General features: G+C 44.8%; 2 protein-coding genes and 1 long non-coding RNA gene across 3 annotated transcripts; 2 read left to right on the top strand and 1 right to left on the bottom strand.

The window, feature by feature from the left end:
• Positions 1-1,268: 1,268 nt before the first annotated feature.
• On the bottom strand, positions 1,269-1,568 carry LOC27208279. The gene has a single exon (XM_016183868.2). It carries the CDS (start codon positions 1,566-1,568, stop codon positions 1,389-1,391), a length of 180 nt encoding a protein of 59 aa, XP_016023018.1. The 3' UTR covers positions 1,269-1,388.
• An 8,219-nt stretch (positions 1,569-9,787) lies between these two features.
• Positions 9,788-49,580, top strand: LOC6730574 (protein sax-3). Its single transcript, XM_002077717.4, has 14 exons — positions 9,788-10,433; positions 32,843-33,033; positions 34,075-34,177; positions 35,298-35,582; positions 35,728-35,868; positions 37,228-37,359; positions 37,525-38,462; positions 38,541-38,660; positions 38,751-39,150; positions 42,515-42,610; positions 42,688-42,934; positions 43,030-43,193; positions 44,834-45,119; positions 47,396-49,580. The coding sequence occupies exons 1-14, from the start codon at positions 10,172-10,174 to the stop codon at positions 48,417-48,419; spliced, it is 4,389 nt and encodes a 1,462-aa protein (XP_002077753.3). The 5' UTR covers positions 9,788-10,171; the 3' UTR covers positions 48,420-49,580.
• On the top strand, positions 24,921-25,532 carry LOC120284951. Its single transcript, XR_005544177.2, has 2 exons — positions 24,921-25,054; positions 25,338-25,532. It is a non-coding gene; the product is annotated as an uncharacterized LOC120284951 (long non-coding RNA).
• Positions 49,581-58,501: the final 8,921 nt, after the last annotated feature.

Raw genomic sequence — 58,501 nt, 5'->3', positions numbered from 1 at the left:
AAACTCCATATAAACCTGAGTCTTCATTTGAGGTGAATATATCGCCCAATAAAACATGGATTTATTTTCGTTCCCTATTTGGCTGCCACAACAAATGGGAGTTCTTAGTCATCGGAAAACACAATGGATTAAGCATAGAGAGGAAGTAATGAGGGAAATTTATCAGTTGGCCCCTAAGCTTTGTGCTTTGTGCATTTATAGTTGGCCATTAAAGGATTACAAACGCTGAGCGCTTTTCTGGCCAAAGTTCTTCAATCTCCTCGTTTACCATATAGCCCAAGTTTATCCGGGGGATTATTGTGCGCTGGGATGGGAGATGGAGAGTGGGAAAGATCGGAATCGTTTGCTTGAATGATCACCGAGTCGGGCGAAACCACAAAATCGGAAAAAGATTTCACAGAGCCATAAATTTGCCCTTTGCATACGCAATCCAGGTAGGGAGACCATTAAATTTGTAGCACAATTGTGGCAAAAATGTCTGTAATTACGGCAATGGCCATGGAAACTGCGACAGAGGGTTGCACTCGCATTCTCGACTGCATTTCCGATTGTCCAGGATGTTCGAGGACACGAGAGTGTTGGTAAATAATTGGTTATGGCTCTCCGGACGGCAGACAATATGCAGGCCATGCCGGAAAAATCCGAAAACAAATGAAATGAAATACTCCATCGGTGGAGGGGGATTTTCGGGAGTGGTTCGCTTTGATTCCTCAGTAGTTATCTACGCATTTCTCCATTCTGACGTCTGTCAGCCGCATTTTATATGGCCCGATGCGTGTGCGTGAGAGTTTTGTTCAATTAATGCTTGTAAATTTGCCTAGAAATCACATAAATCCTGCTGGTGAAATGGAAACTCGCCTGAGTTATGAATTCAATAAATAATAAATGAAAATATTCCAGGGAGCCTCGTTTGCCCAGAATAAATTTGTTGAAAAATAAGGTGCAATAAATAATTATAACAAATTTTTGGGCTTTGAATAGTTTAATTGTTAAGAACTGTAGGAAACCTATGGTGCTGAATAACAATTTTGTTATGGCTCTATTACAGAAAAGTTTATTGATTGGGCAGTTGTCATTTACAATGATTCTGATGTGGAAGTGCACTTGTTAAGTTATTGTTTATATACTTACAAGTTTTCTTAAGAAACAATACATTTCATGGAATTTGCCTGCTTCCCTTTAATCGTCTCCACACTTCCTTCTTGTCAATTTCCCCCAATTGACGGCCATGCACTTCCTTATGCAAATGATTTTCATCGGAGATCATTAATTTCAATTCCGAATATGCCACACAAAATCTTTGTAAGTATAATTAACCGCCGATGCACTCGGAGCCAAGCCAATCCCAGAAAGCCATCAGCACACCAGTTTCCAGTGACATCCATGAGCTACTTACTCGGGTGAGTTCTACTTAAGCCTGTTTGCGCAACATCCACTATATGTTCTGAAGACATTTTTGGCTGCGAAGGAATGTTAATGCTACGAATACAGCAAAACATATTCCGAGTCATTAGGAGGAGTCCCCCGACTTCCAAGGAGGGTTGGCAAACATGGCAGAAGGTGAACATCAATTTTGAAACATTTTCCCCAGCGCACGAAACAGTCCAAATCGATGTCGATGGGCACGCCCCACAGGGGATATCACTCCAAGAAATATTTTTATATTCAAGATATTATCTTGTAAAACGGATTTATAGAGTAATTGTACATTTCATATTTTATTGGATTAAAAAGGTAGCTATTGCCTTTATAAAAGGTCCAAGAAACATAGCTCAATATTTTCATAAAATTTCATTTACACTTTTTTCAGTGTATTGTGCCGTATCTGAGGCCTTGCTGATTTGTAGGTGTTGTCGTCTTCATCTCGCCAGTTTAGCTGGCCTTTCCGATTTACACTGTGGCCACACAATTATGCTCATCAACATCCGTCAGTTTCTTCGGCGGTGGAAAAGTGTTAAGTAATGAGTTAATCTGCAACAAGACTCGCATGATTAAGTGCTCTGGGCCTGTTCGCACTCGGGAGGAGGTGGAGACTTCGGTTGGGGTTGGTGTTGGGGTCGAGGTGGAAGTGGATGGGAATTCCGAATCGGAATGGAGGTGGGCGAGTTAAACGGGAGGTGGTTGCCGCTCAGAGTGGGTCTTTAAATAGATTCGTTCTGACCAGGCTTTGAGTTCACTGTGGTATGTCCTCTAATTCCACTAAAATCCCATGTGGAAATGGAAATCGACAAAGATTTTAAATGCATCATCTAAATAAAGCCAGTAATCTTAACATATAAAAAAGACGAACCATTGTCTTACATATTATCCATTGTCTTATACACATTACCCAATTATAGATATTGTTTGCCACTTTCGTCCCACTGTGCGATGGGCCACTGATAAATTATGATTGTGGCTGAGCAGAGTGAGCAGACGATTTGCTCGAATGCTGAGCCGCGCTTATTATTTATCACGCAAATTGAGTTAATGCGGCCGAGATTAAGGACTAGCTGCGATCACAGGGCACCATTGATCATTCCACCTCCAGACATCGCCTCCCGGCCTTATCAATTTGATAAATTACGATATAGATACAATGGAGCTGCGGTATCTATGTAGGTGAGTGTGGGGGGAGGTGTCCCGGCCACGAGTGAAATGTGGTCAACGGAAAAGTGTAGTAGCCCCTAACTGTGATTGACATAATTGGGCGCGCCATAAACGCAGCAGTACAGTGGGGCCCATGGTTTATGATCGCCACAGACAATGATCAATTACAATGAGCAATCTGAATCATAAATATTGTCAGTTTGACGGCAGCGAAAAGTAAAAATAAGGAAAACAACTCGATGCGTTGATTTTCCTTTATGCCGAAACTCCAATTAAAATTGAGATTATGATGGAGCACTGTAGCCCCAAAGAGAGGCAACAAAACAAACTTAAATAAATAAAAGAAATAACTGAAAAAGTGAACTGCATCCACGCCAAGTTGCAGTATTTTTGAAGAAGGTGAACCCACAGCGAGCCATAAATTATAATTATCGACGAGATTAACTCTTTGCCGCGCCACTTAACTGCGATGACACACGCTCCCCAGACGTCGTCCAAGTGCGACAGAGGGGGCTAATCGGAGAACGAGACGGGGATACCGGAGAGGTGGATCGCTGCGAAGACGCGTCTTCTGCTGACTGAAAGAAAGCAGCCGCAGATAAGCAACAAAGACGACACTAAATCGTGTGCGATAGCAGCGAGAAGATGCGTATTTCGATAAAGGGTAGACGCACACATTACCTGTAACTAAATACGTATATTAAATATTTTTTATGAATTGAAGGGGCTGTGAAGGTTCAGAAAGCCACTAGTTTGGTTAAGTAAACACATATATATAAGACATAAAAATAATTTATTATGGAGGTATGACATACACCTGTGACTGTGATTCCAGGGCTCCTCTCTTATTTAACGTCATTCTTCTTCAGTTGAAGTTGCCATGTCATTACCCCTTCGAAAATACCCATTGACGATAATTCCTATCTTACATGACACATTCCCAGTATGAAAAAACAACGAGACGAGAGAAAAGCGTTGCAGTGACTAAAAACAAAAATAAAAGTTATATTGCAGGAAGAAACAGAACATTCTTTATTTTTTGGCGATAACTTTGGCCGGACTGCCGGCGGCTACTTCAATTGATATTTCCAGGCAAACAAAACGCAAGAAGCTCGAAAAATTTATGACCCCCTGCGGTTTTATCGACGCCTCTGCGACAGCAGAACCCTGATTCGGATTCGGATTCGGATCGGTGCTGCGTTCATCCGACGATTGAAATGCGAGCGAAAGACACGGGAATCGAATCCGACATTGTCACACAGCCGAACAAAAACTATAATAATCATAATGGGGGAAGAAGAACATTGTTTTTTGTGTCTTTTAGCTCGAATTTGCCATGGCGAGGAGACGAGTTCGAGATCTGGATTTGGCTCTGGGGAGTCTGTTTCCCAGACCAGACCCATTTCATTCAGTACGCATTTCATTCATGGCTGCGATTCGGGATGCCCTCAACCCTGTAACAGAATGTGTATCTGTATCTGCATCTGTATCTGTAGCTGTAGCTGTGACTCTATCTCGTTGCGTTGGTAATTTTCAATTTTTATAGGCATCTTGGGTCGCCGACGCTCTTGACCTGCAGATAAGATTCGTTCTATCCCTGCAACGCCTCACTTTACTCTTCCGTCCCCGATTTATGACACACCACAATGGCTAATGCTTAATTATGGCAAATTGCAAATCGAGGCCGTAAAAAAATTAACACGAATTTCATTTGTGTGTGCAGCCCGCCCAGTTCCGCTGCACCGTCCCCAGCTAAATATTTTAATTAGCTCCGACGATCATTAAACTCGGGCGGGGAGAACTGAGCGTTTTACGATCCGCCAGAAGCAACAGCCCGGCACTCAGTGAGCTGAGTTCTCGTGTCGAAAGAGTTGGCACAATGGATCGCCTCGAAACGAAAACGCACTAAAACTTAATCATGAAACCCACTCGGCTAACTGGAACATAAACAGGGATCACGGATCAAGCCTGGCAATGAAATTCGAAACACATTCTTTGGGCCACAAGGGGATTAGTCAACAAACTTTGGCAGTTTACAGCTTTCTGTAAGGTATTCTCGCCTCACGAGGACTTTCGTCCGTCGTAAAAGTCAGATGTTTTCTAGGGGGTCTTAACTTATTCCAGCACTAAGATAGAAGTACATTATTATTTATTTGAGTTTAGCCTACTTAATTGATTGAGATAGCCAATTATTTTCTATATAGTGGGTGTCTTAGATGAGGGGCTATGAGCAATCCTTCCAAGAAAACATAGGGATCACCATCATTATCATCATCACCATCATCGTTATCGTCAATATCATCAAAATCAATGATGGTCGGTGCTTCCTGTCTGTGTTTGGGCTACTCAAGTCGATCAATCGCCCGAAACCCATAAGACCCCGATGTCTGCATCTCCGCTTTTTTATAAATTCTCAAATTATCAGTTTATGGCTGCTTTTAGTTTTATGAACCGATCACGTACTAACCATTCAGACGCGATCATTTCGCCAGCGCCTTTGCCATTGCCAACGGCACTGCTAAAATCTGTCCCTTTTTCCCGGATGGGTACAGTGGTTGATGGCTACAACGAATCTGGTTCTTATGGAGTTTCTCAAACACGAAATATAAGCCATACGGACAAATATAAAACAGGCTTTGTGATTCAAGACCATCAAATTATGGCCAAATCTTTACAAATTACTTTGTTAGAGTGATCACTGTAATTCTATTTTCGCTCCTCTTCAAGCCTCTCAACGACCCTCTTCTCACAGAAGCCTGCGTGCGAATCTTCAGCCGACTGGCCGATGGGATCCCGCTTCCCATATCTATATCTGAATCCCCTTCGCCGTCCCGGAGCGGATGCCTTTGGATTTGTTGTTGGCGGAGCCGATCCGCTTCATTTTCAGCGCATTTTTATCGGCTGCACAGCTAATTAAAAGTGAAAAAGAACGAAGAAGGGGCCAAACTGCGGTTCCCGAGGGTCTTCGTGGCGCTGTTAGTTTGGCAGAAATTTAACAAATTATTTAATGATAGATGGTTCTTAAATTGACTGGCCGTCTGGATGGCTAACAATGGGTTGTTGGCGGTATTAAGTGATTAGATGAGGGGAGCGGGGATCCGGGGCTTGTTTTGGGATTAGCCACGGCTAAAGCCCGATGAACTTTCAATCGCAATTCAATGGTACTCGAAAAAATCGAAATGAAAGGCTACTCATACTCATATGAAAAGGGCAAGCATTAAACAAATGACAATTTGAACATTTCGTAATCCCCCAGTGTCGCACAATTGAAATATGTAATTAATTATGCCCATAGGCGGTGGTCGCCTGCTGTTTATTTTCTGCTACCAGAAAACAACTAAAATGGAAACCGAAAAACAACAAACATTTTTTTCGATAGAAATCTACAAAACTATTTGCCACACATTGAAAAACGTCGGGGGTTTGGGACTTTTGGATTGTTAGATTGTTGGATTGCTGGATTGCTGAATTGTTGGGTTTTCGGAGGGACCGCCAGCAGCTTCAAAAGCGTCGCTGGCTTTTTGTTTTTGTTGCTGCTCATATTTCGATTTTAATGAATCCACTCTATGATTATCTTGATTACGAAACTGTTCCCCAAACCGAAAAAGCGCCACACAAATAAACCATTCAAATGAAATACTCCCGCCCACTCAAACAAAAAGCTGAATGCACGACTGAATGCATGAAGAGTTATCGCCATCGCCGTCTCTTTCTCCGCTATTGCCGTCTCGCCTGGTGGTCTTTTCGGCGGCGAACTACTGAAAATATTAATTAAAAGCCATAAAAGCAACAAATGTTAATAAGCAGCTATCACCGCCTGCACATCGAAATCCAAATTCATTTCAAACGAAAATTAAAGCGAATGCAAATTCAACAAAAAGCATTTGCAAATAAATGTGCTCTAATTACGAATAATATAGGGTAGTAGGGGTCGTTTATTTGGAAGTTTGTTGGTTTAATGAATTTCAAAGTAAAAAATAATGACGTATGCATTACACTTCTAGCTTAATGAAAGCAAGTCGATATGGGGCTATACTAAATACAGCCCTTTAAAATTATTTATTTTTAATTACTACCCATTGGTATTAGAAACTGCCTAAATGCGATTTATTCCTCATTACAATACGCCTATTTTACTTGTTTAATTTGGTAATTAAATATAAAAACAATCATTTAGTTGCATTATGCTCGCCATATCCCTATAATTTACTCAAAAGTTATTATTTTGCAAACATTTTTGTTTTTTGTCATTTGATTTATTTCACAGCCAACAGAATACAGTCGCTGATTTTTATTGTTCGAGCTAGTTAAACTTTTATTGACTTTTAATTTCATTTGTTGCATTTAGTTTATGCTAATGGGATTACCATTTTATGTGCAAGCTGCTGCATTTTCACGAATATTTTTGGGACCAGCGGGATTAGCATGGACTTACCCTGCCAACAAGCCACCTCTAAAAGGCGTAATATTTTATTGACACTCTCGGGAAACTTTTTAATTACGATCATAAGTCATTGTGGAAATCATAGAACAGCACTCCTGCCCATAAATTTCACACTCAACTCATTTCCTGCTCATTATCATATATCCAGCAATTGTACAAACCTCAGACGCAATCTCAATGCGTTCTGGGTTGGGCTTTCAGTTTTCTGTTTTCGTATTGGTACACTGAGCAAAACAAGATAACGATCACGATACTTTTACAGCATTGTCATAAAAAGAAATGATAACCAATTGGGAATTAAATATTCTATAGTTCTGTGATTCTTATTGTGTAAATGATTGGACATTTCTGTCCGACGTGTGTAATTTTTTCGAGTGTATAGCATGGGAAATGGGAAGGCAGAAGCATCCACACTCGTGGCCTGTCCAAAAAACCCACTCAATAGGGGTTTGGCACTCGAGTGGGCGTTCGGCGTCTTCGGATACGTGGTGCGTGTGTATCTGTATCTTTCGGACGTATTTCGTATCTGAGGCCCCGCATCCTCATCCTCGCTCGTGTGCTGTTTGTCCACGGGATTTGTGGATGGGCGGATCCCTGGAGATGTTGGGGAAGGTAATCATGCTGTCACATGCTGTCGCTAATTTCAATTATCTTGAGTGTGCACGTATACGTAATTTGTTTACTTTTGAGCGCACAAATGGCCCGAGAAATGAAAAGAAGGCAGCGCATCCTTCCAATAAACTTAAACACGTACATTAAAGTGCATTTATAAGTTTCGTGAGTCTCGCCTGCCTCTCATCTTTTTCGGCTTTGGCTTGACAATCAAAATGTCATTTCATTTCGTTTGGAAGCTCGCAAATCCGCAATTGAGACGCAACTTACATGTCATTAACAAGGCTTAAACCAACCGACATGACAGACAAACAGTCAGTCAGTAGACTGTGGGACAGAGACGGACGAGCCGGTTGGAAAGAGAGGGCGATAGGCCCAAACATGACAAAGGCAGTGTCAACATTTCAGCCTAGATAACTCAGGGTGCAGTGCAGTGTTGCCAAACTTCTTGGCCCTCTGTTTTTGGTAAGGTCATGGGTTGGCAGGTTTAATCGGGCCAGCTTAAGATGTAAATATTTTGGATGTTGCGGGCGGAGATCAGAAATCCATGCTTGAATCCATCGTGTAGTTAGCAAATGGGATTGTATTTACTTTAGTAAGGAAAAGGAAATAATATATAGTAATACATATATCGGATATACTTGCAGCGTTGCCCAACTTCACTCGAGTGCTAATGAAGCGTGGCAACCGGGCTCAGATATCTCGTCTTTCAAGCAGAGCAACTCGCCCTGGCTGTAAATTGGCCAATTATCAGCATTTGAAATATGGTTTACCTGCCACAAATTCTCTCTTTCCTCTACCTGGATTCTTCGCCTCTATAAAAGGTGAGCGGCAGTGGGAATCGGGATTCGAGAGTCGGGATCGGAGAATCGAGGGACTTGAGAAGGCAACAAACTCACATACGCCGTACACACTTTGACCTTTCTTTCTCGCAGAGACAATGCACATTGTGATGCACTCTGAGAAGGGGAGGGGGGAAGGGAATCCACACCTGCCCGCTCCTAAATGCACGCACAGTTCCTTTATAGGAAAGGTACACACCTTTATTTTACACTTCTCAGCCCGTCGAATGTATCTGTATCTGTATTTTCTGAGCAACGGCATTAATGAACCGACTTCACACTCGGCCGAGAGACTCTACCTGGAGGAAAAGTTATTGATTATTTAACAAACGCTGGGAAATTAGGCAGCGATTTATAGAGGAAAGCCCTTTCGGATATGCACTTTGATAAATTAATACAATATCGTCTAGCTGGCCATTCAATTGATTTCGAAATTCATTAGCGCGCAGAGGCGTCTAGATATCGGGACAGTGTCCAAGAACGGGTCTCCACTTTGATTTCTATTCATCGCATTGTGAAACGGATCGTCTAGAACTGTGTCTGGCTTTATTGCAGTTTGGAAATAGATGAGCTAACAGCTGGAGAGTGAGTGGGGCACTCGAGCAGATTAGATAGGAAATGGTCGCCCCTTTGGAGGGGCTCTTTCGACGCTCTGTGCCGGCGAAGGGTTAAGCGGACACGATGGAGCTGGAGGGCAATAAAGCGCCACAAGTAGGGATTATCCGAGCTCGAAATGTTTTCGGATTCGGATGGAAACTATCGAGGCTGAGCGGCACAAAGGTTGGCAATTTGTTGGCTTGACAACGTGAAAAAGAGCTTGAATGATCGAATAAAAATGGAAAAGAGCTGGAGATAAACAAGTTGGACTTGGAAATGGATGTGGCGTGGTGTTAAAGTCCGTTTGAATGTAGATTTTTTTGTATTAGCAAATGAAGCAGATTATTCATACCAAAACCAATAAATACTTTACTATGTATTGTGCTGCAAAGAAATCGCCATCTAATGTACACAAATCAACTTTGTTCGTTATCCCTTTCGGAAATACTAAAGGAGTAAGGTGTCTTGGAAGTCAGATACCTATTCCACATTCACACCCACTCAATAGCAACATGATGATGCACCACCACCCGAAATGTTGCCCGACTAGACGAGAAACCTAGGGCACGTGGATCGGAACGAGTGAAGACGGAACAAAACAAACCGTCTTCGCACTGCATGCAGTAAAAGTAAACAAAGGTCCAACGCGTTCCACAGCATGCAACAAGCGGGACGAACTGGAACGCGGAACAGCGCACGAAGCGAAACACATACAAGATGGTACTCGGAAACAGAGACACGAAGCAGTAGCCGAAGTGGACTTCGGGTGGCTGCTCCGAGGCGAAACGAGAATTCGTTCCTCAGTCGCATTTCGATTGTCAGCCGGTTCGCATGTGCCGCGGATACAGATACAGTCCATATATCCGTATCCGTTCGATCCGTCGGGTTCCGCGCGTCGTCGTTCCGGGAAACGGACTTAGTGGCGCCGCCATGGATTGAGATTCTAGCGAATAACTAACTCGGAGGAATAGAAATACTGTGTGTGCCAAAACAAGAAGATCCGAAAGATTGCGCGTATCGAGAAATGAGTGCAAATCTATTTTAAATGGTGTGCAATTAAGGAGGCGAAACGAGAATACTTGACAAAATGCATTTGTGCGAGATGCGTGGCATGCCGCAGCGGTTGCAACCTCAGTGTTTAACCAACGCAAGCGAAATTCAAATTAAAATCAAAAGCAAAATCAAAAATAAAACTGCCAGCGAGATCAAACGCCGACACAGAAACAATCGAGATTTTCATGGGGAGCGGCTAAAAATAATGCCAGTCGATCGGAGTCGACGCGCAGTATTCCCACTGCTGCTGCTCCTCGCGGGATTAAACGGATTAACTCAAGTCGGAGCGCTCAAGGGTAAGTGTCAACAGATGCAAGACGCGCCACCTCCAGAGTTGCATTGTGGAATCTCTGTATTAGTTTGAAGGGCAATATGACAAACTATTTCCTCCCGGAGCCAGGGAAAATCCTTCGCGGCCGCATATGAGCTGCCTCCTCATGTCGCTGCACTCCCCATTTATTTATTAGCGTCATTTGTTTCCATTTACGTTTTTTTGTTGGTCGACTCCGTCTTTTGGCTATTTTTGGTTGCAACACACGCGGCCCGACCGAACAACAAAGTGAAATTAAGGCACTGCGGTTTATTTATGCCTGCAACGTTCGCTAATGGATTTTAAGGCCGCTTTATAGACAACGCGACATCGACTCTGCCCATAGACCCATTATTCATGCCTCTCTCTCCCGATTCTCATTAGAGATGCACGTAATGGGGCGACTTTTGGATGGGCATAGCTGGATGGTTTGGGCTTTGGCAGGGCATCGCAATCGGTATCGTAATTCCAGAGATCTCTCAGAAGTTATCTGCAGGTTAGGGAAGGTTAAGAAGTATCTATTAGTATGGATACTTTTAAGAACAATGCTGCTTATTCCTCATCCTCCCTTATCACCACATTACGAACACCAAAAAACAAATGCTAACCCACTGAACCCACTTAGGGATCACATTTGGGAAAACTAAATACAACTTCCAAAGAATACAAAGATCGTATTACACATCGAACCCGAAAACCAAAGTGAACAAAATGCATATGTGGAAACTCAGTTGGATGAGGGTAAATCGAAACACAGAAAACGAAAACCCCTAAGGGAGGATCTCGGGAAAGATCACTCATCAAAACCAAAACCGAACTTTAGATAAATGAGTAATGAGTTCGAAAGACTAATCAACCGAGTGTAGTTTCCCGCTCCAATCTCGCAACTGATTACAGGAAAATCAAACAAAGAATCGAGTTTGTGGCTTTTGTGGTCGAGATGGCAAGTTCAAAAAGAAAACTAAAGCGAAATGGTTTGAGGTTGGCGGGTTAAGGAACGGGAGTTAAGCAACGCTTTTAAATTATACCCTTTGGCGATTTCATGGCTCTATAGCTCCGCCGATAAAACATATATCTAAATGAGCTTAAGTCGTCACACCCCTTGCAACGCTGAGAATGTTGTAATCTAATGCTTATTAAACGCTTTTTAATGCCAAACCAACGACGCCCAGTCCACTGATATCGTCCACGGACACACGCAACTCGGATTCGGATTGGGATTGGGATTTTTGAATTCGGATTTCAGTAAACACTTGAACACGCAACCTGAGGCTGTGTGTTGCAGCACCAAGTATCTGTATCTCAGTGTCCCCATCCCGAAAAGCCCGATGTGACGTGGCAAGTGTTGCACGCGACGTCGCCCGTTTGATATAATAAATTGTATAAAATTATCTGCACCGGCACACGACAGGATTTTGTTCCTCACTTCTGGTGGTGTGTGACCAGCGAGATCCAGTTAGCAGCCCAGCTTTTGGGTGGTGGGTCAATCGCAGTCGGCTTGAGAATCTGCCGGGGTCATAAAAATTATCGCCCTCAACACAAAGTTGCAGGGTTGACAGCCTTGGCAACCTTCTAATGCCACTCTGGGGAGCGTTTTTCCAGCTAACTGGACTGACTGCACTTCTCTTTCCCTTTCTGTTTTTTTTCTTTTTTTGACTCCGGGGGTGGCAGTCTATCCTTTCCTTTGTCTTGGCCGTTTATGTTGGCATTTTTTTGTGTTTTTTTTTGGGTGCCTGGCAAAAGCCTTTCGGCTCTTGTGCAATTTTCTCATGTGCATTATGCGAAAATTGGGCTAAGTAGCGGTCTCTGGCTTAGTTTTCCTACTTTCCCGGGCGAAGAAATGGAGTCAAGTGCTGTGGCAGCTCCGTAGCATGTTATTTGTTCAATCACATGATTGCCCTACCAATCGCCCGGCACTCAACAAGATCTCCCATTTGCTCCCAGCTGCAGGCTAGATAATGAGGGGTCTTATGGGATAGTATCCATGCCATAGCTTGCACCGATACGTTGGCACACAGTTTGGGGCAGGAATGTGATTGAAAGTCGGGCCAATGTGGGTGGAGGTGTTGCAAGTCGGCTGGCGAAAGGTCTTGCGGATAGCGACGTACTTCTAGGAATATTCGAAAATACCGACTGGCACAGGAGTGATAGGTTTTCAGTAATATGTAGTTTTACTTCTAATAATAAAATCAATTTGGATCGAATTCCTTAGAAAACACATAGCCACTCCTTGGGGAAAAGCATTTACTTCTAATTGCAACTAACCGTGGCTTCATTCAGTACGCCTTTCCTAAGAGCATTCGATCTCCAGTCGACTATTTGCCAGCCAAACAATAATTAATTATTTAAAACAACAGGCTTACGACGACGGCCAGAACCCAGAACGCAGAGCCCAGAGACATCGGTCTGGAACTCTGGAAGTCTGAAAGGCTGAAAGGCGACTTGGACATGGTCAGCTGGGTAGTTGGAGCCAAGTTTTGCCTACGCAAAGATTTTTGTTATTTCTTGCTTCCTGGAGATCTGGAGACCCAGGCTGACAGCCAGTCCAGTCCAGCGAACAGTGTGTATATGTGGGTATATCTGGGTGCTGGCCGTACTTGATATAGCCGTGGGTTTTATGTACATTTTGTTGCCGTTGCTCGGCTGCGATATTAAAAATAAAGGAAAATTAAGCCTGGCAGCCGCGTAAAATGCAAACTTGCATCCGAAATGTTGCAGTTATGCCAGTTGGCGTTTAAAGCCGTTGCTGTTGGCCACATTTTTGCATGCAATGCAATGCAGTGCCTGGAAAATGGTTATTCGTTTTTCGAGAAGGCGTTACTGCTGGATTTTCCGAAAAGTTTTTTCAGCCCGTTTATATTCGTTCGTGGTGCTTAGCTCGGAGCAAATCTGAGTCGAGCTTGGTGAGAAAAAGGTTCGCAAATTGCATTGGAAATGCTTTGTGCAAAGGAGTTTTTTTTGTGGAGAAATGAGCTCGGGGAGGGCTGTAACTGGAGGAGGATATGCAATTCTGGTGGGGTCAATCAACATGGAAATTTGATTCACAAGTTATGGGAAAAGCAGTGCGGGAAATCGACGGGAGAGAGGCATATCTCTGGGAGATTCATTGAAATCTTAGCTCAGTATCGAATTTTACAGGGAATAGCTTCAGAACTATTCTAAATAATAAATTCCTGCTAACGCCAAAAGCCAACCATTATTATCCTTTGCCTGCGGGAAAAACAGTTTACAGCTAGGCGAAATGAGTTAACTGGGTGGATCAACAAGTTTCGCTCGGCTAATACGTATTTAATTACACAAATCTGAAATTTCCTGCTGTCCCGAAAAGAGGTTTGTCTTTGTCTTTGTCATTTATCCTTAAGCAAGTCGTCGTCGCCAGAGATTTGCATATTTGCACTTGATGATGTTGCTGCTGCTGCTGCAAGTCGCAAGTTGCAAGTTGCTGCTGTGGCAGACATGGCCGCCAGCAATCGCCATTTGGGGTTCGGTTGGAGTTCGGGCTGGGGCTTAAGTTTCAGCTGCCTACGCGCGGCGAGGAAATTATGAAAAATTTTCAGAGAATCGCCTTGAGTCATCGTTTGCAGTCAGTTGCCACAACGTTGGCGTTTGGGTTTTTCTCTCTCTATTTTTGCCTCTTTCTGAGTGGGTTCGAAAAGTTTTTATAATTTGTTAACAAGCCCAAGGAGATCGGCGCCGTGGAGTCCGCAATGCCGGCAATTATGACAAGTTGACAAACGGCTTAATCTCAATCGGCGACTTGCTGTGCGATCCTCGAATCACCGAAGATGCGCGGCATTTAAATCAATGAGGCCGGGACTCTCGATTCGATTCGATTCACTGCGACTAGACTCGACTCGATTGTCCATCGCTGGACGTTTATCGCATTGCGGATATCTAATATCTGGAGGGGACTACGACGGCGACTGCGACTCCGACTCCAATGGGAACTCCAAGTCCAAGAGCCGTGTCTAAAGTCTTGCCAGCGAGTGCGACACATGCAAATTGGCCAATGTTGCTAAACAAGTTTCGCGGTTGTTGCATTTGCGGCTTGTACTCACCTGCGTACGACGACAACGGCTACAGCAACAACAGCAAGAGCAAGTTGCAACAACAGCAGCGGCCACGACAACAAACATGCAAAAATTGGATTGCTGACTCTGCGTGCAAATAAGGCAACAACAAGGTGAAGTTAAAGCCAAAGCAAGTTGGCTATAAAAAGGCGCTGCCGTTGCAGACAATCAGCCATAAATCTAAATGACTGTCAACCCAGGCGAAACCTACAATGGAGCCTTGTTCTTGCAGCAGCAACATGTTGCCAGTCCCCCGCCTCACCACTTACTCACTCCCAACTCACGCTCATTTGCTGCCATCGGCGGCCGCTGATAAGACACTAAAATATGCTAAAAAGCTAAAATAAACTTGATATTGATATTGCGGTGGCATTGCCAGTGCCATAAAGCAGAAAGCATTTAGTTAGGGATCATGCACCAGATGGAATTCATACTACCTGGAAAAGGGGCATCCTACTATTGGCCATGCCTTTGGTGCCTATTATGCGGCAATAGACGGAGACACCATGTTGCACCAACTAATTGAAATGGTCAGCTAAATGTGCAGATAGCTCTCTTAGTAAGTGCTAGGATAATATTTTAACATTTTATTGTTATTATGTAGCGGTTCTAATTGCTTTTGGTTAGATAACAAAATGATCTTAATACTTTCCTGTTTTGAAATTTGAATTTATTTAAATACAACATATGGGGCACTCAAGATTACTACGTTTAAAATATTCAACAACTTCATTTCTCCGCACCACTACTCGTAAACCTCTCAAACAAATCACGCATAAATTTCCGATGAATTTTCTCGGGTAACCAGAGCCTGGTCACCAGAGTTAAGCACTTTTAATTCAGGTATCGCCGCATCGGATTGTGTTTTATAATTTCTTTTTTTGTTCTCCGCAGCCAACTGAAAAATAAACCCAGAGTGGGCCGAGTAACCTGCCCACGTCCGTCTGGAGATTTGGTAGCTTTTGCCATTCAACGAGTTTGTCATAAAATTAATTTGGTTTTTAGTTGGTTACTTGATGATGAGGACGGTCCACCGGGCAGTCAACCTGCTCTGCGGCGCAAGATTTTACTGGTTTTCCCTCCGCACTCTGTGGCTTTGGTTTTCCTTTATTTTGTGCTTTTTCACCGACTTAATTTATTGCACTTTTGCGACGACGGCAAATGGGGAAATGCGATATGCCAATCACTCCCCAGTGCGGCGACACTTTCCCAACTCCTCGCCTCTTCTGAGGGGCATGCATTTAAGATAAGGCCTCACTTGTCGCCTCTCGGCATTCCGACTTCAACTGGCCGATTCCGATTCGTCTTTGTTTTTATTTTAGCAGTATTTACATTTGAAGACTCTCGAAAGACGACTGTCTCCGTGGCTCTGGGATCGTTTCGAGTTACAGAACTCTCCGACATTTGTTGGTGGAATTGTTTACGCTTTGCCAGAGAACTGGCAAACATTGCAATCAGAATTTGGAACTGGGTTAGACGGCGGGTGTGTTCGTCTCCGGGGGAGCAAATATTTGGCTAGCTGACGCACCTTGTGGGAAATGGGTTTTGAATTTCTTGGTGCAGTTCTGCGTACAATTATTAACCCCTGAGGGGAGCCGAGGAATCCGGCTTTTGAAAATAATTAAAAGTGCAGCGGCAATTAATCAAGCGAGCGAAGGGAGGCCAAGGGATCTGGGAATTTGCATAGCACAGATCGCTGATCGGCGATCTTAAAGTGATCGCCCGACAGCTGAGTGATCTTTCTTTATCTGAGATTGATGCACATCGCGTGCAGGGCCAGCCATCCAGACATCCAGCCATCCAGCAGATCCACGGAGACTATATCTCGATCTCTGGGCAGCCGCAGCATGATCATTAATAAACCGCTGTGAGCTGTCAATAGGCATCAACGTCCAGCGATCCGCGATCTGCAATCTGGAATTCGGGATCCACGATCTCGGGGGGGAGTGTGGGGAGAACTGGCTGAAATCAACACGAGGATCAGCCGGACTGACAGTGTTTGGCACTCGGATTGGCTGTGATTCGGTTCCTGTGACAATTGCCAATTGCTGCTGGCCGGGTGATAACTTTATTTGATCGATCTCAACGGAAATCGTTGCGGGAGCCCCGTCGGTTCATAAACATCATTGCATTGCAGCGCATTTTGTAAACATTCTCAGGCCGGGGCTAAAAGTCATAATAATTGCCCGACAGCAGACATCCAAACACGTCGTTGTCTTATAAACAAAAATTCAATAATGCATAACAAAAAAGGAGGAAGGACTGGGGTACATGGGAACGAAGGAGCCTTTGGGCTGCCTTCGGGACTCTGCAACATAAAATAATGATGATGAAAACGTTGCACATGCCGGGCTGCCTGGATGAGTCGGCTGACAATGATGAGGCATGATGACAGACCAACAAATCGAAGGTTTCGCAGGCTGCATGCTGCAGGCCAAAGTTGCCACTGTTGTATGTTGTTGGTGGTGGTGATGTTGCTCCTCCTGCTGCCGCTGCCGCTGCTCCTTGTCGGTTTCACAATCGACAGCAATCGTCATCGTTACCACAACACAACACAGTGGAGCACATTGTAAAACATCCGCAGAAAAGGGCTTAGGTCCATGGGCAGCAGCAGTTGCAACTTAGTGGGGGTAAAAAACGATGCCCCTTTCAATGATGGGAGAATTTGCGTTTGCGGAATGTGTGACAATCATGTTTATGCGTGGCGGGAAATCGAGAATACGTCATAATCATAAAGGCATAATACGTTCATGGTTACTCACATGCAGTTAGCATCAATTAATTCACAATTTCCTCTCTATATATATATTCTCCCATATCGCCAGCGAATCCTACTCATCCGATTATTTATCTCCATGCCATTCGTTTTTATTAGCAAATCCTTTATCAGTCAGCGCATAAACCCCATTGCAATATGTATCTCCCTGATCCCCTCGAACCCCCATCAATTTTCTGTCTGTCTGCCCCACACGCACAGTAAAAACGACAGAGAAAACACGAAAAAAGCGAAAATCTGCCGTCGGGCAGAAATTAATTTTTCATAATTTTTTTGCGCCCTTTCTGCTGTTGTTGTTATCGCAACTTGTTCGCCAGCCCCGCTGACCCCTCCCAACTCCACGCCACTGACTTTGGCCATGTTTTGTGAAAATATCTGCCGTCGGTTCGGGTCAAGGTTGAGTGAGTAAAGGGGGGCACGGCTTTTCGTGTTATTATTAAAGTTGATTGTCAAATGCGGCCCTTAAGTGATTTTTATAGGGCTTTAATTGGGCGAGGACCTCGGCGGCTGGCCCTTTTTGAAGCTGCCCCAAAGGGACGTCGACTGGTAAAAGGCATGCGGCTTAATTACTCACAGTAGCCAGAGGCCAGGAAAATATCTTTTCTTTTTTCCCCACTCCTCACGTATCTGCAAGGGGGAATGGCAGTCGGGAGTATCTCATTCAAGGTGCAAACTTGCGCGCGACATTCTGTGTTGCTGCTGTCGATGTGGCTGCTGCAGTTGTTGCTGTTGGCCGACTGTTGACAGCATGACGTGACAACATGCAATGCAAATCGTGTGACACGATGCCCCAAAGGGTTAATGTATAAATTACATTTTTGCACTCACAAGGCCGGACATATCTCTATTAGCCGCGCAGATACAGCTCCGATTCGGATACAGATGCAGCTACAAGGTGGGTCAAGACCCACGGAATGCGTAGGGGAAGCAATAACAGAATTTGCCTTAACCTGGCTTAGCGAATTTTCACGCTCTCCCACACACACGCACACACGAAAAGGAGGACTTGGAAAAGCAATAAGCAAGGGAAAACAAAGACCAGACATAAAAGTTGTATAATTTCGCATTGGCAGGTCTAATCCCACCAGGTAGAGAAACCCACACACAAAACGCACACCTAAGTCCCCCCACGAAAAGTATTTATGATTATATATTTCTGGCTGTTCCTTCGTCTTGGCCAAAACCAGCTGCTTTTGATGTTGTTTTTTCTGTTGAGCAAATTAAATTTTGTTGGCCAAAAGTTTTGGCAATAAAATTTAACAATTCCCCGTCTACAATTTTTACGATTATCTCCGCCGCTTTTGGAGTGCTGCGGCAACAATTTCCATCTACAATTTCGTTTAATGCGAGACCAAGAAGTTGCCTAATTGTGGCGGGAAAATCTATTTCACTGTCCGCTCGCCTGGAAAATGGCCGCAAAGCAAGGTCAAAGGCAATTCGAGCCGCTCAAGGAGTGGAAAATCTGTGGACTCTGCTGCGTAGGTAGAGAATTCCAATGGTGCAGCGGCATCGTCGTCTCACAGCTCGAAGAAAAGAAAACCTAGTCGAGCCAAGTCAAACAATGGTGGAAAAACAAGGAACGCATTCCCCGCATGAGCAAGTCATAAATTTTCCCCGAAAAAATAGAGGAAAACAATAAAAACGAACCCAACAAAAGGAGAACACGAATCGAAGCCGCATTGAAAAGCAAATAGTCCCAGAAAAGAGGCTGAAAAGGTTCTCCACGGCGACAGAATCCGAACTCGAATCCCAATCCGCAGAGTAGGTAGACGACCCATCCAGTCGATGGATAGATAACTGCACTCGTGGGCTGGCCAAGTATCTAAAGTATCTTAAGTAGGTTTCGCCTTAGGTAGTGAAGCCATGGATGCAGGTGTCATTTGGCCCAGGGCACAGTGTTCACTCGAAGATTGGCTGGAAAGGCGAAGGGAAAACCATATGCCGAGGAAATTGGAAAGGAAACTGTATTAGGATAAGATATTTGAGGAACTCCTGCTGACAGAGTCCTAAGATCTTTTGTGCAGATGTAATACTATGCTTTGTAAAGGCAGCTCAGAAACCTGTCTTGATAAAAACTAGGCATGCTAGCTGTATTATAGGAGCTCCCATCTTAGCCAGCCTTACTGATCAACACATACTTCCTCTCTCTGGGTTTTCATGAAAATGTGCCGTTCAGACGGACCGCTGCTGATACATAAACTCTGTATGCAGGCACTTAAGTGATCGCTAAACGAACGCATTCGGCCAGCCCCAAATCGCATTATTCGCATGCTCTCTAAGAGATACTTCCTCCTCGAGATTCCGAGCATGAAACGCTAAACTGCAAACTCCAGACCGCAGACTCCACTTAGACAAAGCGATCATTCAAATTTCAGTCTTTAGTCAAATTACAGACTCTTTGGGGTTCGTTCCTGGGGTCTCGTATCCGTATCTGTGCAATTTCGAGCTACAAATTTGGCGCCCACACAGATACACACTCAAATAGCCGAAAATGGCAGCTAATTGGAAGTAAATCGAGTTAAACTTTCTTTCGCTAAGCCGAAAAACCAAAACGCCGCGAATTGCACGCATGAAGCCCGGGGCATTTTGAGATACATGGTATCTTGTGTTGTGTATCTCATAGTTTGCATAGCTAATTAGCCAACTTCGGCTCCGCAGTTGCCGTTGCTCAAGTCGGTCTTTGATCATTGATCAGCGTCGGAGTGCCAAGGCTAACGAACCAAATGTATCTCGTGGAACGTTCTCACATTAGTCACGCGTTTAACATATTTTCGTTTCGTTTCGAGGTCCGTTTTAAATTTAATATATTTCGTACCTGCGGAAAAGGAAAGGAGGGTATGTTCGGGGGGTCAATGTATGCAAATATTTTAAGCTGCAAATCCAGCGTGCGTAACCGGGAAGAGACAACAAAATTATACACTGCGCGGAAACTCTACGCAGAAATTTAGTCAACTTCAACTTCTTAGATGCGCCGAGTGTTTTAATCCAACTTTATGATCCTGTATAATCAATAGTCCATCTTATATCGTCTAGTCTCTGTATAATCATTCTAGATCTGCTCTAGATCCCCTAGATGTTGGCAAAAGTAGACTATTTTCCTCAGTGCTGAGATGGAGATCCAGAGCCAGACCCGTACCCATCTGCATATGCTAAACACAGGGTCCGGCATTGTTTCTTCCTTCTCCTCGGCGCAACTCCTCGCCCATCGCGAGCACTTTTCTTTTATCTGATTTGCGACAGTCAAGTCAAGTCGCGCTATCTGCTGCCTTGGCTCCTTTGGGCCCCCCTTGTCCCATCTCGGTGCGGCTGAATATGGTAAAGAAGCTTTGGTAAAATGCTAGCGAATTAGGAACGCGGAATGCGATCGATACGTGCAACAGGGAGCAGGCAGCAACATGTTGCACATGCCGCAATGTTGCTGCCGCTGCTGTGCTGCTTCGTTTACCTGTGGTGGTCAAGAGCAACAGCGACTCAGCCCGATTCGTTTCCCATATTGCTAATGCGCGGAGCTCGGGCCGCAAAGTCGTGCTCTTGGCCACTTGGCCACTTGGGCAGCTGGACTCCTTGGACTGCGCGGCCATGCCAAATGGAGTCTCCCAATGGCAATTAAGGAGCCCAAAACGTTCTGTGTTCTGCTGCCTGTCCGAGGCATGTCTCTTATTGTTGCTGCTGCCGCTGCTGCTGATGTTGCAACTCGCAATTCTTAACGGTAATTATGTTGTTCGTTTTGGCAGGCCGCATTTTGCGTAGCCCTCTGAAATGGATTGAAATTCCCCAGTGGAGTGGAGTGGAGTCGCGGTTCTTGTGTTAAATTGGATTAATTTGACAGTAAAATGCAAATGAGCCAAATGCCCAATGCCAAATGCGAAATTAAACTTTTAGGCTGCCACTCGCGAGAGGAGTACAAGAACTTTGGACATGTTGCTGGCAACAAATTATCATGCTCCTCGCGAATCCATTTCTCCTGCTGCCTTTTAAAATAATCAACATGTTTTTGGGGCCGCAACTGCAGCAGCAGCAGCGGCAGCGGCAGAGGCAGAAGAGGAGGCACATGTTGCTGCCGTGCAACAAGCAACAAGCAAAGTGCAGCAATAATTTTAAATTGAATTTTTTGCTTTTCCTTCTGCTGCCGCCGAAGTAAAGCAAAAGCAAACAAATCTGCCCGAAAGAGCAGACAAGTTTTCTCGGTTTCTTGGCGGTTTTCATCCTGCCCCCCAGTTGCCGGGGGGCAAGTCTTGGAGTTACTGCTGCCCTTTGGCAACATGCATCACCGAAGTCGGCGTCGTTTTTCATATTTCTGCGCTCACATGAGTCGCCAGTTTGCTGCTCTTTTTTGCAATTTTTAATTCATTTTCCTTTCGGTTTTTTGCTTTGCTTAGCCGGAGATTGCTTAATCGATTTGCCATGACTCGGGCGCCAGCAGCAACTGATAAATTGTTTTGCCATGTGTTTATTAATTATAGCGAAAATGGAATGTCAGATCTTGGGGAGGGGCGGGCTCTAAGAACTCTATCAGTGGAGGCTCCTCCAGGTGGTCCATGTTGCAAACATGCTGCCAACCCGGGAACCCGCCAACGAGCCCAAACATTCGTCTCTGTGCAGCTCATTTTGGTCATTTACAAATGAAAATTGCATTGATTTGATGTTGCAGCAGCAGCGGGTTGTATCTCTGTCCATGCCTGCCTCCCATCGCCGATGATCCGTAGGCCATCCAGTACCCAGTACCTAGTATCCAGAATCCACTTTGATGATATATTGCCGCCCAGCTAACATTCTTCCCCTTCGATTGGCCATATTTGATGCCCGGCTACAAGTTACAAGTTACATGACGTTGTCGTTGTCTCCGTGCCTCATGTTGCCGTTGTCTCCGCTGATGTTGCTGCTTTGTGCTTAGAGCTGCTGCTGCTGCAGTTGATGCTGCTGCTGCAGTTGATGCTGCTGCAAGTCGCAGAGTTTTTGTTTGCATTTATTAGCATTTTGCCCTTTGCTGCCGCTGTCGCCTGTCAGTTGTTGCTGCTGCTCCCGTGTGTGGCAACATTTTCAATTCAATTATATTTCATGTTCATGTTGCATCGATTTACATTATAATTTGTGTCTATGGCGGAAGTCATTTGTGAGGCGGAAAAAAGTGCAACACAAACTGGCAATCAGAGACTTAAGCTGCAGTGGCAAGCCGTTTAGATATGGGGATATATACAGCTTATTCCGTTCCCAAATCATCCGCGCTTCTTAGGCCTCGATGAGAGCCCACATCTTAATCAAGTTCCCATTCTCGGAAGATTTTTCCAGCCCACCACAATCTCACTCATTAGACTCAATAGTTTTCTGTAACAAATCGGCTCATAATTTCATGATTAGTCAGGCCAGAGCCTAGAGTTTTCCCCGCATATGGATTTCCCAGCCAATCTTAAGTGTCGCTTTTCATTGAGCGCATCGAATTTCCCGCGCGATGACAGCTGCTCCGAATATTAAACAAAAATAGACCGAAAATGCTGGAAATATTTCAGCAAGTCAAATAAATATTTCATCTGTTTATTTAAGAAGAAAACTTTCTCTGACACCTTTGACTTCGGCATATGCCCAGTCAATCACCCAATGCGCCCATCAATCAATCAATTAGAGCGCTTTTCTTTGGGAAAAGACATCTTAAAGCGCGTTAAAGTTTCGGCCGTCCAGCGCCGCTCTCTTAATGTTTATCATAATAAGCTGAGTAAACAGTTGCTCCCAAGACTAATGAGGGGCCGAGTGGGAAAATGGGGGCGGTAGACCTTCATGATCTAATGTTATGACAGCTCATCAAGTGTCAGCGCAGAATGCTGCCAGCGCCAAAGGAGCAGCAGCAGCAGCAGCAGAGGATGGTCTCTAATGACATTTACTTTTAACGCTTATTAAATGTTGTGTGTGCCAGTGCCAAAGAAGCTTAAATCAGTTTGTCCGGGCAGGGGCAACGGCCCTCGGCTGGACGTTAGATGAGGATAATAAGGGTTCGTTTTAATGGCTTTTTGCGCCCCGAAATTAGCTCAAGGGTTGCAGAGTATTCGAGTGCCCGGGAGGAGAAATGTTTGCGAATTTTCTCGTTTTAGTTGCCACTTTCTGGGGCTTAGTTGATGTATTTTTAAAATGTAGTCTTAAATTGGGGAAACACCTTCTTGGAATGGAAGCAGCTCTTCGTTCCGCCTTAACCACGCATCTGCCCGCGACGCATCTCATTTCATTTAAAAAGTATCTTTGTAGCTTCCCCCTCTTCCGAACCAATTTGTATCTCTTCCGCTCGCGCTTTAATAACAGCAATTTGTATCATCATCAAGTCTGTTTTCTCGACTCCAATAATAACGCTTAGAATCTGTTGATTTTCTTGGTCCCTGGTTGTTTTCTCTTTCGATGCGATTTCATGGCTCTTGATTAACGTGGTTTCGGCTTCGTTTTGTGTCGCTTAAGCTGCTGGTACTTCAGTTTTCGGACAATGGACCAGTGCCAAAAAGCCTATTAGCTTTTTGATTTCCTCTTTCTCGGGGCATGAGCCTCCGATTCGGCGGAGGAGGTTCAGTGAACGCTCTTGTCGCTCCGCTCGGTACGCCTTATAATTATGCGCTTTTGGCAATTAAACGACATCGGCCCCGCCCACCGCCCCTTCCACTGGCTCCCTCGGAATGGCTGGCTCCAAATATGGCTAGTGTCATAATTCTTGTCAAAAGCCAACCCCCAAGCGACTGAAGTCCGCAGACGACGACAGAAAAAGCGACGAGGGGCAAAAAAACTGCATAAACATTGCTGATTGAAATCAACTTTGGCATGAAATCAATCATCGCAAGAGACGGCAACCCTTCTTTCTTCTCCTGCTATATATATATATATTCCCATTTTTTGGTTCAAGTCTCGCCGTTGTCCTGCCATCCACTTATCCGACTTGGAAATCTCGCCCAGGGCCGATGAGGCTGTTTATTTTTTCGCTTTTTATTTCATCGCTAAGTGAATACCCTAACCAAAGGGTATTCATTAACAATATGATCGCCTAGGAGAAAGATATAGAAATTGTTAATTAAATTAAATTGTTATGGATCATTGCCCAAAAGCTGAAAGTGTTTTTCTAAATAAAAGTCGACTAAGCACGTATGTTTACATCTATTGAACAGAGCATTAACTTATTGGTTCTGCAAATATGTGAAATCGAGGCCTTTTGTTCAGAAAGTACCACGAAATCGTTGGGCTGGAAATCACAATACACCATCCATTAGAAATTTCACTGGAATACCATTCTAAGGGTATTTCCTCTTCGACCTCGTGTCTTAATCATCCCTCCATCTCGCCCAATCCCCTTGGTCAGTGTTGAGTTTCGCGCTTCGAGTGGCCCTGAATTGTAGATTCCCGATTCCTTCGTCTGGCCGCAGGACATGCAACATGTGACATTGAGAGCCCCAGTCCGCTTTGTTAGTGGCCACTCCAGTCGGCGGAGAGTTGGAAGGTCGGAACCCTCGCCCCAGATCGCTGGCTTATTTATGATCATAGTCGGACGGATACGAGTATTCGCTGCCGTTTTTCAGCTCATTTATTCATATTTACATTTAACATGCGTTTTTCTCTAACGAAGTCGGCGTAAATCGATATTCAATAAACGACATCTGTGAGCATTTTTTCCGACTGCCTTGCCTTTTGCTGGTTTTTGTGCTGCCCCAAGTCGACCCGACCCTCACTCTTACCCTGCTCGATAATGATCTCTTTGTTGGATTGGAAGCAGGAGGACTGAGAGGCAGGCAGCTGGCGGTACGGATCCGGGGGTTATAACATAGATGCATATCTGTCAGGGATGTCAAAACGACAAAACATAATTTATGCTGCACATGCGACAGTCCGTCCCATAAACGAGGTTTATGTGCAATTGTTTTATGGCTCTGGTTTGAGACTGGTTTTCGGATTCGGGAGCTTCTGTTTCGGTTTGCCTCTCTGCGGCTCAAGATTTCCACGAAATCAACAGGGCTACATTTCCAACATTTTCCATGCAGCTCATGATTCACTAATAAATTTCCCTTCTTTCTTCTCTTTCTAGGTAAGCAAAAACAAACTCATAACGATCTGCTGGAGAGATCTATCTGACTGGCCACCGATAGATGGGAATTCCAATATCAAATGTGGAGCATTTCGGTTTTGGAAACTGTGTCGCAGCCATAAATCAGACAAGCCATTGACACATTTCCTAGAGCTTTCGGGTTGTATTTTTAACAGTTCCAACATCTATCAAAAATAATTAATAGAAAACTTGTCGAAATGTCAATGGGCATGAAAAATGTAATTAATTTGAAGCCACGAGAAAAATTGGACAAATTATGAACTTTGGTGCTTTTACATCACCCAAATGAATTTATTCTGGTTTTTAACTCGGTTTCAGGTTTCGTTTACCGCACAATGCGAACTGTGAAATTGTTCAAATCGGCTTATGAAATAGGCAAATTAAAATCTAAATAAAATACAATTAAGAGATTAGGCCGAATGATTAATTGGATTTTGGCCCAAACTTTTTTGTTCCGCGCAGCCGTTTTTCCATCTATTATTTAGTTGTCACAATACATACTCTATATGGGTCGGGCACATTGGTTTCGATATGAAATCGTATGAACTTTGACAGGTGATAATGACAGACTTGATGGCATTATACTTAATTCTTTCGAGGGTGCGATGACTTGTAGTTTTCTGGGGTGGTATTCCATATTTTTCAGGGTTAAAAGTGCGGAACTTGAGGGAGTGACTTATTAGAGTGAGCTCCATATGTGTAAATAAAGTGCATAAGGTGTCAAATATTTGAAGTTCAAGTCTGTATCTGTAGAGTAACTCAATCGCGATCTCCCACCATTCTCACCTTCATTATGCGCAGTATTCACCATACATCATCTTTATCACTTCATCTTTTGACAAATGATCTCATATTATAATGCAGATTTCGGATTAGCATAGCTCTTAGCTGACTCCACAATGAATGGATTTGGGTAGGATAAGGTTGAGTTTTATTTTTTCGGTTACATCATAAGCCAGTTAAACGTTCTCTTGGCCAATGCAGTTTCTCAATAAAGCAAACTGCGGCCCACTCAGAAACCCTTTTCCATTCACACAAATGGAGCCAAAAAGGAAGGCGAGATAGAAAACGAAGATATAAACTATATAAAAGAGTTGATAAAAAGCTGTGCAAAAAATATGACATTGATAGTCCCCTTTCCCAGCCATATGGGTCCCTTTTTGCGAGCACCTCTCATATATATTTATGACTGGGGACTGGATTGTAAATACGCTGGCTGGAACCTTTAAAAGGATTTCAGTGTTTTTCATTTATGAAATTATTGATAAGAGCCGCGGCGCACTGGCGAGCTTTTTGCGGCGGTTTCTTTTTTAGCTGAAATGCATATTTTGCTGATAAGCGAAGCGAGTGCGAGGAAACTTGGATCGCAAATTCCCCTTGGCGGAAAGTGGTTTTCCCCTCCCGCCGACAGGAAAAAACGCACACACTCACATGGGACTCGAATGTCGAATTTAATTAACAGCGCAAAAGTCGCACAAAAATGGAGCAAGCAGAGAACCCCAGGAAAACCCCTTCAGACAATGGAAAAGTTGCTCCATCGGATGCGGGAGGGGGGTCGGAGGTCTGGGAATTCGTACCCTGTGGCGCCAAATTAACAATATGCGTACAATGTGCGAAAAAAATCTGCAGCGCCAAGACCAAACCAAAACCAAAGCCAAGATGGAGCATCTGAGAGACCGACGACTGTCTGGTCTGGAGCATTTTCCCTGGCACCTTCGGGCGATTTGGCTCATTAGCGACTCCGCCAGACTCGACTCCGCGTGCTCTGGCATAAATTTGACATTGAAAATGGGAGATGAAAACGCTGCAGACTAGACAAATGGCTCCGGGAACAGTGGTTAGTATCGGTGGTTCTGAGGAACCTGGAAAGTTGCCTGAGGAAATGTGAGATTTGTAAAGGGGAGTTGAATAATATTTTCAATATGCTTTCCAAACATTTACTACGTCTTCAAACCACTGTAGCCATCCCAAGTCTAGAGTCCTCAGCAGGGAGTCGCCTGCGGTTTGCCGTCTCTTGTTTTGCCTAATCAAATGCTGCGCCCAACGGGATTGACTCCAGATGGGAGAGGAGCAGAGGTCCTTGAGGGTTCATCTGGGTGCAGGGATTGAGCCATATGTTCCCCTTCTGCGTATTAATATGCGTGTATAGCCCAAACAACATTTTGAATAATTTATTTGATTTTTTGATTTCTCGAGCATTCCTTTTTTGCTGTCGCCGTAATAACGAAAACAATAAAAGCCGAAGTCGAAGTCATCGAGGGGAAAAGCAGGGAGCAAGGACATAAGCGTATGAGTTTCCCGGAGCTTGTTGAAAATCCTCACATTATGGACCGTAATCCCTGTTGGTTTATTGCGGTTTTTATTGCTGCCCCGGGTTCCATTTGGGCAAATATTTGGCTGCTCCTCTGGCCGTCGGTGCTGGGTTTCCTTGCACGCCCAGGAACCAACCAGAATCTCGTTCCTTCGAGTGTTCTTGGCCCGATGTGAATATTACATAAATGTGATAATGATTTATGCTGCCGAAGTCCGCCCTCCCTCCACGGCCCACTCTGCTTTCTTTCTTTCTTTCCCGAGTTGGCCCACATCCGCCGTGTTGGTAGGTAAATACCAGCATTTAAATAATTGGCAACCGGGCAGCTTCCGCTGCAGGATGTTGTTGTTCTTCTGAAACCCCCGGCTTGTTTTCCCTCCCGACCGTCTAAGCAAACAAAAAACAACAATAACCAGGAGGCGAAGACGCAGAAAAGCAAACGCAAGGCGCGCAAATACAAAAGCAAACAAATGTAAACAGAAAACAATGAGTAACAAATTTTCCTGAAACATTGACATTTGAACGCAACGCGAAATGTGGCGACTCGGAAATTCCCTAAACTCGTATTGTAACAAAAAAAAGTTCAAGTAATTACTTTATAATTAATGTATGAAAATGAACATAGAAAGACTTAAAAATTAATGTTTTTTTTTAATCTCCAGGTAAGACCGAAACCATTTTACACCGACTTTATGACTTCTCCCATCAATATTTGGCAGTAAAAGTGAGGGAGAAATAATAAGCGTCTTTAGCCTTCACAAAAGCAAGTCGGTAAACACAAATCCGAAATACCCATGTACGGAAATAAACAACACCCACTCGTTTTCCCATTTTCTTGTACAAAAGCTTAAGTGGCAAAGTTGTGCAAAAGGCTTACGAACTCCTCAGCTTTTGGAAAGGATACCCCATTTTCCGAGCTGGCTGCCTGGACGAGTTGCATGCCCATTAAAAATTAAGCATTTCAGCATAAATAAATAAATGCTAGCAGAAAGTTGAAATAGCAGCTACACAGCAACCTCCATCAGCTAGCGGGAAATCAAAAACTTTGCTGTTGCTATTTTGTTGTTACTGTTGCCCGAGAAGTCGCGCTGCACTAAAAGCTTATAAATTATTGTTCAGTTTGTTGTTGAGCCAATGCAAAAACAATAAGAACAACGACAACAATATCGGGGAAAGAAAGAACACTGGAAAAAACAATGCTACAAACAACATTTTTCAAACAGAAAAAGAAGTACCTATGTTGGTAAAAGCTTTCTGTTCCAAGTGATATATAGGTGGATAGATAGATGTACAAATGGCCTAAGATTTTAAATTACGAAAATTTAGTTAGACTTCAAGCTAATTTTTTTCGGTGTACGGTCGAAAGGGAGCACCGAAAATCAAAATGGCACTAAAACAGGAGCAGGACTAGCTGGAGCTCAGTTAATTTTTTAACAGACCCTCCTCGCCTGACGTCACAGTTCACATCAAGGACTTTCCAACCTGTCGCTTTCCCCATTTTTAAAAATGTGGCAAAATAGAAGAGGCAAGCGCAAAAAGGAAAATGGTTGCAGCAGTACTCAAGCTGCCACAGTTTGACATTCTGTGATTTGTGGGGCCGAACAGCGAAAAAACTCTTACTTTCTGACGAAGGATGAACAAAAGTTTACTTGTATTTAAGGAACATTTAAATAGTTTCAATAATGGATTTTTGAACATCAAATGCATATTAATGAAGCAGTCTGGAAACTTAGTTCAACATTCAGTGGCATTATAATATTTATCATAAAGAATTTACAGGTCTTTGAGAGGAATATAAGAATCCATTGTTGCCCTGTCGAGAACATGTTTTCCTACAAAGCTCTTTAACTGGGAAAACAATAAATGCATTTACAATAATATACGTACAAGTTTGTGCATCTTCAATTACCTGAACACATGTAGCTTGTATGATGGTTTTCCGGCAGGTTGCTCCCAACAACTCCACCTGTTCGCCGGCCAAATCACCCCCCACCCCCCTAAATTGCGGCTATTCGTTGTTTGATTACAAGTCTTGTGGGTGAGGAGCAACTGGCCAGGTTATTTGCATATGCATTTCGACCAGCTGCTTGCTTACACGTTTAATGTTGCCGTCAGTTGGGAAAGTTGTGATTTTTGTTCATGGTGTGCTTGCGTATATGTTGTTGACATGCTAATAATGATGCATATTGGCATAAGATGCTTGAGAACTCCCGGAGTCTGGAGTCTCTTTTAGCACCTAGTGGCCCAAAGTCAAACAACGGGGCAACAGCAAATTAGCAGAAATGCAACAGCATCAAACAGCAGCCCAAGTTGTAGTTGTGAATGCTTCTTGTCTTCGGGTACCCTCTCTTGGGGTATATCAGCTATAAGTTCGTAGAAGTAGTATAAATTTGGTACTGGAAATGATATAGTCAACTTTTTTGGGATGCATGCTTCTAATATCGCACTCTACCCACATACCAACTTTCGTAATCATTCGTCAAGGCGTTCTCGCAAAATCATGACCCACCTCTGGGTAGCTCCAAGTCGAGGGACACGCACTTAATGTTCTCGTGTTGCTCCCGGGCTACACATTTCTTTTATGCTTATGTTGGACAAACAGACAAAAACGGCAGCAAACAACAACAACAACAATATAAGCTAAGATAACAGACAGCAGCCAGGCGATTTCTTAACAGCGCCCATATACGAAATGCATTTCCTGTTATTATTGTTGGTTGGTGTTTGCTGCTGCAACCCGCAAAACTCCCCAACACGTTAGTGGCGCATTATGAGTTCAGCAGACACAAGCCCCTATCCCCCTCTCTCTCACTCTCTGCGCCCCATCTCGCCATCTCTCTTCCCGCCACAGCGCCTGTCTCTTTCTGGCCCCCAAATGTGAGCGCGATTGTTTGCTTAGGTGCATGCTTGCATGATTTCATCGCCGGCAGCACTTTTTGCCTCTGTTCCTGTTCTGTTGCTGTTTATTTACTCAAAACTTCTTTTACATTCTCCGGAGTTCTTTGCTTACGGTGTATGCATGCATAAATTTCCGTGCCACCCACACACATGTGCATATACTTGCTGTACTTTCACCCACATACGCACACAGATGCAGAACAAATGAAGAGCATATATGCCAAATGAGCGTAATTAAGTGCTGAGGAAAAATGGGTAATTGTGGTACGAGCTGAGGATCTACTGGAAATTTGACTTACTACTAATTTTATTTTTAATTGAAATTTAATGATTGTCTATCTACATATGCTTAAAGACATATTTTTGTTCGAGCAAAGATCTTTTATATTTCCGAATTTTTGGTGTCATGTCCTCGTGGAAAACTCCAAGTGCATCTGCCTGTCATTGTTCTGCAGTAGTGCTCCAAGCTTTGCTGCTCGAATTTTCTCTCAGTCTCTGCATTTTTACATGCTATTATGAAAAACTTCAACTCTTTATTTAACAACTGCCGCAGAGACTGTGCGTGTGGAAAATTCTTGCTGGAAAGTTTACACATTTTACCTGATTTTATTTTTGCATTTCCTTTTGGCTAGCTTATCGAAGTCCTGTCTCCCTTTCGTTTTGCTTTTCTGTGTGGTTTCGTCTGCTTCTGGTGGGATAACAAAAAAAATGCTGAAATATTTATTCAACCAGCAGCAGATTTTTGCTTAATTAAATATTTTGTTTGCCGGCAAAGAAAGTTCTGGCAGGTGTTGGTAGCAAAAACTGCAAAAATTCGTATACTTTGTGTGGCGCGTTTTAATAAGCTGAGCGTTGTTGTTGGCATGACAGAACTATTTGAGTATATTTCATCATTTAAATTAGCACACAAGAATGTAGCCATGACAACGAGCTCGTGCAAACAAAAGGGGCAGCACAATCCCTTTTGGACATGGCCAAAATCAGACAATGGCTCAAAGCTCACCACCTCCCCACTTTGCCCCTGCCACTTCGAAAGTACAACAAAAGGCTGCTGTCCGGGTGGCAATCACAACAACAACGTTCGCAACAGCAGCAACATCAAAAGCCAAGTACAACAGCAATTGACAAATGTCCAAGGTGCAGTCCTTTCATTTCCCCAAGCCTCTTCCCCTTTTTTCGGTGAAACACATTTGACAAATGTCATCGTTCGTCTGCTGCTGGCTTGAAATAGAATCACTGGGTGCTGATTCAGTGATTTCCCATAGTGATAACAGTGTCACGATGCGATTCGATTTGCATACTGGCAGTGCCAGGGCTCAAAGGTCACGCCTCGGGTGTCGAATTGCGAGCAGATCTAGTTACTGCTGAAGGGCTTAGCGAAACAAGAGATAGCTTAATGGTTAGTCTTCGGAATTAGTTAGCAAGCAAATATTAACTAGCTTTAAACCCTCCTCCAACTAATGTACCCACATGGTACCCTGGAAGTGCGTGATTTATTCCCTTTTTGCAAACAGTGATACTCGCCATCTCTATTCCTGTTTGCTCTGGTTTCCCGTGCCTCTCCTGCGCTGCAAGCTCTCATTACTATCCGCTTTCAATAAATCTGGAAAACTTAATTTCCGGCTGAATGATGTTACTAACCAAAGGCATTCCACCTCTGTCCGGGGATTTTCATCGCACTCCTCCTCCGCTGGGCAAACACACACATTTTTCACCTTTAAGCGCTTTTGTAATTACATTTCAGCTGTTCAGCTGTTCAGATGTTGGTTCGGATCCAACTGCTTTCGCCGTCTATCGTTACTTTCTGCTGCTTTTAATAAAGTTTATCTAGCGGAGTCCTTTGTTTCGTCCTTATCGACATGCACAAATTTATGTTTAGTCGGCGGACGGGTCCTTTGTGCGCGGAGCCGAGGGCGGGCAAATATTTTCATGAAGTTAATTGAATTTGAGAGGAGCAGTCGCCTCAAGTGAAATTTCGTTGCTGCTTAACATAATTTCTGGCTGGATTTTAGGGCCAAGGGGTCCTCTGGACCGTCTACTTAATGGCCTCTTAATTGCCGCTGCATTAAGTGACAAAACCTGTTTAGCCGTCAAAGATGAGTTTCGTTTAGGGAACGGGAAATCCCCAGAGATGATCCCCCACATGTGATCCCTTGGAAATCCAACACGCACTCAAGTGGCCTGCTCAGCGTAGGGTTTCCTTGCACACATCCATCTCGCGAGCAGGGAATACAAGATACGATACTAATGAACGCTTCCTCCTCTTCCATTCCAGGTGAAAATCCACGCATCATCGAGCATCCCATGGACACGACGGTGCCAAAAAATGATCCATTTACGTTTAATTGCCAGGCCGAGGGCAATCCAACACCAACCATTCAGTGGTTTAAGGACGGTCGCGAACTGAAGACGGATACGGGCTCGCATCGCATAATGCTGCCCGCCGGGGGTCTATTCTTTCTCAAGGTACGCATCATAACCAATCAACTCATTCCGTATCGGCTCTATCATTATGGCCGTTACAGCTGTCGAAGGCGGCGGCGAAGGAGGCGGATGAGGCGTGGAATTCCTTTATTCGGGTTCCCAGGCCGAGTCCTACTCCTCGAGTCCCATGTGAAACGCAACATTTGTGCATAAGCAGTTCGTGTGTCTTCTGCTGCTTCTGCTTTTTTCGGCCTGCCCATATTATTTTATGGGCTTCCGTCTGGTTGCACTTTAGTTGATAGGGAAAACAACCTGATGAACAAACAGAGATCTCGTTGGGGTTAGACGCAGAGCAACCCCTATATCATTTCGTGCGTGCACATTGCGCCATTTCAGCTAACGAGACTCCTCGAAGTCCCCAAACTCCGATGGAAAAGGGGTGTCGTCTGTCTGTCTCTCCATCAGCCATTGCACTTTCCTCGGACTCTGTTTATATTAAATTCCTACTCGTTTTTCTTTCTTTCGCCGCTATTTTCATTAAATGCAACAAATTCACTGTGCTTTTGTTATTGTTTTTCTGCAGATTAATAATGCCTCAATGGGTCTTGAATTTGTCTTAAATTTTAAATTTAAATGTAAAAAAACAACCTACTAGACGCCCTCGAGTAATTCGACGCAAATGCTCAAGTTGAACCTCGAGGCGAAGCTCAAGTTCAGCAATTCACTTTTATTATTGTCCATAACAATTTGTATTTTTTTGGGGGTAAGTCACCCCGACCCCCGACGAGACTCGGTTTGTTGCCAATTAAAATTGAAGTGGCCGAGTGATTAAGGCCCAGCCAGGCCAGAGAAGGATGCTACCCCTTGGGCTGGCCTGGATGTATTTTTTAATTAAATTAAATTGCGTATACGCAGACTGGACAATGGGCCCATGGCACGTTTCCCTTTTATTTGATTTCGGATGAGCGATTTTGAGACTTTTTGATCTGACACGTGACCCGGACCGGCCTAAGCCGCCCGAAAAACTACTTAAATCTCTTAACTCGTGTGTCTAATAATCTCTTTCCCCTCGATTCCCCGCAGGTTATCCACTCACGTAGAGAGAGCGATGCGGGCACTTACTGGTGCGAGGCCAAAAACGAGTTTGGAGTGGCGCGGTCCAGGAATGCAACGTTGCAAGTGGCATGTAAGTAAATGCGCTGCTGTTTTGGCAACACTAATTGGTTGAATGTTTTAACAGGAGTACGATTTACATGATAATACACATCAGTTTTGAGTTTTTCATTGAAATTAATAATGGCTTTACCGTTTTAATTTAAATAACTTATCGAGGTATTTCGTACAGTGCTTAGCCCATATAGTTAACCATATCAAAAGCGACACAAATGCGACTTTGATTGATTGAGCCTTAGAGCAAGCCAACATATCCAGCTAATTGGAGGGTTGCATTTTCTGAAAATTACCCCGAATCGGGCAGCTGCATATAAGTCCTCCCCTTTTTACGAGTATTCTATTCCCCTTAACTTTACTTGTAAAACAAAAGCAAATGCATTTATATAAGAAGAAATCTTCTTGCCCCGTAATCGATAGCAAGCTTTTGAGAGCTGCGGGGATTGCAGGTTGTTGAAGAAGCAAAGATTAATTAATCCGGTAAGCCATAAAGGATTCCGATTTCAGCTGGGCTTAAAGCCATATAAACTTGACCAGTCGCCATCCTACTAACGTTTCCCTGATAATCGAGTTCGCAGCGGAAAGCCAGCGCTGCTGTGTTTTTATTGCAGTGCCTTTGGCGCTCAGTGGAGCGCATTATGCGTTTATTGAAGTGCATTTTGCATTTTGCATTTCGCATTTTACATTTTGTATACTCCAACCAGTTTGCATTTTCGCTCGATAAAAATGCGAGCACAGAAGATGCAAGTGGCTGGCCGGCGAATAAATAAAAATAAGCATTGCAAATGCCATAGCTTATTAATATTTCCGCTGGCTGTTTGCGAAAGAGAGTTGAGTTCGTTCAAAGCCGTAAACCCTGAGTCCGGCTATCATTACCAAGCTTTTATTGGCATATTGAGGTAGTAGCAGCAGCAGGATCGCGAGGGGGAGCCGGAGGGTCAGGTGGGTCGGGTGGGCCAGGCGGGTGGGTCGGGCTTATAAAATATGGAGGAGCATAGCTGTAGCCCGGCAAAGTGGACGGCGCCTCTCGTACACCTGACAGTTATTAATATTGAATCAATCAAAGCTCTTACTCCGGGCGCTTTCCCGTACCACTTGTCAATCTCACTGACATTTTCCCCGTCTTTCCCCACCAGTTCTCCGCGACGAATTCCGTTTGGAGCCGGCAAATACCCGCGTGGCCCAAGGCGAGGTGGCCCTGATGGAATGCGGTGCCCCCCGAGGATCTCCGGAGCCGCAAATCTCGTGGCGCAAGAACGGCCAGACCCTGAATCTCGTCGGGAACAAGAGGATTCGCATTGTCGACGGCGGCAATCTGGCCATCCAGGAAGCCCGCCAATCGGACGACGGACGCTACCAGTGTGTGGTCAAGAATGTGGTTGGCACCCGGGAGTCGGCCACCGCTTTTCTGAAAGTGCATGGTGAGTAATCTGTGGGCTGAGAGTCCCTTTTTAATATGCAAGGTTATACAATAACTTACATACCTTGCTGAATGCCCTAGTTCTGCTATGGCCCGTTTCACTAATATCTCTTCCCGCACTATATTTATTTTCTTTTCTGTTTCAGTACGTCCATTCCTCATCCGAGGACCCCAGAACCAGACGGCGGTGGTGGGCAGCTCGGTGGTCTTCCAGTGCCGCATCGGAGGCGATCCCCTGCCCGATGTCCTGTGGCGACGCACTGCCTCCGGCGGCAATATGCCACTGCGTAAGTTTTCTTGGCTTCATTCAGCTTCAATTAACCGGAAATGGCCGGGCAGCCATGTTGGCTCTCTTACTGGGGCAGTTATTCACACATGCACAGGCCGCAATTTCAAATGAAATTAAAGCTTTTTGTTTACCCATGGCTCAAGTAGAGTCGAGGGTTCGTTACACACAGCACTGTGGACAGAAAAATAGGAAACAAAACAAAAAGTTAGTTTATGCGGTTGCTTTAGCCAGTGGCTTTTCGTGTTGCCAATTGGCTGCGTTTACGGAGTGCACTGGAAGATATTTCCCAAGATGGTGTTTTCCCCTCCTAGTTGATTAATTGAAATTAGATAGTTCGATCTTAAGCATAACCACATGCACATGCTCTGAGATTATATGAAATTTTGCTTTACTTGGTAGTGCTTGTTCAGTGTATGCAGTATTTTTCGCAGTGTGGAAAACACCTCTGTAACAACACTGCTCCCCATTCAACTCCTTTTGCTGTTGTTAGTTTGGGTTCACGGTTTGGGTGGTGCGGTTTTGGCCCAGGGTAGCCACCCTCGAACCACTAGCCACGCCCCTCTTTCGCCCTAGCTGGCCAAACACAACTGTAACTTTTAATTCCGTTAATTGCCAATCTCTGTTGGCAGCAATCAACAATTTTGCTTGCACAACACTCGACTGTTGCAATGTTGTCCTTCAGACGGAGTCGCTTGCCAACCCGAAGGGCAGTGCAACTAACCCCTCGCTGAGGGAGATATCCATCCGCCCATCCTCCGCCTGGCCGGCAATTTTCTCCAGCTAGTTTACGCTTCTTTAAAGACCTCAAAGAAAATAGTAGCAGAAAAGATTCCAGTCTGACGTGGGGGAAGGGAAACGGCAGCTCTTCTGGCTGTCTCGGTTGTTGTCCTAAACTTTTGTTAAGCAAACAATTGGCACAGTGGCTAGAAATAGAAAAGCGAAAAGGTGAGCTGGTGAGCTGGTGAGCAGGAGCAGCCACATTTAAAACCTATTTCGCAGTCAACCAACCAAAAAGAAAGCAGAGTCAGCTCGCCCCAAAACCTTTGTCTTTTCTTTCTGTTTATTGTACGGCGAAAAACCACAAAAGGTGCTCTTCTCCTGGGAGGGCGGTAGTTATAGTCTATGTCGTATCTTGTCTTGGCTTACTTTGCTGCGGTTATTTGGCTCTCCGGCTGTGGAGGATACGGCTTGGCCATTTTTCCGCCACTTGAACTACTAACGAAGTAGAAGCAGAGACAGACAGCCAGAAAGTTTGTTTTTCTTTCGAATGCTTCTGGGCCGGACCCACTGCCCACCCATTCCACACATCCTCACACACATGATATTCATTTCCCCGATTTCTCCATTCTTTCGACAGGTCGTGTGCACGTACTTGAGGACCGCAGTCTGAAGCTGGACGACGTTACTCTGGAGGACATGGGCGAGTACACTTGCGAGGCGGACAATGCGGTGGGCGGCATCACGGCCACGGGCATCCTCACCGTTCACGGTAAGTTAATTGCCCGAATGCTGCGGCCAGCTCCTGGAGTGCACTTGAAAAAACATTGGGAGCCAGTTTAATTTTCCTAAACGTTGGGCACCATATATTCAACAATAAATGTTTAGCGTCGTTGTTTTAAGTGTACTAACATTCTTCTTTTCTTCATCATTTTAGCTCCCCCCAAATTTGTGATACGCCCCAAGAATCAGCTGGTGGAGATCGGTGATGAAGTGCTGTTCGAGTGCCAAGCGAATGGACATCCCCGACCAACGCTCTACTGGTCGGTGGAGGGCAACAGCTCCCTGCTGCTCCCCGGTTACCGGGATGGCCGCATGGAAGTGACCCTGACGCCCGAGGGGCGCTCGGTGCTTTCGATAGCTCGATTTGCCCGTGAGGATTCCGGAAAGGTGGTCACTTGCAACGCCCTGAACGCCGTGGGCAGCGTCAGCAGTCGGACTGTGGTCAGTGTGGATACGCAGTTCGAGCTGCCACCGCCGATTATCGAACAGGGGCCCGTGAATCAAACGTTGCCCGTTAAATCAATTGTGGTTCTGCCTTGCCGTACTCTGGGTACTCCAGTGCCACAGGTCAGTTGGTACCTGGATGGCATACCCATCGACGTGCAGGAGCACGAGCGGCGGAATCTCTCGGACGCTGGAGCCTTAACCATTTCGGATCTTCAGCGCCACGAGGATGAAGGCTTGTACACCTGCGTGGCCAGCAATCGCAACGGAAAATCCTCTTGGAGTGGTTACCTTCGTCTGGACACCCCGACAAATCCGAATATCAAGTTCTTCAGAGCCCCAGAGCTTTCCACCTACCCAGGGCCGCCAGGAAAACCGCAAATGGTGGAGAAGGGCGAAAATTCGGTGACTCTCAGCTGGACGAGGAGCAACAAAGTGGGCGGCTCCAGTCTGGTGGGCTATGTAATCGAGATGTTTGGCAAAAACGAAACGGATGGCTGGGTGGCTGTGGGCACCAGGGTGCAAAATACCACGTTTACCCAAACGGGTCTGCTGCCGGGTGTGAATTACTTCTTCCTAATTCGAGCCGAGAACTCCCACGGCTTATCACTGCCCAGTCCGATGTCGGAACCCATTACGGTGGGAACGGTGAGTACTGAAAATCATGCGTTTACCCTTATGTTTCCATCATTAATACTTTATTTCGAATCCCTCTTCCATCCCCAGCGCTACTTCAACAGTGGTCTGGATCTGAGCGAGGCTCGTGCCAGTCTGCTGTCCGGAGATGTTGTGGAGCTGAGCAACGCCAGTGTGGTGGACTCCACTAGCATGAAGCTCACCTGGCAGGTATGTAATCGACTCACAGACGGCTCCATTGCCGCTCCTCATCCCATTGCTCATCGTCACCTCATTCGCTCTGCCTCCTTTCTCATGCAGATCATCAATGGCAAATACGTCGAGGGTTTCTATGTCTATGCGCGACAGTTGCCAAATCCAACAGTCAACAATCCGGCGCCCGTTACTAGCAATACCAATCCGCTGCTGGGCTCCACATCCACATCCGCATCCGCCTCGGCATCGGCATTGATTTCGACAAAGCCAAATATTGCCGCTGCCGGCAAACGTGATGGGGAGACCAACCAAAATGGAGGAGGACCTCCGGCCCCACTGAACACCCAGTATCGCATGCTAACGATTCTCAATGGCGGTGGCGCCTCATCCTGCACCATCACCGGGCTCGTCCAGTACACGCTGTATGAATTTTTCATCGTGCCATTTTACAAATCCGTCGAGGGCAAGCCGTCGAATTCGCGCATCGCTCGCACCCTTGAAGATGGTGAGTTAAGCAACTTTTAAGGGGTTCACAGAGGGTTCTTTCAAATGCTATTAGCTCCTTTGATATGGGATACTTAGAATGCGTACGCTGTTTTTCGGTGGATGACGTCATCAATGACGAAATAGTCGAAGAAAATCGATGTCTTAAATAATCAGTAGCTTGCAATTAGTTTTTTCTGTTGAAATTAATAGCTTTTAGAAATTATTCGCTTGGTTTTATCGATAGTACTTTCCAAAAGTCATTATAGCTCAGCGAATGCTATCTTTCAATACTTTCACTACCAGCTTTTTGGAATACTTTTTCCTTCTGTCAATCAGGATTTGAAATCGACAGTCTGCATTGTATTTTTGGGAATTTCCCCGCCCGATCTAATGAAGCATGTGCATCGAATCCAGCGCAATCCAACAAGCCGTATAAATACCTTTACAAGAAACAACCCCCGTGGTTGTGAGCCAAGGCAACTACAACCCCAAAACTCTGAGCCTCATGTGACAAATGCAGAAGGCGGGTTACGGAGCACTTTTTGCATTGCAACAATTACCCAAATTCAATAAAAGGATATAAGCGGTAAAAGGAAAACGGCTCTGCGCACGTAGAAGGGGATATCCTTTGTCCTTGGCGAGCATCAGCTGCGCTCAATGCGGGTCGCATAATCGCAAATTATTTTTCGGGGGTCGCACTGCCCAAAAAAAGGGCGTAGGCAGCTCGGTAGGTTTATTGGTTACTTTTTTATCGGGGGCCATGTTATAGGGCGAATAATGAAAGTATGTCAATCACCGAGCACCGACAAGAGCAAATCATGCGTACGTAAATGCCAAACAATGTTAGAAGCGCCCAAGCGGCGAAATCCCAGCAAGGTAGGGATGTCAAATCCACGCGGAAAACAATTGCCAGAGGGTGGAGCATAACATTTCCGGTTGGGGAATCAAGAAGAGTCTCAAATCAAATGCGGTTTGTGCGCAGAATACTTGATGCTGGCGATTTACATGTGTTACATCCAGGGGAGTACGTTTTGGGGTTGGTTAAAGGATTGCCTGCAGCTGATCCAGGGAATTAGGCTATCCAAAAATATCTTTGACAGCCAGGGAATATGTCAGATAAGATTGTTCCAAGCGCAGAAACTTGCTGGCCAAGAAAAATGCAAACTCAACGGAAAAAAGGAAACTTTCCAGACAGGTTTATCACTTCATTCCATCACCCGTAAAGCTGCTCTGATATAAAAACTTCCGGCAGCACCGAAAGTGCAACGAAAAGTTAACAGTTCTTAGTCAGCCAAGGATCCTTCAAAGAGGGGACAAATTGAAAAGAAAATAATTAAAACACAAAAGCCAGTCAAATAAAGTGGAAACCAGAGACACTGGGAGACCTCTTACAGTGCCGCAAATAAGTCAACAAACCGCAGCAATATAAAATGCACCAACGTCGCGCAGCAAAGCCAAATCTCTCTGAAAGTCCTCGGATGCACCTGCACCTGCACCTCAACCCTTTCTGCTCCCTGCTGTCATCAAATCAAAACTCATTTCGCATGCATCACATTTTCACTTGAGCGTCTCGTCTGACTCCTGCTGACAACAACAACGGCTCGACTCAAAGAAATTGCCAACGCAATTGTGTAAAGATAAACAACAATTATTGCTATACGCTGTATAAGGCACTCAGTACCCAGTATCCTCGGTCTTTCACAGTGGGCCACAAAAATGTGCAGTGCTGGCAATGCAAATTTGATGTGCGTTTGCTTAGGCGAGGGGGCGAAGAGAGGGCTGGGAGTCCTGGCAACATTTCCCTTTCCCCGCGACAGGAAACATTTTTACCCACGTCGGAAGTTGGCAAATAAAGGTGTGCTCCACCTGGTAAATGTTAGAGCGTACCAAAGGCAGGTTAAAGAGAGTTTAAAGTTGGTTAAAGTGACTAGGGAATACTCTTCCAAAACGTACTAGATAATAACTTTAAACTGTTTAATTAAAACTTAAACTATTTTAAAATAGGGGAAAGAAAAATCATCTTCATTCAACAACATGCAAATGTTTTATGCTTTAAGCATGCTCTTATATGAACTACTGTTTATATTGCCCCATGAGCTTTCGCCTGTTATGTTAGACACCGAATATGAGAGAAAAGGTGTGTCCACGTATCCATCAGTCACATGCAACCCAATCTGAGTCACATTTGCACTATCGACTTAACCCCCAAAACCAGATGAGTCACAATCCCGCACAGACAATCGAGTAAAGGCTGTGGACTGCCTCATTTAGATAAGCTGTCCTCGGTTGCAGCAGCATTTCGAAGTGATCACAGTGCCAATTTGGAGTTTTCAATTGCTTGCCAGAGACTGAGACAATTGGCGAATCTCGTGTGCCCGGGGGTCATTTATGCCACACAATGGCAGATACGTGTTAAGCATCGCGGTGCCTCATCAGCGGAAGAAAAGGCGAAAAGCAGAAAGCACCAGGAAGAAAGCAAAGGGGTAAAGCAAAAAACGCCCGCATAGACAAAAGCTCGACAAGCACTTTAGCATGTCGCAATGTCCCCAAGGGAAAGGGGCGAATTCAGCGAGCTGGGTAACAACAAAGCCAAAAAAGACAGAAGAACGACTGCACTCCACTTCACACTCCGCTAGACGTTGCCTATTTAGAGATTTCACTCTTTCTCCGCTTTGTTTTCCCGAGCTCCCACATTTGTCTCGTTGAGAATTTTGCACGTGTGTGTTTATTTAAAGAAATTGCTTCACTCAGCCGCACACACAAAAAGATACAAAACCTGCGAAGGGGGTTGGAGAATTGCGCGAGAAGGGGTTGCACTCTGGTAAACATATATCTCTCTATCTCGGAAAAGCCGGAAAATATGATTTTCAAGATATAGTCATTGCACCTTCACTTCTCTCCAAAGTAAAACATAATATAGAATATAAATCCCTCGATGCGCGCCAAAGACTTATTCGCACTAAATGTTGAGCTCGTTTTGCCCAGTGTACCCACTTGTAAAAAGCGACAGCAGGAAACAAATAAACAAATGAAGATGAGCTGTGTGTGCTTGTGAAGTGAGATGGGAGAACGGAAAGGATTCTTTTCCTGCTTTTCAACCGTTTCCTCTTCTGCACGCACTCGATGTGCAGGCAGGATGTGTCTGAGCAGTGCAATGGTCGGGAAACCCTTGAAGCCAACACCCGGAACTAGTTGCAGTAGCAACATCCCCTGGTAACCCACACACTAAATGCTAATTAATTACGGCCACCAAATCTCATTAGAGCGGACGTCAGCTGGGTGACATCACGCACCACAATCAAAAAGCCATTTAACTTTGCTCCTCAATCTCAGCCCAACCCAAAATTCAAATCTAACCCGCCCGAAATTTGTTTCCTTTCCAGTTCCCTCTGAGGCGCCATATGGAATGGAGGCTCTGCTGCTCAACTCCTCCGCGGTCTTCCTGAAATGGAAGGCACCAGAACTCAAGGATCGGCATGGTAAGTCTAATAGGAAATAAGTCATTCCCAAAAGCACCACATTTTAAATAATTGTACTTATTCTATGGTATTTTCAGGCGTTCTCTTGAACTATCATGTTATAGTCCGAGGTATTGACACTGCCCACAATTTCTCGCGCATTTTGACAAATGTCACCATCGATGCCGCTTCGCCTACACTGGTTTTGGCCAATCTCACCGAAGGCGTCATGTACACCGTGGGCGTGGCGGCCGGAAATAACGCTGGAATCGGTCCCTATTGTGTCCCTGCTACTTTGCGTTTGGATCCCATCACAAAGCGACTCGATCCGTTCATCAATCAGCGGTAAGTTTGAGTCCTTTAAGACTTGTCTATTTTGGGTTTTGGTTTCAGCAGTGAGTGGATAATTTCTATTTATATTTTTGGTTTGGTGCTTCCAGCTATCCCATCAATCAGGACCATGTTAACGATGTGCTGACGCAGCCCTGGTTCATAATACTCCTGGGCGCCATCCTGGCCGTCCTTATGCTGTCCTTTGGCGCAATGGTCTTTGTGAAGCGCAAGCACATGATGATGAAGCAGTCGGCCCTAAATACCATGCGTGGTGAGTACATTGAAAGAAACCCGCACTTGTGGTGCCCAACTTGGGGCACCATGGGTGCCAAGAGCTTGTTGCCAAAATGGCTTTATCAAAATAGTGTTTACTCTTACTAGTTTTGTTGGAATATCGTTAATTTGAAAATACAAAAAATACAATTTTTTCTGTTGTGTAAGGACTCTACTATTTCAAAACCCATACGCCTCTGTTGCAGGGCGCCTGTGATCTTCCGGGCCCTCAGGCTCTGCATCCGTTGCGAGCTGCTAGTTTTCGTTTCCTTCCTTGCCAGACACGCCACACACACATTTGCATATATAAATAACGCTAATTTCCCATTGTTGGACACAATAACAACAACTAGAGCGGCAGGGCAAAAAACCGAAATAGGTGCGAATAAATATTTTAGCAGGCCGAGCATAGGAGCCCCGAGCACCAGGCACATCGCCACATCGCCACATCGGCGCACTCACATGCCACACATAATAGAAATTAACATTTTGCACGTGACGGCGACTTCCCCTAGTTCACCAGTCGGGAATTCCTCGACTCAACCCCCTAATGGCTGCCATTGCAATTATGCATTTAGTTTTGTGTGCATTATTAACCAACAAGTTGTGTGTGTGTGTGTGCTGGTCAGGCGGCCAACAGGAAGAAGCGCGATATATGTGTGCATATGTATATATCCCATGGATATGGGAATGCGAGGGTTGAGGCGCTACTTGTGGTCTAATTGAAATTAGGAAGGTAGTGGTCTGTTGACTGGGGAATTGGATGAGTTTAGGATGAGTTGAGAGCGCGACTGGGGCTAGGGGTCCAAGATCTTCCTAATGAAACATATAAAAACCCATTCAAGTTTTAGCAAATTTAATCTTTAAAGCTGGAAGTGACGCCACGCATTTCAGTCGAAACTCAGCACTCAACAATAGCGTAGACAAGTGAAAGCCAGAAAATCCAAATGCTCCGAAACAGAGCGCCACAAAAAGTTGCATATTCATGGGCGCCATTTACCATAAACTAAGCTGCAGAGAGGGAGATCACAATATTCACCTGCAGCCAACTGAAAAAAGGCAAAATATGAGGGACTCCGGACCAGAGGTGGCGGGCTATAAAACACTCGCTTGATGCTCAGTTATAACCCGGGGACAGTTTAATTGGTTGCATTTTTTATGCGGCACCCGCGTTGCAGTTGTTGTGTTTTGTGAGCGGGCAATGCAAGCGGAAAATTGACAATAATTTATTTGATTTGGCAGCTGGCAGTGTGAGGTAACTTTCCAACTGGATGGGGATAATATTATTTTAATGCGTTCAATTTATAGACGCGGCTTGAAGCGTTCCAGCACTTTAAATCTCGGGCAATTAAACTTTTTGTAATTTTAAAGCGGAATTTTGCTGTCAGCTAGAGTATACAATAACTTTAATGAGTTACCTTACCCTTTTTCGAAAACATCGCGTAGGTTTACCAAAATCCCAGTAGAATCCCATCGAAATCCTTTGCGGGAACATCCAATTGTCTAGGCGGCTCTTTTGTATGTTTTTGTTTAATTTCCGGAAAGCAATTTATTCGGCTCACAATTTGTTGCACCACATTTAATTGCTCTGACTGACGGCCCCCTTTCCCCATTCTCCATCTCTCCTCTCACCTGCAGGCAATCACACGAGCGACGTGCTCAAAATGCCGAGTCTATCGACGCGCAATGGAAACGGCTACTGGCTGGACTCCTCCACCGGCGGAATGGTGTGGCGTCCCTCGCCCGGCGGCGACTCGCTGGAGATGCAAAAGGATCACATCGCCGACTATGCGCCGGTCTGCGGTGCCCCCGGTTCTCCGGCCGGCGGTGGCGCCTCTTCCGGTGGCTCCGGTGGCGCGGGCAGCGGTGCCAGCGGCGGCGATGACATTCATGGAGGACACGGCAGCGATCGCAATCAGCAGCGGTAAGTTTTACCCCGAAAAAACCAATCCGACAATAAAGAGGGACAGATAAAGGCGGTGTTTTGTTAAAACAATAAAGTTTTTGGGATGCTCTTTATTAAATCTTGATAGCAATCACCTAAGCGATGTGTACTCCCATTTTGGTTAAAGCAATTTGTTCAAAACATAAACGGCTTATCTGAAATATTATAAGTCCTAGGTTGAAAGGATTGATAATTTGATAATTTGGTAACAGCACCCAAATAACTAAATTTGGTACTACATTCAGTAAATTAGTAATCAGCGCAGACTGATCCAACCTTACGTCCAGTCAAAAGCACCCTTTACAAGGCAGAGTGTTTCGTCGACCTGGCAGCTCAAAGCGACGACAATAAAAATTCACCAAACTGTGAAATTGCATTTTTCTGCCGCGGCGACTACCAGAAAAAAGGAGCATCCACAAAAAAGGGGAGCCCATCGAAAAAACTCACTTTTTGGTAGAGTTTTTCTTTCGTTCTCCCCCAGGCCATGGGGAAAATCAAGTTAGGAATAGAAATGTTGGCCACGCTATTTATGTTGATTTTTCGCCAAAGCCCAGTTGAGTTCGCACCGAAAAAACAGAGCAATGTAATTATTGAGGCCTCTGAGGATCGGCTTTAAGGCGACTTTAACTTTACCGAAAAAAATGGCATAAGGATTCGGGGCTGGTATAAAATATGCTATGCATAATTTGGCCGCGAATTTGCAATTAGTTTTGTGGTAGCTGGCAAATCAAAGTTAAATCCATGTAGCCGGTCTTTCGGCCGAGGGCGATCTAATTTATTTGTCTGGCCCCTGGCAAATGCAGGAAAATAATCAAATGGGGCAGCGAAAATATTGTTTCGACTCGAAAGTGTTTTGGCGCAATGTTCCTGGCATCGAATTGTAATTGTTATTTATTTGCGGCTGATTTTATGCTGGCCGCAAATTAAACAAAAATTATTTCGAGTGGTGAATATTTATGAGTTAAGTACTGCGGATTTGGGGAACTTTAATAGCAGCCACCCAATAGTCACTACTTTAAGACAACTAAATTAAAAAATATGTGACTTGCTTTAGCCTTCGAACCCGATTTGATTAAAAATTCGAGTTTTTTGTGCCATCCCAGCTGGCGCCAGCAATGGCAATTAAATGCCAATCAGCCATCAAAAGCTAAAGAGTCACACTAGAAAAAATGTTTAATTTGAAAACGCGATGTCTGGCTGTTTTTCCAAGCGACTACTGTAAATAAATACGCAGCCCAGATAATTATAATTATTTTGCACACTTAATTAGCCATTAAAACGCGAATTGAAAATGGCCATCACCTTCTCACCAGTGGCCGTGTGCAATTTAACCGAAATATTAAAAATAATAATTGCAACAAAATGATAGCCATAACAATAAAAGTAATCGAACAATAAACGAGAGTCATATGTGCCGGGAAATACGGTTTTCTGGTGCCCAGAGTGAAAAATACCCTACTCAGAAAAAAGGAACAAACATTTTTTGAAGAAATTATTCGACTTGAGTTCCCCTCGCAAATAGCCTAGTGATAATTAATTCGCTTAAAAATTATTAAAATGTTCTTGCCCCGTTGAGCCAGACATTTGACAAGCTCATTACTACTCCGCGTACAGAACCAACTTTCATTCCACGGCGCCACTCATTAAGGGCATTAAGAGCCTTCTATGTGGAGTCCTGGCTTTATCCCTTCGCCATGGCAACTCCATCAATGCGCCGTATATTTTTACAAGCTTTTCAGAGAGTTTTAAAATCGTTTTTCCCCTTTTTGGGGCTGGGCTCGCGATGGCCCCGCCAGGTTAATCCGCTTTCAGTATTTAAATGTGAAAATAATGCTAAAAATGCGAGAATGAAGCGGTAGACTGGCGGGATGGAAGCTGGAGCGGCTGCCATTGGGGAAGTCCGGCATTTTCACCTTTGTTTTAAGCTGGTAATTTATTTAATGGATGTAAGGATAGCCGTCTCCAGCACTACTTCGCCACCTGATCTCGGCCGTGAGTGTGTGTTCCGCAGTGTCTGTATGGCAAATCCAACTAAATTCTCATATTTCCCGCTCGGAAAAGCGCGCAGCAGCATGACCGAAAATGCAAATTTGCGCCGCGCCATAAATTGCACGAATTTATAACCGAGGTGGTCGGAAGCAGGGGCGCACCGGGCCATGGAGCCAGTGGGTCAGAGGAATATTGTAATAAACAAGCCAAGTAATAACCGAGTATTCTGTGTTTCAACTCTGTTTGTTTTTATCTGTTCATTGCAGGTACGTGGGCGAGTACTCCAACATACCGACCGACTACGCAGAGGTGTCCAGTTTTGGCAAGGCACCCAGCGAGTATGGGCGGCATGGCAACCCCTCCCCGGCCCCCTATGCCACCTCCTCGATCCTGAGCCCCCACCAGCAGCAACAGCAACAGCAGCCGCGTTATCAACAGCGACCAGTGCCCGGCTATGGCCTTCAGCGCCCCATGCACCCGCACTACCAGCAGCAGCAGCAGCAGCATCAGCAACAGGCGCAGCAGGCGCACCAGCAGCACCAGGCTCTCCAGCAGCACCAGCAACTGCCACCCAGCAACATCTACCAGCAGATGTCCACCACCAGCGAGATATACCCCACAAACACGGGCCCTCCACGCTCCGTCTACTCCGAGCAGTATTACTACCCCAAGGACAAGCAGAGGCACATCCACATCACCGAGAACAAGCTGAGCAACTGCCACACCTACGAGGCGGCTCCTGGCGCCAAGCAGTCCTCGCCGATATCCTCGCAGTTCGCCAGCGTGAGGCGGCAGCAGCTGCCGCCCAACTGCAGCATCGGCAGGGAGAGTGCCCGCTTCAAGGTGCTGAACACGGATCAGGGCAAGAACCAGCAGAATCTCCTGGACCTCGACGGCTCCTCGATGTGCTACAACGGTCTGGCGGACTCGGGCTGCGGTGGCTCTCCCTCCCCGATGGCCATGCTGATGTCGCACGAGGACGAGCACGCGCTGTACCACACGGCGGATGGGGATCTGGACGACATGGAACGACTGTACGTCAAGGTGGATGAGCAGCAGCCTCCGCAGCAGCAGCAGCAGTTGATTCCCCTGGTGCCACAGCATCCGGCGGAAGGACACCTGCAGTCCTGGCGAAATCAGAGCACGCGGAGCAGTCGGAAGAACGGCCAGGAATGCATCAAGGAACCCAGCGAGTTGATCTACGCTCCGGGAAGCGTGGCCAGTGAACGGAGCCTTCTCAGCAACTCGGGTAGCGGCACCAGCAGCCAGCCAGCTGGCCACAATGTCTGACCTTTGCTCCCTGGTTCATCCTTGGGCCAGTCTCAGTCCAAATCCCAGTCGCAGTCCCAGTCCCAGAGTGATCTGCAGTCCCAGGAACAGCTCTACGCTCGGGAAGTGCGGGAACTACTCGCCTGGTGCGAACGCTTCAACAACGGAGGAATGGAGAACTTTGAGTAGCCCGGTTAGGAAGGAAGGGTATTTGGAGGGGGATGTGCTGAAGGAAAGATTGTGCGAAAGAAAGGGTATACGCATTGAAAAGCTGGGCAGGATCAAGGAACAGGTGAACCGAATGGTGTGGTGGTCTGATTTCTGTAAGGGTTGAGCTTAAAGAATAACTTGAATACTTGTGTTTTTGAAAACTTTCGATCTAAAATTTTGAATCTGAACAACTGGTAAATCAACCATGCTTTTTGTATCATTTATCCCTCATGATTTTTATGCAATGTATTTCTTGAACCTTCAAAATTGACTGCATTGAGCTTTGCTTGTTCCCTGCTGCGTTTGTCACAATGAGAAATGTGACCAAGACTGAGACTGACAGAGTGCGAGATTCGTGTGAGGATTACATTTAGTTTGATTAGTATTACAAGGTTTCGTTTCTATGTGAAGAAAGCCGAGCTCTGAACTCTGAGCCATCGGCCCTATGCTAGTGATAGACATATTACTCTTTCTCCATCTCTCCAGCTCAATCTATCTCTACTCGCGCTAATCTCCGACTAAGAACTGCTTTCGTTACACTTTAGACTAAGGTAGCTATAGCAAAGATCACTGTAAATGAAAAAAAACGTATGATAAGTTCCTCCAAGTATGCAGACGATGATAGCCAAAACGCTGCGTTAGCTTTAGAGTATGCATATATAGGGTATACACCCACTTAGATAGATCGATGGGCAGCATTTTGTTTGTTACTTAAGGGGTTCGTAATTAGGCTAAGCGTCCAGGCAGATATCAATTCAGTAGCCACGAATGTTTATCCAGTAAGTGTACATATTGTAATGCACTAGCTGTAGTTAATTATACGTACGCATATATATCTCTATAAATATCAAATGAATTATTCAATATAATTATGCAAATGTGAACTCAAATGAGTAGACGTAACGAATAATATTTAACATGAATAGTTACAGACAAGTGAATAAATTGTGCATATAGTAATTTAAACCGTAATCATAATCATCGCAGCCCACACGCCCCACAATTAGTTGTTGTTTAAATACCCGTACGCATACATACACACCTATCTAACCCGTTTAGTAATAGAAATACCAGCCAGGCATATATGAAAAAATCCTTCAATTTGAGCCAAGAAAAGCAAGAAGATCCTTTTTACTCCCTTCTTCGGTTCGCACTAATGAACTGCGCGGAAAGGCAGGCAATTATATATAGATATATCCATCGATTTGAGAACTTCAGCAGGCACAGGTTCATTCAGCATGTTGTTTATCGCACCCCAAATGATGGAAATTAAGTGCGTTTTGTATGTGTGTCTATGCGTAATTGTAATTATTGATATCGAATACGTATTTACAATGTAGCAATTACAGAAGCAAAATAAAAATGCCATAATTATGAAATTAAAACCAACAAAACGTGAGCGAAAGCTGTTGTCTACTGTTTGGGTTCTCTGTTGACTTTGTGCTGGGTAAATAATCAGCAGCTGAAATGATTGAATTAAACTTGCGTTGTCTATTGATAATATCTCCCGGCTGGCTATAGTTATTTTTTCTGTTAAATGGCTGAATAAGCCGGTCAAAAGGATCTGGATCCCCTAAAGTAGGCAATTGAATGCCCGAAAACAAACCCCACAGAATACGATTATGCTCCAGGTTGGCTAATTGAAAAGTCACAACTTGCCACCTGTGACTGCTGCCCCCGCTCGCCGTTCTCCCCTTCCTAAAATTCCACAAATTTCCCACTCACCCTTTTTATGGCGCGACTAATTTCAGCCGGGAACGCGCTTTTAATTAGCTGCAAACTCCAGGACCCAAATTATGCATGACTCCCGGTGCAACAGTGTGGGTGTTGCTGTGCGGGTGTGTGTGGGTGTGTGTGGCGACCGCGCCCATTTTAACTACAAAATAATTACGTGCTAGGCAATTAATGGCCCGAAGGGGTTAGGGTTACAAAAATCCGGTAATTTTTTGCCGCCCGAAGCTTCCACGTGCGCCATGTGGCAACATCCGGAGGCCATTTGCTGCAAATCGACAACCGTTTCCGGTGCATGAAGTTCCGGACGGGGAGTGGGTTCGGAAAGCGGAACAGCATTGTGAGCTGCGGTTTTTAATGCGAAAAAGAAGCCATCACATTGTTTAATGATAATTTAAACAGCTCTAGGAGGAGGCAAATTGACGGAGGAGAGAAATTTATTTAAATGATGATTAAACAGGAAACGCATTTGCGAAACACCAAAAGAAATATACCTAAGGAACCCGAAACTTTTTATCAGATATTATGCCCATATGTTAACCAATATCTTGATTACCCCCGTTCGGCAAGCTGAAATCCTGTCTAATAAATGTATTATCATTTAATAGCTTGTGTGCCAATATAAAAGTCATTGTTTATCTTGTGCTCAAGGCGAAGCAAATCAGCCAGTCATCCAACATCCTCCCAAAGGACTCTCCAGCCAGGATTCGGATAGACGGATGGGACTTCGGTGGGGCAACAGATGCGTTCGGCTTCAGCTTGTCACCTAACGTTTAACGATAAATTTGCTGACAGCGACAACGGATAATTAGTTTCACTAACGAGAAAACTTCCATCGGCTTCCACGAACCTCCCACACACATGGCACTTGGAGCGAAGCCCAATCCCAATCCCAAGCCCTAGTGCAGCATGTTAACCCGGGGAGCAGGAGCAGGATCGCACAGGACATCAACGGACTCGCTTCGCTGAGCTCAGTTGATTCCACCGAATCGACGATATAGCAACAGGATGGACCATCATGCCCCAGTGCATCGTGCTCCTTGAGCTAATAAAATGATTATGTGTTATTTTTATGCTGGCAGCAAGGGGAATGGAATGCGAGGACGGGACGTGAGGATGGGCCAAGGACTTTCAGGGATAAACTCCTGCCGGCAATTGCCCATGATTGTTTACATATTAATCGCAACTTTTAATGGGCGGTGAAGCCATTTTTGTTCGAGCGTTTACATAATTGAAGTGGCTTTTATTCAGCTCGAGGGAATATTTAAACGGTTATGTAGCACGCGATGGTGGGAAAATTGGCTTGAATAGTAGTTGATTTTCAACATATATCTAGTTTATTTAAACAAATAAATGAACAAAGAAGCGAATTAATTAATTGATAGACCCGAAATACGCCATTCAATCAACTGGGATGCGCATCACCTTAAACTCGACGAGCAACTTGAGAACTGTTTAACTAAATTAACAATTCCAGGCATGAAAACTTTTCAAGTTTCCCTGTTCAAAGGCCCCATTGAGCGGAATTTTTTATTGTTAGGTGAAAGGCAGGCAAACAAACAAACAAATAAACAGGCGAACAAAACGCACGACAGACGGAGGACAACAACGGAAGCTGGCAAACAAGCGGAAGGCTCTCCTGGCACTCAACTAATGGCTACATAATGCGTTTATTGTGGGGGGACACACGGCTGCCGGGGAATGGGAACCAGCTGGGGAATCCCCCAAAGAAGTGATAACCCGGCGCAAATGTCAACGCAAAAGTCAATCAATGCATTGATGCCGAGCAGATGAGTGGGGCAGGGGGCGTGGTCCGGGGTGGACTCCATTCCCAGGGGGTGGTGGGCGTGGCAGGAGCAAACTGGGGGTGGGCACAGTGAGAAAGCAAAAGAGATTCAACCAAAGAGTCGAAATACAAAGATACTAGCCTTCAACTTTTATGTTTAAATAATATAAGATAGAACTGAGGCTGGTTACTATGGATCCATGAAGGGAATCCTCTTCTTTTATATCAGCTTAGAAACTTTATTTTCAGTGTATTAGGTGTGGGCTGGGCGTTTTTGGTTGTTGGTAAGTACGCACTCTTCAATGGTCCAAACACAGACAGAAGTCAGACAGAGCGCATTCAAAATCAATTCAATTGAAAAACATTTTCCCCCCTGGTTTTTTGTTCCTTTTTCGGAGGGTTGACTTTTCACTCTGTGTTTTCCTTTTTTGTGGATAGTCTGCGATGTCATCGCCGCTTTTTTGTCGGCTAAAAAATCACTTTAAGAGCTTACAAAGTTCAGCCGAAATTGTGTTCCATTTCGTTTTCGGTGGAAATGAATGATTTCCGCGATGCATTCAAAACGTTAATGAGACGTAATGTGATGGCCGTGACGGGAATGAATCCCATTTCTCCGTGGACCACTCGAGGATCGAGTTTGCAGTCTCATCAAGTCGGACAATTAATTGCCAGAGACGCCCCCGCCAACAATCGCAGTCGTTTGTCAAAAACTTTGTTGCATACTTGGTGGCAGCCAGATATAGTATAAACAACGGGCCAGAGATTGCCACATCATCATGCAAATGCCTCGACAGTTTTCAGATACTTATAGCTCATTAAGCATAGAGCTCTGGCATCGGGCCCAAAGTATCTGCCCCGTCATGCCACGCCCCCATAATGACTAAGCCTCCGAGGACCGAGCGACTGACTGACAAATTTTCACAGCTCAACGCTTATTAAACTCGCCTGAAAAGTTCAATTAGCTGGGGGGATATTATGGCTTTGAGGAGAGGAAGTGGAACAGATTGAAGGCACTACAGAGGAATATTTTGGAAATAGTAATTCCAGTTTAATTCTACTTGTAAAAAGATAAGGAAACGAATAATAATGAATTAGCTCCATCTAAAGTAAATACCTGAGGAGTGTCATATCTGTTCGCAAAAAACCCATTTAACTTCAAAGACGCCAAACTATCGAGGAGTTCAATTAATTACCCCACCCAACACACCCACACAGACCCAAACAAAATGTTTTGTCAGAATTTGGAAAATCTTTTTCGGACAGGCAGCAGGACATTTGTCACACGCTCGCTTTCACCAGCTCCATCATCATCTTGATTTGGCTGGCCATTCATTCATCCATTCGCTACCCTCATGCCCCGATCCTCATGGAGATGCTGGTGCGGAGGGGGTCCTGCCCCAGCTTTTCAATATTAATTGCGCAGCTTCGGAGGTCCGACCAAGACGGATAAGATGGCGATGGGCTGGTCGACTGGGGGTCGGGTCAGTCCAAAACCAGCACAAAGGACCTGGCGACTGACCCGTGTCCTGCCCCTGCGTTTGACTTTTGATGAATGGCCAAGAATTCGGCATGACATGAATGAGCATTTTAAATAAATTAGTTGTATTCGAGACGCATTTCTTCTGGGCTGATTGAGTCCTTTGATTAGCCAGCTATAAATCAAAGAAAGCTGACGGATTAGTCGAAGAAATGTATTTATTTCTTAGAAATCGTATGTATTTTTAGAACAGCCCTTCAAATGAACCCCACAAATGTCACTTGCTTTAATCCCGCTCAAGATTTATGTCTGGGGGTTATTAATTAAGACAATAAACCTGCATAAAAATGGTTATAAGTTAATTAAGCTAAATGAAAAGCTCTTGAGCAGCGCCGCTCAAGGTGAAGACGAAGCACAAAAGTGCCAGAGATGAATTTGCCTCGAGCAGGATACCCGGACGACGGACCAGGAGAGGAAGACAAATGTCTGGCAATTTGGCTAAATGGCAAACTTGGCCAAGTAAAACATGCACGGGAGCATAATCAAGACAATAATTATTATTGTCATGTGTGTATCTTGGAGCCCAGACCGAGCCGCCACCAGCCAACTTCTCCCCAAAACTTTGGTTTGCCGTCCGTCTGGCACTCATCTCGTCAGATCTGCAGATCCCTCTGTTTTTCCTTTCGCCCGACTGACTGACAACGTGTGTTAATTATGGCCATCTGGGCGGGAAGACTCGAGTTTTAGTTTCGTTCCTTTTCGGCCCGTTCTGTTCTGTTCTCTCTGCTCTGTTCTGGGCCCAAATCGCATTAGGGAAATTACCCTGAATGGCGAATACCTGGGCAGACATAAATAGTTGTGCGTTGTTCTGTTGTTTTGGCCATTCTCCGTCTGGGAGCTGCTTAAAGGCTTTCCGACTTATTTCCACAAAGCATGGAACTGAACTAGCTTTAGTTTTGCCTAATTAGGCGTGGCAATTGGCATTCTCCCGTTGAAGGAATCAATGGAATCGTTTCCCCAGGCAGATATGCTTAAATACATAGAAACTGCCAGTAAATACACCTGGAGAAATATCAACCATTTTATGATTAATATGTGAAATTGAGAAAGTATAGTATGTGGGAGAAATCGCTATTTCTGTTTTCTGCGTGCTCGAGTCGATAGCCAATCTTTAACCGCTTAAGTTGGCTTGAAAGCTGAATGGTATAGATACAGATACTCGGGGAAAATCCAGCTGAGGAGTTATAATTAAATTGATGTACGCACGGTCACGCCGGCGGCATAATTGACTTGTCTTGACCTCAAAGTCCTGACCAAGCATCCACAAAACCAGGCCCAAACACTTTGCCAAGTTGCGGGGATACAAATTCATTTTGGCCCCACTAATTGCTATTGACAGTTATGGCTGGGCCCCAACAACAGGATGATTAAAAATTTAATGGGTCTGAGTGGCGGAGTGTGGGTGGGGGGATGGGAAACTTCCCGAGGCTAACCGCAATCCATCAGCTCGTAGTTGGGCTCACTTTCTGCCAAAAAATCAAGGATTTGCGACAGACAAAAAATTATGAGATGCCAGCAGGCATTTTTGCTCGACCCTTGTCGTAGTTTTGTTTGATTCCCCCATTTTGTGGATAAGTTCGGAAATTTGTTGTTCGACTTGTTGCTAAATACACAAATATAATTTGATTACAAAGTTCCAAGAACGGCATTAGAACGTATTTTGTCTGGAAAATTCGTAGAATTCGGAAACTTCTCAAGGTGTTGGGTAAGTGCAGCCACAGGCCATTGAAAATCACAAGCCGACAGCTGTTCAAGTGCTCTTCGCAGTGAAATGAAAAGTGAAATGATATTTGGTGGGATTGGAAAGAGGTATCTGGAATCCAAATATTTTACCGCTGACAGGCTGATGTATCTCATATTTCTTGTGCTTGACGCAGCCTGAAATGAGATGCCGAATACCCTTCGGCGGAGTAAGGCTATTTTAGTTAGAAGATTTTAAAATAATACTACTGATAAAAGAAAACAAAGGGCATGTACGAATGCGATTTTACCATTATACCATTTTTTCCAAAACATCCGTCGCTGTGTTGAATCCATTGCTGATGTTTGTAATTCGAGCTTAGTGTAATGGAATTTTTAAGCGAATGTCACAGAAATGCACAAAGTACAATGAGACAACAAGCTGCTCAAATATGCAAAGACTTTTACCCTGAGCACACGCAGACATGGAGGACACCTTATAGCTTATTACGTTCACCCAGCCAAGGAAAGCGCCACCCACACGACACAACACACCCGCCCCCTTCAAGGACTCCCCGCTGAGCTTGCAGCATGGGGAGCTGGAAAAAATGTAACTTATTTTCGTAGACAAGAGCGAATCTTGTGTTTATTTGCGCTTATATGCACATCATCTATCATCTATCATCAGGTGGTGTGTGGGCGAAGAGGCCCCACTTTGGCTTTCCTTTCCTTTCCCATTTCCTTGCTCTCTTCCGGAGCTGCATCAATTTTCCCGTTGCCATTATTATGATTGTTATTAACTTAAATAGAAAATACTTGACTGTTTCATAAATCTCACCCACTGTGGGGGAAGTGGAGATGGAGTTCTGAAGTTGGGGTCTTGCAGCGTCAAGTAGATTTATGTTCCTGCTGCTGTTTTGTCGTGTGGTGATGAGTTCCTTACTGGTTTATTTAGGCGAGAAGAACTCGTACCAAGGAGCTTAATCCACCCGCAAAAAATGGAACATCTGCTGGAATAATATTCAAATCATCTACTCAAGATGGCTGGCAATGAAGTATATCTCTGAGATCGCAATTTGAACTATTGGCAAATAGAGTAGTGATCTACAGAGCATAGAACTCAAAAGTAGTTCAGTGTCCTGACTTTCTTGACTGATTAAATACCTCTCAACCGTTTGTGCCCTTTGCGAACCAAGACCGCAGAATTCAATTAAAGCGTTTTGCGTTTCACCTCAGGAATTAGGCAAACTAATTGGCCGCAGTCTCCCGGAGCGAAAGAAAAACAGCCTTTCCCGCCATTCCAGCCTTTCCCGGCTTTTCCGACTAAGAGTGCGTCTGAAGGCGCGGAAAAGTTTTAATAAATCCGCAAATTACTTTATAAGCAACTCGTTTTCGGGCTGCTTATTTTGTTTGCTCGGTGGGATGACAATGAGCGCGATAAGAAGTTGGCATAAACAACCCAGAGCCCAAGGTCCACCAAAGCCGTACAAAGTGCAGGCGCCTGGGGTGGGGAATGGGACTGGAATTAAGGCAGATGGCCGGAGGATGAAAGGAAAATGCGTCCAGTCTGGATGGACTGTACAGTATATATAGTATATAGCCGCCCATTCACACGACACGTTGACTGCCGCGTTGGCAGTTTTTATTTAGCTTTTGTAAGTTAATTTGTGCACTATTGTCCGGCAGGACCCGCCGAGCGAAACGTTTGCCTTTTGCACTTTGCTGCCCGGCTAGCTTTATATTCCTTTGCTCCTTTTTAATGTAATTCAATTTCAATGAAATTTAATCGTCCGTTCATACGGCAGTGGCCAGCCAGCCTCCCACCGCCACCCACCCTTTCAGCATTATTTGCGTCATTTTGTGGTGGTTAATTTCAGTGCAACGCTTTTACTATTCAATTATGTTGCCGCTTGTCGCCTCATTCGAGCATTTTTTATGCACTCTGTTTATGATGAGGCAGTCCCTTCGAAACTTCCTGCGCTATTGTCCTGCTAATGCCGGCCTGTCCTGTTTGTCAGCCCGCGTGTCCTGCGTCCTTGTTGTGCCTTTTCATTGTTATGAAAAATTAAATGGGCATAAATCATGCTAATGGCGCATTCAAAATTTATTATGCTTTAAAGCCCGCTAACACACAGTCCTCCATCAATTTATTTATGTGTTTGCAATTATTTCTGCACGGGGTGGAATCGGTTCCAAGTCTAGTTCTGAATGGTTTTCGCTTGGCTCGGCGTGGGCAAAGTACGGTTGATCTCATCTCGATTTCAATTAGATGATTGTTAGAATGTGAGGATATTTTTATGGGGGCGCACATCAGAAGAGCTGATGATGTCAGCAGCGAAGCGGAATGGGGCAACGAATTGTTTAGAGTTGAGTATTGCACCCACTCTTGGAACAGATGAATGAATATATCTTCTCATTGGGATTGGTCATAAAAATATCATTGGGAAAAGAACTGCCTAATGCGCAAAATGAAGGTACTTGCAAGTATGTTTCCCTTAAGTATATTTGCATAATTCTTTTAAGAGCATAAATTAGATTCCTCGGAAACCGTGACCACTTCCACTTGGAGTCCTTGACCATGAATGCCGGACGAATAGCCGACAAGCTCGCGGTGATTAACCCACCGGCAGCGGAATACATTCGCCCACTTAACCGCCATAACTAACTCGGCAATCCAAAATTTCATTCGCCACGCAGCTGGCAACAATGTGCCCCGCTTAATCCGCCACATAAAAGAGGGGCAATCTGGGGGCTTGGGGCCAAGGGCGGCCCACCCACATAATGCAAATTGCTATTATAATTTGCACAGCAGCGGCGCCATTCATCAGCCTTAAAGGGGGGTTGGGCTGGAAGTTAGACAAATTTCCCAGGGATTATCTGCGAAGGATGCGCTGGCTGCACTTTGTTGGTGCCACGCCGATGTTGCAACATTCTCCTGCAGCTCAACGCGTTGGCGCTTCATTCCATTTATTATAACAAGTTTTTGGACTTTTTTCCGCCGTTCCGGGGGTTATTTTCACTGCCAAAAATATATATTTCAAGTGGGTTCAACTGCAGAGCGCTTTTTATTTGGGTTTAGGATTTTTCGCCCCGAAAACGCACGGGTTTGTTGCAAACTGTTTCATGCACACAAACTGTTTCGTACATGCAGACACATTG

The sequence above is a fragment of the Drosophila simulans genome, chromosome 2L (genome assembly GCF_016746395.2).
Source record: "Drosophila simulans strain w501 chromosome 2L, Prin_Dsim_3.1, whole genome shotgun sequence".
Lineage (NCBI taxonomy): Eukaryota > Metazoa > Arthropoda > Insecta > Diptera > Drosophilidae > Drosophila > Drosophila simulans.
The sequence above is the reverse complement of the archived record's forward strand: the minus strand, read 5'-3'. Positions and strand labels throughout refer to the sequence as shown.

Coding starts and splice junctions, on each gene's coding strand:
- LOC27208279 (XM_016183868.2), bottom strand. CDS start 1,568: ATGTTCACCTTCTGCCATGTTTGCCAACCCTCCTTGGAAGTCGGGGGA.
- LOC6730574 (XM_002077717.4), top strand. CDS start 10,172: ATGCATTTGTGCGAGATGCGTGGCATGCCGCAGCGGTTGCAACCTCAG. Junction 33,034..34,074: donor GGGGTCTATTCTTTCTCAAG/GTACGCATCATA, acceptor GATTCCCCGCAG/GTTATCCACTCACGTAGAGA. Junction 35,869..37,227: donor CGGCGGCAATATGCCACTGC/GTAAGTTTTCTT, acceptor TTCTTTCGACAG/GTCGTGTGCACGTACTTGAG.